General features: G+C 44.7%; 1 protein-coding gene across 1 annotated transcript; it reads left to right on the top strand.

The window, feature by feature from the left end:
• The first annotated feature begins 11,424 nt into the window (after window positions 1–11,424).
• pdgfab (platelet-derived growth factor alpha polypeptide b) lies at window positions 11,425–31,699 on the top strand. Its single transcript, XM_070923097.1, has 6 exons — window positions 11,425–11,715; window positions 13,047–13,143; window positions 17,721–17,855; window positions 19,105–19,295; window positions 27,794–27,920; window positions 29,337–31,699. Exons 1-6 carry the CDS (start codon window positions 11,653–11,655, stop codon window positions 29,348–29,350), a joined length of 627 nt encoding a protein of 208 aa, XP_070779198.1. The 5' UTR covers window positions 11,425–11,652; the 3' UTR covers window positions 29,351–31,699.
• Window positions 31,700–71,955: the final 40,256 nt, after the last annotated feature.

The raw sequence follows: 71,955 nt of genomic DNA, 5'->3' as shown, positions 1-71,955 counted from the left end.
AGTTTACACCACAGTGGACTAAAGCCTCTACAGCTTTGACACATTCCTCTTCATCTTAATGCCCACTAAATCAACTAAGGAATGCGCCCCCAACTCGCCGACATTGAGTTTAGTACCCCCCTCCCCACACATACAACTTCATCACTTTGACAATACACACTAACACACAAGTTTGGGGTTTGTAGCTCAGTAAAGCAAGGATTTCTGGTTTGGGGTTTGAATTCCAGCAAGAAAACGTGTCCACTAAACCATTTAACTGCAATGGCCCACCAGTTTACTATGAATAACATATCAGAACACACTTGCATGTCGTGCATGGCTCCTCTTTCTCTCTCCTCATGGACATGCTTTCTGGTATGTCCTCAGTTGTCACTTGGTTGCAGACCACACTGACAGTTACGTAGTTTGGCCTCATCATTTTAACACAGGAATTCAAATTCCTCCTCTGTCATTTTGTGGATCACAATTTCATCTTTCCTGTTTCCTGCTTCTGCATCTTTGAAGAGGATGCAGCTGATGTTTCAGTTGCACACAGTAATACCCGAAAAGGAGGATAGATTGATAAAAAAAAAATGATGTATACGATTTTATTTGGCTGGAAGATCCTGAAAAAGCTAGTAAGTGGACCTTGAGTTTGGGATTGTTTAGACAAACTAAGGTCAAAGGACAAAGAATTAGTCCAACAAAGACGTCCTAAAACTGCTTTGGATGCAATCATTTCAGGTACTGAGCTCCCATGCCCACAGATCCGTCTCCATGACAACTAAGCGACATCAGCGGATACAGTTTGTGTGGATGGATTGAAGCTAGTTAAGTGGACCTTGAGCTGGGATTGTTTTGTCAAACAACCACCATGATCGTCTCTCCCAAAGAAAGCATTTTTGATAACACTGGTGACACCAGAAAGAAAACTCAACCTGAGCTAACTTGGGTTTTTATGTGTTTGTCTGTGTGTGTGTGTGTGTGTGTGTGTGTGTGTGTGTGTGTCCAGAGCACCTGATTAGGCGGGGCCATTACTGGGCCATCCTGGGTGGGCCAGTTGAGGACAAAACTTGGCACTGTCGCATGAGCAGTAAGATGTAGCCTTGATACCTTGGCAGTGTGCCATTAGTAGAATAAGAGAGCACGAACACACACCTTCACACACTCCTTTACCAACTTTTAATTTAAGTCACTCAGTTCTGTGTTTGGGTCCTTCATGCTTTCATAGTCCCATAATCCGTCATAACACTGAGACCAAAAACATTTCACCAGCTGAGCTACCATCAGTTCAGGTAACAGCTCTTTCACATTGAAAGCAACATGATCATCAGGTGACAGTCAACAGTCAACAACAGCCAATTAAAAAGGACTTTTATTATTAAGTAATTCTACCGGACAAAATGGCCAAAAAGTTGATTACAGCCATTTAAAGCTTCTGCAAGAGTGTTGCTTGGAGAGCATCCAGTGTTGAGGTAAGATGAGATCTATCTATCCATCCATCCATCTATCTATCTATCTATCTATCTATCTATCTATCTATCTATCTATCTATCTATCTATCTATCTATCTATCTATCTATCTATCTATCTATCTATCTATCTATCTATCTATCTATCCATCTATCTATCTATCTAGTGCTGTGCCTCTCTTCACTTTCATTCAGCACGAAACATAAGTGGTCCGTGAGAGGCGGAAAGCAGCAGTAGCGGGAACTCTGGAGGATGAGTGACCCCAACTGCACCACCATCCCATCTACTCCCTCCATCTCTTTTTTGCTGCTGCAGCTTGGCTCTACTACAACTCACAGCTACTCCCACAGTGGAGTATGTGTGGTGCGGGACTCCTGTGCATTTTGTTGTCCAAACAAACAAGAGGCTAGACTCTGTGGGTTGGCGGGGAGGAGTAGAAGGAGGAGACAGAAAGGATGCAGAGGATAAAGACGGCAGTGGAGGAGGCGATGAACATGCAACACAACATGATAAATTTTAAAGAATTTATCTCAGCATGGGAACGTTTTGCCTCCTCCTTTACAGCATGGCTTCGTAAGTGCATCCCCCCAAATAACAAGTTTTATATAAAGATTGCCAAAAATTTACAAGATAAGATGGCTGGGAATTATTTAGTGTGTGTGTGTGTGTGTGTGTGTGTGTATGTGTGTATTTGTTGCATCCCATAACCAGACACATCCACCCATGGTCTCATGAGAGGATGTTTTATTTGGTGCTGCATATTTAGATCTGGCACAGTGAGTGTAGCCCGTGGGCATGCGACCCTCACCCCCTCTTTCTCTTTCTCCCTGATTCTCTCGCTTTTGTTTCCTGTCCTCTTCTCCTGCTCTCTGTGTTCCCATAGCCGCCATCTACTCCCCTCTATCCCCTTGTCTGGGGAGATCCAGGCTAATTAAAATGCCTGCCAACACTAGGCTACAACCTCCATTGATTCTCCCTGCCTTCTCCCTCCTCCATGATCCCTGGTGGAAAAAAATCAACCCCAACCGCCTGCGCTAATGACCGGAGCCTTTGATACCCAACTCTTCTCTTGTCTAGATATATTGGGTGTGGTGACCTGACCGTTCCAGAGTTCAGCCTGGCTGGGTCGAAGCCCTCGGTTCAGGGGCATCTCATCTCTGCCTGGTCCCCACTTCTGCTGCTCTGATTCTCAGCTCTAATCGTGACCTTCTCAGGTCGAAGGTCACCACCCTGGCCTGGTCACAGGTGATTGAGCAATAGTGAGGCTGATGGGATTGAAAGGTTAGGGATGAGAGGGGGCATCAAGCCGAGGTCAGGGGGAGAAGGAGAGTCGAAAATTGGGTCAGGAGATCATCACAAGGTCCGGCTCAGTTAAACAGCATCCCCTCTACATAGTGATGACTGAATAACTTGGTGGTCAGTTATGGTTTTACTAGAGCAAAAAAAAGGTTCCCTAACCCTAACCCAACAGTCATGAGCCATGAGTAATTAAGATGATTTACTTTGAAATTATGTCCTCTTCCTGTCACTGGTTTTAAAGGGACATGTCCATTGCCATTTGTCCGCAGGAGGACACGGCCGACTGCCTCAAAGAAAAGAAAAGAGAAAGAGGGAGAAAGCAAGAAATGAAATGAGGGGATGAGATACCATCTGTTTGTTTTTCTGCTTTTCTTTCCCAAGCTTGTTATCGTTCCTCATTTCCTGCTGGACGACAAGTAAATAATTCACATGTATACATTTACCAACACTGAGATCAGGCCTCCCTGACTCGCCTCAATTTTGGCCCCCGTTTCAAAGCTATTCCGAGCCAATGGAGCCTTGGTGACTCGCCTCCAAACAACGTGTAGAAAAAACAAACAAAAGACTGAAATGTTCTCCCAATATTCGACATGCTCCAGGGGGAAAAATGGGTCAGTAGCATTTTTGTGAGTGAGATATTCCATCCATGCACATGACTCTGCAATCTCCTGCCCACGATGATCCCGACCTAGCACAATCCATCTCTTCACTTCGGCTCTGACTTCACTCCCTGGGGAGGCAGCTCAGCAAATGTCTCAATTGTTCCTTTCTTTCAGTGCCTCCTACTCTCTGAGGAGTCGTTAGGGTTTTGAGTGCAGATCATAAAAGCAGTCGAACTCTGTTTTAATCACATTAGGAAGATGAAGGAATGCAATGAGCGAAAACAGTCCCTGTTGGACTGTTCAGGAAATGGTCTCAAAAGCTCACTCAGATAATGTTAATAGATCTTTGGCTTTGAGACATTTTAGATGGATGGATTTGCTCCAGACTCTTGCAGATCCCTGAACTTAAAGCATCACATGTTTCTAAGTCAGTTGTCAGCTTTGGAGAAGTGATGCTTCAAATTGGACTGGGTGTATTGACATTCTTCGATATCTGGATAAGATTCAGCATCTTCCCCCAGGAATTAACATGTTGTCGGGGTCTATAAGATGTGAGAGCTTCACTAAGTCTACCCTCGCATCCCAGACGATTCACCTCACCCCCACATAATACAGCCACTCACTGCAGGTGTGCAAAGTCACAAGGCAAGGGCTGTCAAGTGTTTCCTGATTATTAGGCCACCCTAGACATCCGCAACCCTCCAGCCCCTCTTCAAGGACCCCCCAAATCCCTTCAACATCCCAGCTGTACCCTGAGCAATGCCCCTGGGCTGAGGCAGTGGCTGGGGAGCAGAGTCCACAGGGGTGACCCGTCTCTCCCTAAACCCTGCAGGAATGTGTGGATTTGAGTGAATGCTGTAACCAGAGAGCACTCTCTCCTATCTCTAAGCCCATAATGGAGCCACTTCCTGTTGATAATCAGTTTGTTGTGATCTCCCTCTGCCTTGGGATTTTGACACTTCATCTTGAGTCCTAGGAGAGGAGGAGTTAGAGGTTTTATTATGGTTCTGGTCTGATGACAGTATGGGCTGGCATCAAAGGCTTCTTTTTTTGTTTTTCTAATTTGAGTCCTATGTCAAACCTCTGTGTGTGCACATATGTACACACACGTGCATGTATGCAAATGACCCAATGTGTCATTCTTTGATACAGGGCATAGATTGCTTGACATCAAACAAGTATGGGGCTCTCTGGGCTTCCTTGAGGGCCAGCAGACTGAGATGTGGGCCGAGTGTTGGTGACATCTCCAGTTCAATTCTGGCAGGGACTATTTCCCCCTTTTCTTATTACTTTCTACTCATGACAATCAAATAAAGGTAAGAATACCAGGAAAAAAGGAATAGAGGTCTTGCTTTCTCACTTGCTGACAAACATTCCTCAGTGCTGGATCTGGTGCTGCTTTTATGGCCTCCAATAATAACAACAACAATAAAAGAGCCAAAAACATGCTGTAATTATTTTTTAAAAGCAGCTATAGTGCTGCTTCCAGAGGAGCTAGCTGGGAGCTCGTTGGGGTAGGGGGTTCACATTTACCACCGTTAATCGTTACCACGATGCGTGCGAAACAGCATCACGGTACGGCCCATAAACTGGATAGGTTAAGTGCTTTCATGGCTGAGTTAGGTGTGTGGTTGCTATAGGAATGGCGCTGTGTTGAGGAAAATCTCAAACACATTTCAGGGCCCTGCTCTGTTTCATAGTATACCTCAAGCCGTATTGGGCCCTGGGGCTGATGGTACATGATAAAGTGATGAGTAACCAGGTGCACCAAAGTGGATTCTCTAACTGGTCTTAATCACCCTTTAATCCAGGGGTTTTCTTTTAGTGGTATCTTTTCCTTCAAACCCTTCCTGCAACCCTTCCTCGTCTCCTCACACCCTCTCTACTCCTCCTCCCATCCAAGTCTGTCACGGATAGCTAATGTCGCTCAAGTCAAGCAGAGAAATTTCTCCTTAATCCCCCTGATACAGGACCCTGCCCCCTCCCTCCCTCCCACATGCACATCACCACCACCATCATCACGGCCACCACTAGTTCCCCCATCTCATGGTCCCCACACCGTCACTGGGGCGGCCTATGGCTAGTGAAAGACAAGGGGAGAAGGAAGGGTAAATAACGAAGTAAAAGCCCCATCTGACATGCCAATTGGTGTAATTATGGGCTTATAGGCTCCTAATACATTTCTGAGGACAGCTTTGTGTGCCCCCTCTGAGAGCTGAGCTTGTCTGTCATGGAGCAACATAAAGACGGCTTGACATTGGGCCTGTGAAGGGTTCCATTTCGCTTATGATATATTTTTTGATTAGCTCTCTCTGGACCCCACATCTTCTTTTTCACTCTTGATATTAGTTTCTTGCTATTTGTTTTGATGACTTTCCTCTGTTAGTCAAAGCCATTTCTTCCCGCTTACCACTCATGTATAATCCTATAAACTCTCATATGTTTATTATGAGTGTGTCCCTGTATATGTTTCATTCTTTAATGTCCTTATTTCAGGGCCAGATTCATGTAAGGCAATACTAGTCAGCTATTTTCCCATTGGCACCAACAGAAAGCTTACATTTGTGCCACTATAATGTCTGGGCTCTACACGTAGACCTTGAATTTTCCTCCGTCCCCTTGGGACCACAGTGAGACAGGGCAGCTCTGTCTCCCCCTGTCCTTTCCACGTCGTCCTGTTCCGCCTTTGATGTCCCCCTGCCAAAAGTCTGATTTGTGGGTTAGTTGTGTCCTCCCCTCCTAGCCTCTGAACCTACAGAACATGGGGACGCATTGGGAGTTCCCAGAGTTTTGGGGGAGTTGGAGTGGAGAAAGGGGGGAGCTGGGTTGTTGGGTTAGACCACCACAGAGCTGGGGAGACCCCTGTCTTCCTCTTTCCTCCTGGTTCCCACTGCTCCCAACACGGCACACACATGTTGAAAAGGTCAGGTCTTGATAGACAACAGAGCACCGGCAATTACGCTGCTATTTCTCAGTGGCTGGAAGTCCCCTGTTTTCTGTGTGAGTGTGTGTGTGCAGAAAGAGAGAGTGTTTTTTTTTGTTCATAGAGAATAAAGAGGCAGTGTTTTAAGGGGAAAAGGAGCTGGGACGAGGGAACGGGGAACTGCATGTAAGGACTTGTACCCAAATTGCTTCAGGTCTGTCTGTCTGTCCATTTGTGGAAATTGGAGAATGCGCATGAGAGAGTGCAGGCGCTTGTTCATTGTAGATTCCCACATATACAATCTATGTGTGAGTGTATGAGAGAATGCAAGTGTGGGTCTGTTCCTACCTGAGCTACAAGTCTGAGTTTGTGTTTCTAAATGGGATTTCCTTTCAACAGCTGGAACTGAGGCTTGCTGTTTGCTGCTTTCTCCATACTGTTGTGGTCGGAGGCTGCAGTCAGGAGTCCCTGACCTAAACAACACCTGAACCCACAGGAACTGGATGCTGAGGCAGCAAGGAACGTGCAAAAAACCACACTGATTTCTTCCAGTGTGTTCCCAGTATTTTCTCTCATCTGTGTCATTTCTCAGAACACCCAACACCTATTTCTAGCTTTCTAAGGATGGCTTTCATGGAGGAGTACAGAGGGAAAAAAAGTCAAGGCAGAGTTATGACAAGAGCAGACCACAGTTTGACAGATCTGGAGATCACACAGAGAGGATGCCGCGGTCCCTTAACAACCGAAGTGTGCTGCAGTAATGTATAATGTGTTGCAGCTGGAAGTTTGCCTTGCATACCTTCTACCACCAGCTTTGTGCATTTATGTGTGCATGTCGCGTAATTTTTGATCCCAGTGGTGGACTTATGAAAGAGAAGTTTGGCATTGTGCCCCCTGAATGCCTGCACACCTATAGCGCCTTGAAGGAAAAGGGGTCTGTAGGGGTGCTGAGAGGCCCCACAGAGCACTTCATTCAGGTTGCTATGCATGTTAAGAGACATGAAGGCCTGTAAATGGCTGCCAGTAATCGTCCCTATAAAAGAGCAGCTGCGTCTAGGACCAGTTGTAAGATGTAAGTATGGCTGCTGTACTTGGCCTCCCTCCACTGCTTAATATTCAGGTGAACAAGCAGTAAGAGTGTGTGTTTGAGTCTTTCTCAGGGTGAAGGTGTGTATGTACGCCGTGCGGCTGCTTATTTATGTGTGTAGAGGTTGCCCTGGATATGCACTCTGCTCTGGATAATTTCCAAGTCCAATCTATATCGCTACCAGCCTGTGGAATGTACCTTTGCTCCTGGGAAATTTCACCTGAATTACTTACCGGTGTGTGTATGTGTGTGTGTGTGTGTGTGTGTACATGAGTAACCCAACCATAAATGTTACCACTGCTTCTAATGGGCCTATTACAAGACACAAGCTCGTGTCAAATAACACACAGCTCCACACTAAAAACATCAGCGCACAACCCACTAATGGAATCAACTTTGTCATCATAGACACTGATGAGCTAGTTAGGGCTTTAGTTAGCAGAGCCTAATTCTGCCCTGAGGAGGAGGGAGGAGATCACTCGGTAGTCTGCAAAGGACCTGCTCCTTGTGTCCGTGAGTCATGCGTGCTCATGATGTGGCTGGGCGGTGCTGAGGGAGACACCAGGTTGAGATCGGTGTTTGTTTCTCTGTTGCAAGGCAATCCACTCAGTCTTTGACATTATGAGGTGTCATAGAGTGGGGATGCCCAGTGGAAAATATGTAATAGCTTTCATTGGAAAGGAAATGTAACAGTTTCAGGTAATCATAACCGTGAATATGCGGCTATCAGTATATTGAGTTTCTATTGTCAGCTCTGCTATCTTTTTATGGTTCCCCACCACTCTGAAGTGTGAGATTCTTTGGTTTCTTTGCAGGGTCAGAGTTCAGCCGCACTGGGATGAAGTTGAGATTGGGTTATGGATGATAATATGTGTGTTTATGTGTGTTTTAACAGTTAACTGCATTGAGTTACCAGGTCTTTCGCTTTGAATGTATCCAATAGGTGTCAGGACTGTATCATACTAGGGATGATAAAAGAATATCACAGCAAAGAGATAACGCCTGCTGGATCTGACGTCACTGGGTCTTCATTATGTCAGGGACAATCATTAAATGTCTGTTTCTATCTTCTTAAAGGCTGGTGGAGTGTGAAAGAACAGGGACAATGATGGAAATAAGTCTAGGCTTTTATCGTTTTATCCCTAAGTCTGACATGTTGTAATTTTATAAGTATATTAGGATTTTGTCAATAAACAAACCAAATGATATAGCAGTGTATTCCAAAGTACTACAGATGGGAGGATGCCAAATGAAATGTCCAGTCAGGTGCTGTTAAAAATAGATTTCCATAATCATGCTTTGACTCGTTTCTGTCTCACATCTTAATTAAGAAGTCATCTGTGAACTTGCCTCAGAATCTTCCTCCTTAATCGCCATCTTGATTGGTTTATTGGGACTATAAAACAGACCTGAAACTACGCTCAACTACAATTTGCCCCAAAATAAGAACCTTCCCGTGCCAAGATATTTTAGGTCAAGGTCAAGACTCCTCAAATAATAGAAATAGATGATAAGAACAGACAGACTTCATCCAGACTAAGAGGCACTCTCCAATCCCCCAAAGGCAATGCAACTCAAATCCACAACATTCTTAGAGGATCTCCCCCGTTTTTCCTACGCATCTCGCACTGGGAACTATGTGCGGCCTTGGGGGGAAACGGGAGTCATCACCTCACTCAGAGAACGTCTTCTCCGCAGAGTCTTTATAGCTAGATTTACTGTGCACCAGCATCTATAAAACCATTTAATGGTCTTATTGTTGTTAGGTACACAGACCTTAGTTGCCAGTAAACATGTTACCTAATAGCTCATGCAGAAAAGAAGGAGGGAAAGAGAATTATTTCTGGTGCTGTTGTTTTAATCTTTTCTTCTCCCCCTAAAATGTGGGTCCAATGATTATTTTGCTCAGTTCAGTTTGTTTTCCCTCCTTTGTATAAATGTTTATCTTCCTCTCACCACCTCTACCATCCTCTCCATCTTACATGTGCATCACTCTTCTGTGTCTCAAGCTCAAGTTTAAGATTCTTTAACCAACATTAATCTGGCTTAAAGCAACATTTATAAGCACAATCATCAACAGACACATTAAAATGAAAGAGAAAGACGGGCATGCATCATCCTCACCTGCCACTGCTTTTCCTTTTACTCACTTCTTCACCTTACATAAAAAAACAATCACTCTCTCCTACAAGTGTGGCCAGCTCTCTCACCTCTTCCTCTGACTCCCAGTGTGCACCTACAAGAAACATGATTCATGCATTTCAGTGAGAGGGCACATCCAGGCAGGGAGGCTGACCTGTGATGTAACCGTGACGACATGGAGGGACTGCTGCATACCATGAACCTGATGATGATGAACCAGCCTGTCACCGGCCAGTGTGAGTCATTCTGCCATAGCATCACAGACTTTAATGCACACAGTTACTCATGCAATGTACAACTGAGGAATGAACGATTAGTGCAGTGCAGTAAAAAGAAAGAGGCTTCAATAGGACCAACGTGCCACATAGATGGCTTTAGCAGAGGGACATTTATCATAAAAATATTACATTCATTTTACAGCACTGGTACCATCCTACAATGAACTTCATAGGCCTATTAAAATAGTTACATTAATTACTCCACCAGCTGCTGCTGAGCTTTCTCCATGCAGTGTTTCCAGTCACAACGCCCTCAGGCTGGCCGTGTGCTGTGCGATCCAGTTGAATGGACAAGGTGGAGGGCAGACCACCTGGTTGGCTGACCTATGGCTCCCTGCTGATTGTCACCTCTGGCTGATAATGTGTGTGCAACGCTGTCTGTGTCTGTGTCTCTGCTCCTGTCGGTATGTCTCGTTTATCGGGGCCCTCAGGCTCTTCTCCCAGACCTCCCAGCGCAGCACAACGCGAGACAGCACCGCCTGGCCTCCAGCTTCCTCACGACAAGTTAAGACCAGTCTGTTGTTATTAACCTGCTGTAAACTAGTTGCTTCCTGTGTCCCAAAATCATGTCCACACACATGGGTGTTAAATGGTTAAGACAGTGTTGGGTCATGGCCTCCATCCATGTCATCATCCTTATCTTTTTGCCTGCTTTTTGATACATTCACAGTCATTTGTTTTACACATTTCTATGTGCTAATAAGTACTAGATGTCCAGACATAATACATAAATCTTCTTAAAATCAAGTGCACAAAGAGCTTGTGTTACCATTTCATCATGAGACATCATGAGTCACCACCATCATCATTATACCATGATAACCTTCATCATCGTTTTACCATTTCTTTGTCTACTTTACGTCCTGAAAATCATAAAACATCCTGAGTGATTTACTATACATTTATTTATTATTGACTTCCTCTGCCCCCGATTTGTTATTCAATCACTTCCCTATTGTTAACAGTGAGAGCAGTATCTCATCGTCTTCATCAGCATCCTCATCCTTTTTCTCAGTTTGGTCAATTTTGCATCCTTTCCAATCAGTGATAATCAATATCGATTACAGCCTGAATCTCTGAATGGGCTCTCTGCTGAAAGGCACACACACACACACACGCGGGCTGAGGGGGGATGGGGACATGCTCTTGAGTCTTAAGTCATCCAACAGCCAACCAGCTCCCCTCGCTGAATAGATGCACGATCACCGAAACGCGAGGGGAGGCGCAACGGGCACGGAGCTGCTGGCTCTCTATATCCAGCGGCTCAGAGGCGCTCTGACTCCATTCACTTCAGAGTCCCACACAGCCAAGGACCTGTGCAGACTGCTGCAAGACAGGCTCTGGAGAGCACAGCACGGACAACTTTCTTCCTTGTGATTTCCTGAGAGGATCTGCTCGTTTGGATTATATTCTTTTAGGACTATTAAATACTATCATAGAGAAATAGTCGTGCGTCTCAATTCTGTGTTATTCTAACAGCTGCGTTTCTTGTTTGATATTTCAGTAAACTGGGCTCAAGTTTGAAGCCTATTTGTTAGAGGGTGAAGGACAAGTGCAATGCGCGTCAGACTTGTCTCCTGGGATTGTTCCACTTGCGCCTGAGGAGCTATGTCGAGCTGCCGCTCAGAGCTTGTTCAAGAGGACGCAGTCCAATGTGAATAACAAGAGTCAACTTCCAGCCTCTTCAGCTTTTCACAGTTACAAGCAAGTGCAGCGACGGAGTCTGACTGAGCCCGCTGAGCAGCCCTGACACCCCGGTTTCTCTCCCCGAGGGGATGGTTGTGGATCCTGTGGGGCCAGGAGCGAGTCTGCGGCTCCTACAGATCAGCACCTTTTTCTTGTTTGGGGTTAAATCTAAATTAAAGGGAGATGAGAGCCGCACTTTGTTACTTCCTGCTGTGGACGACGTACCTGCTGCTGGCCACCTCTGAGGTAAAGTTACCAGGACAGAGAGGGACTGGGCTGGATAGACTGTGTCCCTCTGGTCCCATGTCATACACAGTGGTGCGGGGCTTTATTCCTGTGAGGGTGCAAAGTTCCCACAGAGCGCGCATTTCTCCAGCAGCTACACCACAACTTGATGCCCAGAGAAAGACAAGTACAGAGCAAAAGCTCGAAGTTTTGATTGAAAGCCTGTAATTAGGCTGGAGGATAAGATTATGAGCACTTAGCCTACATCATTTAAAGCAATTCCTAATTTGAATGAACCTGTAACCGATCCAAACTGTCTTTTCTCACGAAATATAAAGGGTAGTTTAGACTAAGAGGCTATTTTAAGAACACTGAATATGTGAATTCATTTTTCGAGAATGAACAAACAGCATACAGCTCCAGTTACCATGAGGGTCAGTGACTAGGCGCGTTGGAGAACCACCATCGCGTCTGCACTTGGACTCATATCGCAGTTATTTTTGGCTTTTGTGCCAAATCTGTTTGCAGCCCGAGCCAACTGGGCAAACGTTTTGGTTGGGCTAAGCGCTTTCATGGGAACCGCTCCGGGCGATATAAATAGCCTCTGTTCCTGTAAGGCTGCGCGGTTTGCTCAGCTTGAGGTGCTTGCGAGACCGCAACAAGTGCAAAGTGTGGCGAGCCGCCGTTGACAAGGGCAGACGTCGCCCCGATTCGTAGTCGAATACCAAATTCCTTAAGAAAACAGAGGGTTTGATGTTGTTTCACCTATCCGCAGAGGAACAAGATTAGTAAAACAACAATTCAAGTTGTTTTGGGGCTAATTGGGATCTATTTATTAATTCAGGTTCACCAATTGATACTTAAAGCAATAGTTGTACTAACACATTTTCATTTTTCTTAATGATGGGTTTCCCACAATCGTCCTGCATGCCAGGTACAGGCAATCCTTTTTAAAAACATATATTTTACAGGGAAATAGTGCTTACACTAGAATCATCTGGGTCCGGAACTAACCACAAGATCCTAACAAAAATGCCTGATATATTATCCTCCTGGCATGCTCTTTTGCAAAGTATAGCTTACTTAAATTGTATAATTTCTCAAGGGGGTTCGGCACCACCTTCTCTCCATGTGTGAGGGGAATGTATGGCAGTGGGGCGGCAGATCTGCTCGCTGCAGTTGGCACATAGTTGCAAATATTGTTCTAGCTCTGATCTTCCTGTTGGTTGTTTAAACCCAGCACGTTTATTTATACAGACAAACAATTAGGCTACACAAGCGCTTTGCCACCAACCCGACTCATCTCTAACCTTCATCTCTTGTTTGATTTCTTTGCCCCCCGCCCCGTAAAGGAAGTGGAGTTTCCCCAGGAGCTGATAGACAGACTGTCCCACAGTGAAATCCACAGCATCAGCGACCTCCAGCGGCTACTGGACATTGACTCCGTAGGTAAATTCTGCCTCTTGATACTTTTATTAACAGACCTCAGTTACTTTTTTTTTATCCTGATGCTCTAGATGTTGTTCACACATGGGAGACTGCTATTGTTGATGTAACGACACGTCGTAAAGGGTGGTGCTAGAAAAAGCTGCTCCATGATTACATCAGCAGTGTGCCTTTATTAGCTGTGAAATTATACTCTATTGTGGAATCACATTTAAAGATAGCCTTCTCGGTAGTCACCTGGATATTACCTGGTATGGGGACTCTCCATATATTTTAGTGAGACATCATGTGATGGCTTTAGGATCAAGCCAAATAACTATTGCATAAATTCATTCAGAAGGTCATATCTAAAATAATCATGACAAATGGGAAGCCTTCCTTGTGGCCCTTTAAAACTGCATCATGTTCAGTGCCTTTGCTGGATGGATAGGTGGATTTTGTGCAATGACTAATCACAGAAACCACTGATGATATGCCGCCATCATTCATGAATCCACAGCTGACAGAAAGAGAAGCTGATGTTTGAGTCAAATTTCATTAAAAAAGATGTAGAGACTTCCTGCAGCTTTAGTGGATTTAGTGAACAAACAGGAATACCAGTTGTTTTGGCACATTCTGCAAATTATATTCAGCAGGGAATCAGAAGTTATGACTCCTGAAATCAAGCTCCAAAGGCATGCCCATGACTACAGCACCGTGCAGGAAATTGCTGAGGTGTCTGTGCTGCCAAGTGCAGCCCTGGCATGCGTGATAACGCAGTAACTGTGATAGGTGTGTCTACTGTACACATGTGACAAAGATGGACTTTCACTGGCAGGCATTTATTTATGCATATTCTCTCAGCTGCTGCAATAAACTGGCTTTATAGCAACCAGACTGCCACATATGTTGCCCTGTAAACAGAGACAGCAGCTCGCAGGTCAGGCGGGTTTCTTCAGCTTCAGGTTGTTGGAGGTGCTGCTTCTTCTGTGGTGGGGGACCCGTCTGTCTCAGACTGTCTTAGATTAAGTTACAGGGGTGTGCTGGAAGAAGCTGTTTGCCTTCACACGAGCCTCTATTTACCCAGGCTCTGGCCATATATCAAATTCAGGGCTCTCCCCTAAAGATTTGCTGATGGAAATAGGTAATTACTAAATTTGCTTTAACAGTCCCAAATGATGTAAGCTACCTCACTGGTCACAGCTCATTAGTACCCTCAAAACCTATATTCAGCAAAGCAGCATTGGGATTGGTCTTTCACTCAAGCATTCGTCTATATAACCATGCGGTCACTTTTCTGACGGACGTATCAATTAAGACTAATAGCCCCACGTCATCAGTGCGTTTAATACATTAATTCACAATCAAACCGACCTGTACTCTGCAACAGTGATCCCCTTACTTTTTGCTGAGCCCAGAATAGAACCCCTGGAGTGCCTCTAGCATGAGAAGAGGTGTTTATAATTGAATTAACATGTCTTTCTTCAAACAGAGGAATGTTTTGCAGGGTAACAGTAGTAGGCTGATTATTATTACGAGGACATAAATCTGTCTGAGGGCCGGCTTGGCGGCCCAGGCCAGCCCATTAAAAGACCTTTGACGCCAGCCAGAGGGGTATTTTCAGAGCTTTTGTTGCGGATGGTCAGGACAGTAAAGCTACCAGTATAGGCTGACCTGTCCAAGGCATAGCATGTCAACCAGGGACGGAGAAAGGGAAAGGCTAATAAGGTGTTTGTTGAAACCTTTGCACATTGGCACCTGGAGGATCCAAGGCCTGATGTTGATGTCTTGAAGGGCTCATCCAGGAAATCCTCGATTTGTTTTGTTTTAGTATTTTAGTGATCTAGACATGTGTTATGTTTGTGGTGTTGTTTTTCCCCTGTGTAGCTGTCACTGGATGGATGACTTTATAATTCAGCCTGTGTGTGTCAGGATCACTGGGGAGGCCTGCAGGGCTTATCTATCTGCTGCGTGTTTCATTTAGCGCTGCTTTGCTCAGTGCGGGCGTGCATTTGTTCTTGTGTGTCTACGTGCACACGTCCTGCGAGGATAGTGTCTTCAGCCATGACTGACAGATGAGATGACCCCGCCGAAGTGTGCAGATGGCTGTCTGGCCCCTGAGGTGCTCCTCTCCTCGCTTTTCCTCTTCCCTATCCCTGTCTCCCTCCTTAGGCGGCCCCTCGGCCTGCCTGCTCTTATCTCTCTCAGTGAAGGACTTTGACAGAAAAGGGAACCTGACTCTTGGCGTGCAGCAGAGGCGGAGGAGGAGGGAGCAGGAGGATTCTGGAGGTTATATTCCTACTGCACTTCACTCAGAAAGGCCGCAAGTTGTTGTGCAATCTGCTTTGTGTCTGACGAGTGTTTAGCTCTGGTGCAGCTGGCAGCACTTCCTATGAACCTACAGTGCATCAAAATCAAAGTTATTGTGCTTCTTACCTGCTTTCACACCCACAAGGAGGACATTTTGCCCATATGACCTAAACTAACACTCAACTCCGCCATGTAACTGTTGACAATAAATCAACAAGGAGGGGAGGCAGAGAGAGAGAGAATTGTGGGGGCACTTATTACAACAAGTCAACAACATGTACAAGTAGGCCTAGAGGAAGAAAGAAAGAGAGGAGGCGGAGTAAAGGGAGGGAGCCGAGGCCCTCAGCTAATGGACGGAGTAATTTGCGAGTCATGAAAGCCTGATTCATGGCGAGAGACTGTCTCCTGTCCTCTTTTCTCTTGTCTCAGTTTGACGACTTTTACTTCTTAGTCACCTGGAACCAATAGAGGAGCAAACCCCTCACTCTATTTTTCTGAGGTCTTTCTCTTGAACACCCTTTCTTTTCCTGCTTCTCTTGATTTCTCTCTTCCTACCATTTTTTCCCCTGCATCTACCTGCCTGATCACTCTGATTGCCTTTTGTCCCTATCTTCCTTGCTCCTCCTTTCAGCAGAAAGGTCCTTTAATTGTGCTGAAAAGAGGACTCTGCAGTCTATAAAGGACTTCTTTATGTCCTCCCTCCCTTTCTCCTGTCAGCTCTGGCACAAACTGTCTCCGGGTGGCCACTGGTGTGACGCCCTCCCTCACTCCCGTCCTCCTCTGACAGGGGGAGATGAAGAGAGGGATAGGTACGGTGGAGTGAGAGGAGGCACAGTGGGAGTTCTGTCAGTGTTAAAAGGTTGTCAGGTAGGAAAATCAGCCAGCTGTCACAGTGAGTCCACCTGTAGGTGTGAGTGTGTGTTTCCACGTATATGTCATGCACCAGAAACTGTGTGCAACATATGCACAGACTGATAGCTCAGCCCTTTTCTTAACTCCAGGCCTCAGCTGCAGTCAACACTTCCTTTCTGTGGACCTTTGGTTCTGGGTCACTGGCTGTCTGACTGACTGCATGACAGGCTAGATGGTTATTCCCTCGACTCTCACTGAGGGGCGGACCTGGAAAATGAAGGCATTCAAAAGCAAATAAACAACCAATCCCAGAGGTGGACGATGTATAGGTAGAGGAAATCCCTTCAGATGACTCTGGTCAGAGCACAAAGGAGCTGGATGAGTGGAATGTGTTTGCCTGTGTCTAAGCTTTGTTGTGCTGGTGTACATTAGGTTTAGCATGTTATGGAGGATAATGAGAGGAGTTTGTGTAGTTGGGAGTTGTGTGTTTATGGTAAGTGTACAGGTGTAGGATTGTATTAGCCTAGGTGGGTGGGTATGCTGTACCTACAGACAGGTAGACACACCCACTTAGCAAACACTCTCAGACTCTGCTCTTTGGGAAAGGGCAGTATCCTGCAAACAAGCTTTATCATTTTATTGCTGCTCTGGCACTCTTCTGTAATTTACCTCATATTCTGGGTGGGGACCAAAACAAGCAATCTTTATCAGATGACCATGACTGTGAATAAGCTGAGCTGGCTATATTAGACTGGAGTTGGGGAGCTTTAAGAAGCTACCATTGCAGCATAACAAAACATGTACTTTTCCAAGCCACTGAATGATTGAAAAAGCAAACATTTTCAGGTAAATGAGAGACACGAAACCGCTAATTAGGCACAGGGATAATGGCGGCTGAGTACCACCTGTCAAATGACCACTTTAGTGCCCTGTGTGTCTGTGAAAGCTGGTTGTTTTTGAAGGAACATGCTGACTCACCTGCGTCTGGATACTTTATTCCTGCTGGGAAAGTTCAGCCAAATGAGTGAGCGAGGCTGACACACAAAGCTTGCAATTACACAGAGGTCTGTGTAAAACTGTGCGTCCTGCCTGTACCCTGTGTACTCTGGACTGTTTACCTCAACTTGTGACATCATCAGTAGTCGCCCTGCCTGCCAGCCAGGGAACCCTAAGCCCTTCAGGGAATCAAAGCATGTGTTACATACAGCACAAGAAGCCAGTTGGAAGTTACCATCTCATTATGGTCGTGTGACTTACCCGCACATTGTTTGTTGTGGAAGGGGTATATAAAACATCAATAGCGGAACACATGCAGCCCTCTGGTGAGGCCGCAGCCATGGTTAACAGACTCATAGTTGGTTTATTGGTTGAATAAGCCTTTTGTGTTTGCTTCTTCTGTGTGTGACATTATTAATATGGCTGCCTTCTGTTTTGACGAGGTACGGGAAACGATGTTATTGAGGCGCCCAAGCACCACAAGCACCACAACCACCATAAGAACTACTCCCGAGGTCATGGTTACTACAATGACCTGAAGAACTCCCAGCTCCACAGCCGACGCAAGAGGAGCATCGGTAAGACTGAATGAACACTATATATGCTTCACTGTGCAGCTCAGAGGTTGCATCATGATTACATTTGGCGCTATATACATCACAACTTGGCACAACTTATTACTGTGTCATAATGCCCTGAAAATAACCTCTATCTTAAATATCCCCCCTGACGTTTATGTTCCCAGGAGATGAAACAGATCACTTTACACTCATTTCAAAGAAAGCTAATAGTTAGTGGCTTTTATACTGCTTTTTTGTGGATAAAAGGAATCCTAATGGAGATATCTACCCAGTATTTATGGCAATCAAGGAATCATGAGAAGTGAGACTGGTGTGTGAGGTTGACGAGGATGTCTGACATGAAGCCTTTTAATTGGCCAGAGGCTTGCAGATCTGAGGCACACGCGTCAGGAGAGAAATATATCCTTGAGCGTGGAAATTCCAGGCATTCAGGGCTCAAGTTGCAGCTCGCCGGTCGCTCTCAGTCAGATTTCTTCATAAAACGCCACGCGGTACGATATCTGATCGAGGCGTGGAGAATACCATGTAGTGTGCGATGTGTGTGTTTGCGAGATGTGTGAGACTGGCTGCGTGTTCTTCACATCTCTCCCTGCAGCATTTAAAGCAAATGCAGGATGAAGCGGCTGCTCGTATTTCATGTATGTGCCCTGCATCGTAAGTGTCTGACACAGTATACCATTTTGGCAGCTGTCCACAAAAGCCGTCACGTTCTGTATATGATGCACATCTTTACGACATAATGGTATCTTACTGTACATATCTTTAGGTTTGAGTGCCTGTCAGAGCATTAAATCTGAAGTGAAAGCTTACTGCCTTCCTCTTTTCACTATGGCCAACAGGGTCAAAGGCCATTATTAAATTTCCCACTGACGGACATAAAGGTTTTCTGGCCTCGTAACGCTGCATTAACCCCAGTGAGGGCTCTGAACAAAGGAGCAGTCTCTTTCTGTCTCACCGACTTGATCCCAAAGCTCCTTAGCTGATATGAGATCAGCTTTTTGGATAGCTTGTCTTCTTAACAGCCTTAAAGGAGGGTTGGGTGTGATTTGAGGTAAGACAAACAGCTCCCACATCAAGTGAGTCATCAAATAATGAGCAGTGAAGGAATGTGTGAAGCAGCTGGGAGTGAAAAGGACAGATTACAACAATACATCAGCACGCGCTCGCTTTTCGGAAAATGTGTCACTGAACACTCATGCAGACTGAGCGCATTAACTCGACTCCTCCCCCCCTGTCTTTATTTCAGTAGAGGAGGCGGTCCCGGCGGTGTGTAAGACGCGGACGGTGATCTACGAGATCCCCAGGAGCCAGGTGGATCCCACATCAGCCAACTTCCTGATATGGCCACCCTGTGTGGAGGTGAAGCGCTGCACGGGCTGCTGCAACACAAGCAACATGCGCTGTCACCCTTCCCGCAAGCACCACCGCACCGTTAAGGTACACGCACACACACTCCTACTCCTACAGTCCTGCGAGCTAGTTGACTTGCTAAAAACCATGCCTGTATCCATAGACACACTCCAAATCATTACTGCATTGCAAGCTTAAACACAATTCATATATCATAGTCACCTCATTTATTCCACAAACACACCCACTTCCACACACAAATCTCCACCACTTTCCCCTCTCACCAGGTAAGTAAATCATATGGGAGGCAAGGTTGGGTTAACCTGCCTTCCTTCACACTCCTTTCCTACCTTACACCCCTCTCCTCTACAGCTCCTCTTCATTTCAATCTACCCCTCTCCTCTGAGCCTCCTTGGCCAGAAACCAAATAGTGGCCACCTTACCTCCGCAGCCCCCTCCCCCTCTCTCCCTCCATTACAGCCAATCACCACCATCTCTTCTCATCACTCTAACCCATGTTTGGCGAGAGGCCAGGGCGGCTGTGCCAGGACAGCAAGAGGGAGGAAGAGAAGGAGCGAGAGGACAGGGAGGGAGGGTTGTTGGCACCTTCAGCCAGGACATCTGTTGAAGGGTCTACCAGAGAGGGATGCTCCTGCCAGACATAAGACAGACAGACAGACAGATAGAGGGGGTAGAAATAGTCTCCCGTACCTTGAGAATGTCTGAGTGTTACCGGCTACTGCACAGCTATTCCTCCACTCTCTGTTTGTTTGGCCCTTTGTCTTTTCTGGAAGCAGGGAGCCTGGAGGAGACAAGGTGACAAAGAGAAAGAGAGAGGGATTGCAGGGGGTTGCACTGTTCTCAGAGGCTCGTTGGCATCGGTAGCTTGAAAACACATCCTTCTGCTCAGGATCAGAGGAGACACCGTGGCTGGAGCTGAGTCGTATTTCTGCTGTATTTACACTACAGACTGTTAGCCGGTGCATGGCTCTGTTCGGAGGTATGGGAGTTATGTGCTCTGCTCTGTAAGAGTAAGAGACAACCGGGGGATAAACAGGATAGCCTGGAACACTCTGACTGTCTTTGTGTTTCTCTTTGAGTCTATTACTGCACTCTGTTGTCTCTTCTCTTTAATCATTGTGATCTTGCCCTGCCAGGGGCACTAGGACATTGTTTTCTTTCCTGCTCCTCATGCAGGGTTTTAAAGATGCCGCCTTGATAGACCAGCATAGTAATAAAACAAATACCAACCCCGCCTGCTGCTGCCTCCTTCCCCTTGGCACACTGGCACAGGTCAGGAAGATTTCAGTATGGATAGGAGGACATTCTCTCTGACCTCCTCTTTTAGTCATAGAGTAGAGACATTAAGCCTGCACTGACAAGACGGCCCTTGTGGGGCACGGGGCACTGCATCCAGGGCACAGGGTTTATGGTCAGAAATGCTGACTCATAGAGCGTTAAGAGAGTCAAGCTCTGATATACAGCACAACCTTGTATGTCTGTCTGTCTGCATGCAAGCTTGTCTGTCTCTCCGTCTGCCAGACAGTCCGCGTCTATCATCCTCAATAGGAGCTCTGTGATCACAGTGACGAGGACGGATGGAGAGACACTGACGACGGCGGAAAAGACATTAGAAGGCCTGATTCAGCTATTCCTGGAATGTCGTGATCCATGCGACTTTGTCCGTGTCCCCCTCATGACACAGAAGACAAAATGAGCACACAGGATGGAGAGGGACCTTCAGGCGTGGTGGAAAGGGTTTCACCGGGGGCCGTTTTTCCATGTGGTTGCAGCCGTGGGCGAGAGGGGCTGAGAGGCGTTGTATCCCTGGAAAGGTCATCCGTCAGGGCTCGCTCCGGTCAGGAGACATTCACCACATTGTGTGTGAGAAACATTGTCTCGTGCCAAGTTTTTTTTCTTTCTGTCCTCTCGGCAGTTAGTCTGAATAGGGGTTCAGTTTGTGCTTCTCCCTCCGTTTATTAGAAAGCTAAAAATGTTGCCCGTCTACCCTGGGCCTGACTTGTTTTCCTTCTGCTGGCCAAGGATGGGAAAAGAACACATTCGCTGTGTTTCTTTCCATCTCATGCCACTATGCATTTGTCCAAATGCACCTTTATTTATTTATTCCCCCTCTTCTGTTTCTCTCCCTCTTTCCTTTTTCATGCTATGGACCCAAAAAAAGAGAACGGGTCTGTGCAGGCCCTGTACTGTACAAGCCTGTCCTGTTCAGTGGCGTGGTAATAAAAAAGGCAACTTTAAATAGGACTAGCCTGAGGGAGGAGAAGGGGCAGATCTTAAAGTCACTCTCTTTCTTCTTCCTTGGTCTCCCTTTTCCCCTCCATTCATTCTTTTGCATTTCTCTGGAACTTTTATTGCAATTCCATCCATCACTGTCATCTTTAAAACTTAATTTGTGTGTGTGCAGGTTGCATTTACATTGTTTTTGTGTTGTCAGCATGCCTTGGCATAGGTAGGACACAGTCAATGAGAACGGTGTAAAGATAAGAGTCTTGCAAGCTATTTAGAGATAGTTCAGTGTGAGAGAGGCAGAGATGGACAAAGAAAGAAAAACAGAGACATAAAGTTTGGGAAACAGGACAGAAACAGAATTCTTAATGAGTTTTTATGTATTCAGATCATCCCAGCATTCCTTTAACTCCTCCCTCACCCGCATCCAACCTCCTTTTGCACTTTCAATGACACCGTATTCACTCCCCCTATCCCAGCATCTTGGCTCTCCCATTTCTTTTCCATCGAAGTGATTCCTTCACATCTCTTCTCTTTTGTGTTTTTGGTGTTTTATCACAGAAGGCTGGCAGAACATTTTGGCCATTCTGTCAGTGTTTTTGTGTCATTGTGTTTTTAGGGTTGTCACAACCTAGATATGACGTGAAAATAAATGTCAGAATTACTTTATCGTTGGCATATTGATGGCACAAGACAAGTTCTCTCAAACTCCCTCTTTCTCCTTTGGTTCGTAATCTCTCCTGTCTTTTTTCACCTCCTTCTCCTCATCTCTCCTGTATTCCTTCTGTTTTTCCTCCTCACATCTTTCTCCCTGTCTGCTGACGGCTGCAGCTGTGTCCAGTATTTCCGATGGTTGTCTCAGTGCTTTTGGCTTCGAGGCTTGCTCGACGAACCCGCTCATAAAACAACTGGTGATTTTGGACAGGCAGGACTGAAGAGACTAGTATACAAGCTGTGTGTGGGATAGGAAGAGAGTTAGGTAGTGATCTCGGCGTGCATGTTTTCACTTTTGCATGCTGTTGCATATTAGTCTTTGTGCATCTGAATGTGTTTGAGTCTCTGTGTGTGAATCTAAATGCCTCTGTTTGTTCTTCCTGTGGGGCTGATTAAACAGCCCATGACACAGGCAAATAATAGAGCTGTCACTCATCCTCTCACTCATTAACTCTTAAGGCTTCTGCAGTATATTCAGACTGTGAGTTCATTATATTCCCCTTCCTCAGTCACAAACCCACATAAGCAGATACAGCAATTTCTACACATGGTATTTGTGATTCCATTTGTGGTACTCAGGTAAGGTAATCCAGGAAATCCAAGTTTTCTTGTATTTTCTGCTGCACGAATACACAGTTGACGGTAAACGAGTTCCTCTCCTTGTGTCAAGAACAGCTCGGAGAGTGCTTCACATTATAGAAAGTGAAAAGAAAAATAGGGAGAAAGCATGAATGAGCTGCTAATTATACCCTTGAGTCCCACAAAGTAAGTAAAAAAAATGGCTAAATTACAGTATTTATGCTGTAAATGGTATTTACATGTTCTGATTTTCAAAAATTAACACATTTAACAAAAATAGAACCAAAACATGAGAACTAACCCTTTTCATTGCCGTCATGAGGCGCCTCAATTGAATCAGCATGGAATAATTTGCCAACAATAAAGTTCAGTCTCTCTCATTTGGTTTGGTTTAGTAGCTGGAAACTTTTGATGGTCCTTGAAGCAAGTATTTTGCAGAGGTCGGAGAGGGTCGTCAGTGCACATCTGTGTAAACCCAAGAAGGAGATTGTTTGTGTGTGTGCATGTGAGAGAGAGCGTTCTATGCTATGCTACGTAAACTCCCCCACCGCAGCGCAGGGACAAGGCCATTTGTGTGAAGCGGCAGCAAGAGGAAGACGGGCCACAGAGTAATGAAGTGTTGATGGCTGCTGGATCAAAGTGGAGGCTGACAGAGGCCAGGCGGATATAGCCTCAGTGCTGAGTGTGGGGGTCCACACATCTCCCTGCACTGGCCCTGGCCCCCGACCCCATCACACAAACACACACACACACACACTGACAGTTACCTCAGCGACAGTGGGTCAGATCCGGGTGTTGGGGGAAGCAGTAGCTGTAGCCCTGCGGTTGTGTGGGACCCTGACTTACAGGGTGTTTCATAAATAAAAGACAGTGTGACGGTGATACAGTGAGCATGATTTATGATCGTCTGAGGGGTCCTGTGGATTACGTGAGGGGGGTGGGGGGGCAGATGGGAATGAGGGGCCTCCTTGTTTGAAGTCCCTTTGCAGCTGTGAATTATTTTCCCTTTGATTCACTCAGCTCTTCTACTAGATGAAGAAGGGTGAGGGAGTTTGTGTGTGTGTATAAATGTGTGTGTGTGGTGTGCACAGCAGGGGTTGCGGGGCGGGTCAGAGACCATGGGAGCGTCCCGACCAAGCCAGAAGCCGGAGAGTTTGGCTACTGCCATACCGGCTGGAATGCATCAGCTTGAGCAGGAAAAGTAGCAGCCGTACTTTAATCATATTTTACTTCATTTCTGTATTTTCCTTCACTCCTCCTCTCCTGTCCTCCCTTTTCGCTCTTACCCCTCTGACTTCATCCTCCCCCTCCACCTCTCTTCTCCGCTGAGCTTTGGAGTCTGATTGTCTGTTATGTGAAATAGTTGTTCACTCCCTCCTCACTCTTTCCGTCTCTCTCCTGCAACAGAGCCATCTCCCACTCTCTAATTTTACCCCTCTGTCAGTCTCTGCCATTTACTCTATCTTTTTTGCTCTCTCTCATTAAAATCTTATTTACTTTTCCCTCTTTTAAGTGCTCAGTCATGTCTTTCTCGTCTGCAATCCTGTGTTCTGTAAAGACACGGCAAGGAGAGAAGAAATAAATGGAAAGATCGTACATCTATAGATTCTTTGATATTTGATATTGCATGATAGTTCGGCAGGGGAGGAGAAGCACAGCAGACGGTGTGGTCAGGGGCAGATAGATATTCACATCTGGAGACGCATTAGTGTGTGTGAGAGAGAGAGACGTGGGGAGAGAGTGGTGTGCCATGAAGTGCCTGCATTGCAGGCCTGTGAGCGACATGATAAACGCTCTCCTTGCTTCCTCTCTTCTACACACACCGCCTGTAATAACCCCTTCCACCCGATGCCCTGAGTGTGTTGTGGGGGGTTGAAGCAGAGGGCAGCAGCAGGTTGTCTCGGCTGTCTTCGTCTGATGTTCATTCTGCGTCTTGGTGTCATTTTTTCTTTCTTTGATTTCAGAAGACAATCAGACAGACAGATGGAGATACAGAAAGCTTCTTTACGCTCCCACCTCTCCTCCTCTACCGCACAGTTGTAGCATCTCAACAAGAGCTCTTTTTGTTTTCCAGAGCACAAGCTCTTTGTGTCTCCTTCGCCTTATTTCCGTCCTGATAAATGAATCGTCACCCCACTCTGCCTCTTTCCACCCCTCCATTCTCCAAACACACACATGCATTCTTATTTATTTTTGCTCGATTCTGTCACTGTTCCAGCTCAAGATGGCCCGCGGTGCACATCCACATCCCCGTTGTGTTTTCCTTGGAAGGCTGGAGTAAAATTTTCCCCTCCATCATGCTCTCATCAGTGCTTCGTGCTCAGGGAATTCCCAATTAGCCCGACTGGGACAATCGGCTTCACACAGAGGGCCGCAGAGACACTGAGGACAAACTGAGGGGGAGCACTTCCCAGAGCCCCCTGCCTCACCCCAACCCTCTGGATCGGATATCATTCCACACAGCCGGTCCGGGGGACTCTTTCTCAGGGCCCCGGCTTTCCTGGGAGTTTAGAGCAGTTTGATTTATACAAAGAGATTGTGGGGCCCCTCCTCGTAGCATGGGGGTCTCTTTCTGATGTATGTTTTATGTGGGAAGTCATTGACTCGCCGGATCAGAAGCCGGTGTTCTTTGTACAGAGGTGAAGAAGTGGCTAAAAATTGAAAAAGTGGAATAATTGTAGGAGTGAAGACCGCCATTGTAGCTGTAGCGTCAACATATTCCCATAAGACAAGAAACAGGAAACAAGACAGAAAGAGAAAGAGAGTGTTGACAAAGTGGGCAGATCAGAGGCTGATCAAGAAGTATTATAGCACAGTTATACACATTCACAGACAAATATGAAAGTGTGAGAGTGTGTGTATGTGCTTTTGTGTGTGTAGTAACTCCTGCAGGGAGTGTTTTTAACCCTGCTGTGTGGGGGGCAAGGACACAAGCCCACTGCTGGGCCTCTCATCAAGGGGGCCCATCGCTTTATTCTTCTGTCAATAGCTGTTTGTTTGGCCAGAAGAGTTTGGGTTTGTGTGTGTGTGTGTGTGTGTGTGTGTGTGTGTGTGTCTTAGTCATTCGGATCAGCCTCAGTAGTAAGTTTCAGACATGGCTGACTCTTTTTGCTTCCCGCTGACTACTTCTGATTCCCGTTACCAACAGCAGCAGAGCCGTCCGCAGAGACAGATGCGTCATTCATCTATTCCCTTCTTTCTCTCCCTCCTACCCTGTTTTCCAGTCAGATCATTTGATGAAATATTAGCAGAGGTTTTCTGGGAAATTCATGCCATTCTGTGACACTGTCTGCACTTTTAGATAACAATAAACCTTTGATAACTTCTCTATCTATCCTGTCAGGGTCAGTGTAATAAATTTCCCTCAGTGGGTAACCCAGAAACCAAATGTTAATAGGTAACACATGAATGTCATCTTATGCTAGTCATGATCATGGTCAGTCCGTCCTCCCCCTTCCTTAAATAGCCCCCTCTGTTTGCACACACACACACACACACACCCTCGCCTTCCCTAATGAGAGTGATGGTCCACCTTCCTGATCCCAGTTCTTCCTTGCTTTGGCCCTTTCACCCACTCTCTCTCATAACAGCAAATACACCATCGCTAACCCAGACACCATTGTCCTCTGTTTGCTCACTGCATACCTCCTCTGCTTGCTTACCCTCTTTTCACTCCCTCTCTTCTTTCTCTTTCTATTCTCTCGAAAGAAACTGTTGCAATGGAGCGGCCGTGAAGCCGCTGTTCCCTGCTTTCAGTTTTAGCCTCACCAGATGACCCTCCAGCCATTGTTACAGCACTGACATGAGCCAGCTCTTGCTGTGTGAATGTCAACATCATACTTTGTTTTAGAAGACAGCGATTGGTATGTTCATTTGTCTGCATGACTAATTCACCACTGAGAGCCAGCCTTGGCAGTGTGCCATCACAGGATAGAGGAAGAAAGCCTCTCATCAGTTTTGGCCCTCCGTCCGTGCGTGTGTGAGCCTAATGCCGACTGCAAAACTGTGTTGTTCATAATACCAGAGAACGCTGGGAGATTGTCAGCCAATATCCTCTCTCGTGCAGTGACCAGGAAGATAGGTGAGGCAGGGGATATTGTTTCCATGTGGCCCCCAGGCCCTCAGTGGTGGATGAGGAGGTTACCTGCCCTTGGCACTCAGATCAGAGAGGGGGAAGCATGTAGCCACCTCCCCTGAGTTACACAACAAAATCATCATAACCTCCATGCAACCTTCTCTATTCAGCTTTCATCTAAGCTTTAATCAACATAGCCTATTCATAACCCTCCGAGGATTGGTCCTTTTCATTACTAGCTGTCGGGTGGGAAGTGGAGGTCAACCCTTGTTGTGTTAAACTGAGAGGGTGTTAGCTGGACTGAGGGATAGGAATTCCTGCATTGCTTTTGTGTTTGTTAGATTGGAGGGGCTGCTTTCTGGGGTTCTACTGCTTAGATTAGACCATGTAAACTGTATTTCCTGCATTGCACATGTTAAGCAACACTTTCCCTAACCCATGCAGAAGTATTAATGTGGTTTAAAACCAGCCTACATGTCGGAACAAGGCGAGGGAGTTTAGGTGTGTGTCTGTCTGGATGTGGATGCTCCAGGCCTGGAGCAGGGGGGATCTCCCAGTCTCTCTTCTCCTGCCAGGGTAAACCTTCCCTGGGCCTTAGGGCGTATACAGCTCCCCCCTACCCTCCATCTCTCCTCTCCCATTGTTTGAGCTTGCTTGGACAAGGTCATACACTCCATTCAGTATTTACACACCTGATCAACAGCCCATAGAGCACACAGCGAGCGGAACTCAATGCATCAGCCTCTGAGGAATGCTGCCGTCACACTTCAAACACAGCCAGGCAAAGCAACGGCTGGCGTTTTTTTATGAATTGGTTTATGAAAGAGTCATCAGTCACAGCGCTACGCCTCTTGATGTCAGTGGATGGCTAAAGAGTGTTTGCATTCATTGACGACACGCGCACGGCGAAGAGTAACGATGTCGTAGGGACCGGCTCTATAGCTCACCTTTTCTCTCTTCCTCTCCTCAGGTAGCAAAGGTGGAGTACGTGAGGAGGAGGCCCAAGCTCAAAGAGGTCTTTGTGCGGTTAGAAGACCACCTGGAGTGTGTATGCACGTCACAGCATCATGTGGTGGAGCACTCAGATGCAGAAACAGGTAAATCTGACCCTCAAAGTTACTATACATCCTTGTTACATTATCACAAATAGTGTCCCAGTATTGCCGTTTTGCAGAAAAGCACCCCACTGAGGCTGAGTTTGATGGCCGAATCCCGCCCTCTTCCCTACGTCATCATGCATCATCATGCTTTCCTGCCTTCCTCATGTCTGTCTAAAGGTCTTTCTCTCTCTGTCTGGCTCTTTGGCTTTGCACTGGATGACCTTTTTCTGTGATTGCTCCCAAACAGACAGACACACCTATGTGGTGGCCCCGCTATTGCAAAACTGTAAAGCTTGTGTGTTTGTGCTTTGTTAGACAAGGTGCGTGTGCGAAAGTGTATGCAAGTCTGTGTGTTAAGGGAGGCTGTCCAAAGGCTGCTTGGCATGACGGCAGGTAAATCCGCCAGTGCCTTGATCTGAAGCCTTTCTCTCCCTTGGAGCAGATAAGCACTGTGATGTGTGCTGATAAGGCATCTGAAGTATTTATAGTGTGTAATATCTTTGCACTCTCTGCTTCTGTCCCAGGGCTGTTGTGCCTTTCTGTGTCATAAACCCCCTTCTTGCTTTTAACCCTCCTTCCTATCCACCCTCCCCGACTTTGTGTTTTCAGGCCACCGTAGGGCTAAAGGTAAAAAAAGGAAACCTAAAAAGCTAAGGCCCAGCAAGGATTTATTGGCGACATAATAAAGTTGCACTCATTACCCAAAGTCCACTGGAGAGCTGTGAAGGGAACAGGTAGGACTTTAGCACCATGGCGTCCTCTCACCTTTTGGCACTGATCTGGCCCAATCAGGGCACAAAGAGGGCCGGCCAATCACCATCACCAATCACATCACAGCCAATCAGTGTGAGAAGAGGGAGGGCTAAGGAGTACCATGCTCGATGCCCCAGTGCTGCATGCTGATTTTGTGGCCTGCTGAGCATGCACACTGCATACATCTGTTTTGTGTCACAGTGCCGTGCTTGCGTGTGGTTGTGTGCACTGTTTTTGTTGTGTTATTCAGTAAGACAACACCCACTGTATGTCACTGTTTCACTGCTTAAAAGACACCCTTCTCTCTTTTTTTGTGCTCACGTTATCATCTTGTCATCACCCATATTTATTCCCTCTCATCTCCGTCTGTAACTAAAAGAGAGAGGTTTTTTTTTTACTTTAGGCACATATATTTTGATTGGACGTTATGATGTCTGGTCTGATCACTGTCTTTGAAATCTGGAGAAACATGATTCAGAACATTGTGGGTCTTATGTGTGTTGCGTCAGCTTGTTTGAAATGCATGAACAAATTGATCCAATTGGGCACACAATGCAAAAATCTAATTTAATATCTTTTTTTTTTCATAATGAAACCCCTGCTTTGTGTTTGTAGAATTGTGATACTAATCTTAGGTTTGTCTCTCTCTCTCTCCCACAGTGGACGTGAGGTGAGACCAATCAGAACAGGGGACTTCAGCGTGGGAGGGATCTAAATAGAGGATGCCACCAACAGGAGACCTGCTCTGTCCTCATTCCCACTGCCATGCAACCTTCGTTTAAAAAAAACAAGCTTTTCTGTAAAGATGAGAGACTGAAAATAGACAACAGACAAAACTAACTAAGATGCCAAAGGTGCTTTTTTTTAAAAAAGAAAAAACAGTAACCAGTGATGATGACTTCCTCTTTGGTATGCCACCTACCCAGACAACTGAACCCTGCCGCTGATTAAGAAGAAAAGAGAAAGATGCTGTAGAGCTCAGGCACAGCCGAAAGAGGCCGAAGGGAGATGATGAAAGGAATTTGTGTTGAACATTTTTACAGACTTTGTTTGAACAAGATGCACAACAGAAACGGCCATGAAACAGTTGGATCAAGCTTTTGTGGGAATCTGGTGCTCAGACTCCAAAACAGCGGTGGATGACCTCCAGCTGGGCAACATAAAAGTGCCCTGCCCTGTTTGAATGACTTGCATACACAGGAAGAAAGAAAGAGAGATATAGGAAAAACAATGGAAAGAGAGAAACAAATGGAGGTGTTTTTTTTTCAAGACTCTCTATGGAGTATCAGACATTTTGAGTTTTTGGATGTTTGCTCTGATTAAAGAGGAAATCTTCTCTGAGACCCCTGGTGGTCCGTGACTTTGCCCACTTGCTATGTACAGTTAAATTTGAGAAGGAAGATGCGCCGCTACTTACAAACTATTTATACATGTGGACGTTTGCTTTCTGTCTCTTCCAGTACAAAAGAAAGAACAAAAAAGATGTTTTAATGATTTTGGAGACATACAAGAGTTCTGTGTGGTCTGGTTCTTTGTAACCATCAGTATCACAATCTCAATGTCTTTTTTTTTTTAGTCGATGTTATTCTTGTCATCCATGTTTCTTATTATATTACAGTATATCTGAATGATGTCAAGTCTTGTATATGGTTTGGATATATGTGTGCAAGGAGGAGATGTGAGAGTCAGTACAGGAAGATGCTTTATTTTTGTTATGAAATATATTAAGCTTACTTATATCCAAGCAGAAATTATGTTTATTTCTTTTGTTGTGGTTGAATGCCTGTATTTAATCCATTGGAAAAGATGCAAACATGTGGGCAGGGGGTGGGATAGAAGAGGGAAAAAAGTCTGCCAGTGCTTGTTTGCCCGTGTACATCAGTGTGTCAGAGCTGTGAAGAAGGGGGATAAAGTGGCTCAAACATGGCAACTCCATAGTGAGTGGCCATACCATTGCTTAGTCTACAGCCATGATAAGCACTGCCCAATCCTTTATGTAACTGGTGACATTTCATACAAACATGCATACAGCACATTAAAGTGTGTTTATGCCAATCACACAATAAATGTTAGAGCACTCTAGTGTGCATATGTGCCTGTATGAGGCGGGATAGACAGTGTGTGTGTGTGTGTGCGCTCACTCACACACGACTGTTCTTCTACATGAGGCTATTTTTCACCCATATCACTCTAACATTGATAAGGAAGATGCCCGCCCGCCCGCTCTGCCTTACAAGCGTTGTGCCTGCAAAGAGCAAAGTCCACCCTAAAGAGTGAATGAGCGAGCAAAGCAAATCGACAAGTGCATGAATGGGCTCCTTGTTTGGCCAGGCTTTACTCTTCTGTTGACAAGAGAACAAATCACTGATCACTCCACCCTGTGAAGGTGCTCACACCTTATGCAGCCACATACCATCAGGATAGATGATGATGGCCTGAAAACAGTACAGTGCTGGCCTGAACTCGCGCCCTCCGATGTAACAAACACTCACTTCCCCACCAGTTCCTGTAACAGTGATGAATGTGTAACCAGGCCAACACAGTACAAAAACAACGGTCGTCTTCCACCCTGTGTTCAAATGAGGAAGTTTGATGGATATTTTCTTAACAGTCAAAGGCAAAAGAGTGAGTCACTGCACTGTGAAGTGAGTCAAGTGAAAGTCAAACGAGAAAAGTTTGATCGTATCGGCTACTGCTGAGTTGTGGATGTCAGATCACACACACACACACACACACACACACACACACACAGTCCACCTGTGAATGAACCAATGATCAGTTGACTGGTGCTATATTTATGAAGCTGATGTTTCTTCACTGTTCACATTCACATTTACATCAATGTAAGATAGTGTTCTTAGTAAACCAGGGACCACACTTAGAGCTATTTGATTAAAGAAAATGCCATTACGCTATCACTAAGCCTCTTCTTTTGGGCTTCCATTGGATAAAGACAGCAATAATCATAATTTATATATTTATGTTTTCAACAATAAATATATTTCTGCTTATGAAAATGTTTACTGAATGTCGAGTCCCGTGATTTGTTTGCATTGTGTCTCAAGGATGGTATTTCAGGATAAATTTAGGTATAGAACGAGATGTCATGCAGCATTAAAGACGGAGACAGTGTAATGGGCACAAAGTGAGGTTAAGGACGTAAAAAAGTAAATGAGCAATATTAAGCTGGACAGTATAGCAGAGGAAAGAGGAAACGAAAGCTAGAGGTCAGAGGGACCACCCTGCACCCACAAAAATCTTACCTGCTCCCTCATTAGTAACAGACTTTATAGTAAGTTTTATCTAAATAACACACAAAAATGTAAAAGATATATAGATTATGGGATCTCAAAAGAGTTGAGTCCACATGTGTTGGTGCTGCCGCAGGAGGCAGGACAGAAGCTGGATGTGAGGGTGGTGTATACAGGAAATGTGAGCTTTTCCAGGCTTGCAGGGTGAGCAGGAGCTGGGCTTTATTCCAGGATCCACCAGCAGCAGACGGTAGGTGCTGGGGGCTTTATTACTTTTCCCAGAGCAGCTCACCCTAATCCCAGAGCTAAGGGACATGAAAGTCTCTCTCTGCACTTCCTGGCCATACACCCGGCTTATTACCTCAGGAGGGAGCCAGATAAAGAAAGGCAGGACATGAAAGAGAGAAAGGATCAGAGAGACAGCAGCTCTGCAAGCCAGTGGAACAGAGGATAAAGTGAATCAAGTAAAGATAAAAGGAAGAGCAGAGGCTTGATTGATTTTATTGTTTTTTTATCTAACATGCGCAGCTTCATTCATGAGGACGGAGGGAGGGCTGAAGCAAGGGTTGAGGAGTCAGTATGGCTTGTGCAGAGTATTCACCACGCAGGAAAAGGAGAGCAATATGTCATGGTGGGGAAAAATGGGGGAGGAGGAGGAGGAGGAGGATGGAGCACAGGAGAGAGGAGTGAGAGTGTGAGGGGATGTATAGAGAGGGAAAAAAATGAAGAAGTGAAGTGGACTCAGGATGTGGGTAATCGGCACCACAGCAAGAGGGGGCAGACAGGGCAGCACTAAGTGGACATGCTTTCATAAACAATGCCAGACGGGGATGGGGGGCAGACAAGGTGTGAAGAGGGCTGCTCAATTGGCTCTGTGTGTGTGTGTGCAAGTGTGCAAATGTGTGTGTGCAATTGAACAATACAAAGGAGGTCTCCCAGTGTGAAACATGGACCTCTGGAATTTTGGGCTCTTGCGGAGGGCAAACTGTGATTTGACTACCCACAATGCACAGGGTCAGAGTTCAGGGTTCAGGGGTCGTATGGGGGATGTTGCTGGTGGTGCTAAGTGGCTGATGCATTGTAAAGCTTGAGTCATCTCCCTCCATTTCCATGTTTACTGTAAATAAATTCTACTTTTCTAATCAAACAGTTTTGGTAAATTTTATGTTTTTACAGTATTGGATATAAAACCCCCCTCAGAATCTGCCTTGTCTATTTCCTTCCCAGATTACAGATCTTGTAACCTTTGCTTCATTACTTAACACCCCTCTCCTTCCTCCCCCGTCCTCCTCTTTCCTCTTTCCCTCCAAGTTACCCTGTTATGTTTCTCCTCTCTGCCTCAACCTGTGGCCTCTGGGTTTTGAGGAAAGGCAGAGGTGGCCTTTGAAGATGGCGACAGCCAAGTTTGTCCGGGGCCACAGCCATGAATGCACGTCTTTGTCCGCCTCTCTCTCACGTCTTCATATCCTGCCCCAGCTACGCTCCTCATCCTCCCTCTGCCCCCCACAAACTCACACGGACACGCTCAAGCCCTTGCCGGGGCCCCAGTTGCACAAATGACCCCACTAATTATGTATTTAAGGTATTTGGCTCCTGTGAAAACAGCTTTGGGTTAGTGGTGGTAGGTGGTGGGGGCGGTTGGGGAGAGGAGGGTGTGTAGGGACGAGGGGTGGTCCATGGTCTCATGGCTATCATTACTGCCCAGCGTTTTATGTAAACACTGGATTAGGGCAGCGAGGGTTGATTGAGGAGAGGGGTGGTGGAGGTGGTGGTGGGGTTTGGCACCGGGGTAGGTAAGCGGGTCTCCTGTGCTTCTGAGTTCTGGTTTCTGGTTTCACCCCTGGGTGGCAGTCCCTCAGAAACTTTTCTTCATGCGCACGCACACATCTTAACTCACACAGGTAATGGTTTATTAGCGACACAGAGATGATACAGCACAGGAGTACTATTTTTCTCTTCTTATGATATTCTTTTCTCCTTAAAAAAGGCATGTTTCCAACCTTTCTGGGGTCAATTTAAAACCTTTACTTCCTCTCTGGCAACAAACATACTTACAGTCCCAATTTAATGGTAAGAACACACTGAACACGACATGAGGAGCGTTTGCTCCTTTTCATTTTTTATGAGATGCAAGCAAATCGTTTCGCAAGACAGACTCACTCACCTCATTCATCCCCAATTGCCATCCCTCTTTTCTCCTACCACTTTTTTTGCCCTTCTTCTCTTGCTTTGTGAAAATGCTATGCCCCAGTCCCATCCCTGTCACATGTCTGGGCCACAATGCAGGATGGGGCCGTCCTGTCTTGAGAAGCCCAAAAAAAAACAAAAAAACAGCTCTGAAACTGGATCGTTACGCTTTGGATCCCCCGGGGGAAGGGGCTGACTGATGCTGCTGATAAACCTGAGATGGACAGGAGCCTTCTTGGCTCCTCAGTGGGAACCTGCTGACACAGGACCCCTTTCTCCACTTCAGCACCAGCACTCCTCATGAGTATGGATGCAAAAACTGCTTCATTTATGATATTCTTTTACTTAATCTCATCAAGGGTTTTCAGCTTAGAGTTCTGCAAAAGATCAGGAATCACATTCTCCCATGTAGCAAACTTCATTCACCAAAGCTGGCAGAAACACTCAGCAAACAGCGCTAATCCATTCAACCCAGTGCATACAGGGTTTACTGGTAGGGTGATGGAATTAGTTTTCACTTCCTCTTAGTCAAATCCGTCTGTATCTCTTTTAATCGACTGTGCCAGTGTCTGCGGAGGTTGAAAGAAAGCAACCTGGAAATCCTCACTGACTGATCCATAAGTCCTCCACTTGCTTTTTCTCAGAGCACTATGTGACTGAAGTGAACCTGGCAGGGCCTCTGTCAGGTCTTGTTAAATGGAGGGAGGGAAGAAGCTAGAGAAGCAGGGAGTGACGGAGGGCGTGGCAGAGGAACTACTGAGAGTGTAGAGGTCTCTGGAGGAAGATAAGTCAGGTTCTAATGGGAGCTGAAGTTTGTATGTGTTGTAATTACAAAGGGAGATGCATGGAGTCATTGCCTCTACTGCATGTGTGTGTGTGTGTGTGTGTGTGTGTGTGTGTGTGTGTGTGTGTGTGTGTGTGTGTGTGTGTGTGAGAGACCTACAGTGTGTGAGCATACATGTTTTCCGATGGGAGCGCAGCTAAGGAAGCCAGTTTCCCTTTGCACATCAAATAAATCATAAGTCTACAATTAGAAAGAAGGAGTGAGCAGTGTTTGGTTTGTGGGAAGAGAGGAAGAAAGCTTGGAATGTGTCACTGCTATTGAGGAATGAGGAGTGCGTGCATGTGTGTGTGTGTGTGTGTGTGTGTGTGTGCACGTTTGTGTATGTGCAATTATACGTGTGAGGTCGGGAGTAGCCGGCCCAGCCAACATTCTTGGGCAGCAGTATTATTAACTGTGGTGGAACCATTATCAGTGTTTACTTTGATCCAACCACCATCAGAGGAGTAATGGACTCAACTGAACCCTGCCTCTTTCTCTTTTTCCTCTCAGCGTCTTTATCGAGGGGCGATGATGATGATCAGGACGTCCTTTACCTCATTATTTTCAACACAAGAAGGACTGGCGAGCTAAGAGGAGGCTTCTTTAAGATGCTGACTAAGTGATGTGTGTGTGTGTGTGTGTGTGCATCCAACACAGTCCATCATGGTTCCTGATTCTTTGGATCAAAGCTGTTGAACTTTCTCTGAAGTGAGCCAAACACAGAGGGCTTAGTGGTCTCTCCTACGTCCCATTATTCAACAGTGCGATAAGACCACCTAGTTTTATAAGCTTACTATAACACTTGTGAGGGAGCAAACACACACATACACACACACACACACACACACACACACACACACACACACACTGGTCTCTTATCTTTAAAGCTTCACTTTTGTCAATAGACAGGGTAGACACACACACACAAAGACTTTCTTGTGCTGACAGAAAAATGACATGAGCTACATTAATGTAGGACCCTGAACCTGTGTGTGTGTGTGTGTGTGTGTGTGTGTGTGTGTTCATGCAGTTTACATTCAGAGTGTGGGAAAGAGTGAGGAAGAAGCCACACACCTATCTGTCTGATGGGGGTATGATGAGAGCATCACAGAACAGACCCCACACTGTTCACGCCGGCTGGCAGGTGGCGGACGCACCTGGTACTGAAGTGTAGTTGCACACACACACACACACACACACACACACACACCAAAAAAAGAAGGATTAATAATGCGTGCATGTGGTAGCTATTGTTAAGCTAGTGCTATAGGCTTTTTGACCTGTTATTGCACAGGTGTGGCAAACAACATTAATTATAATATTATAATAATAGTGCCATGGTAAGACACTTAATACAATTATTTCAGCAAGTCAATTTACAACAATCTGTAAATCTGCGTATTTTTCTGGCACTTGCATAAGAAGATGCCATTCTTAATCTTACCTACAAACCTCTGATTGGCTTGGCTGTTTTTTTCACTGAGCAACAGATATTTGAATCCCTGAAAAAAATTAAAGATGTGGACAGTGATTCATAGGTCTGGAGCCACACTAATTGAATACAGCTGTTATTGATGTTATTAGTTACACGAAGACTGTAAGAACTAAGCCATAGTCAACATTTTTTAAAATAACTTTTTGGGCTTTTTTCTTTCTTTTCTTCATTCATTTTCTTCATGTTGGGTGGGTGAAAGAACAGAGTCTACTGCCAGACAACTTAATGTACCTTTTACTGTTTTCTGGGACTGCAAGGTTTTTGTTAGTATCATAAATTATTAAAATAAGTATGATCAGTTGAGAAACCCAAAAATGCTTATTGGTAAAATCTTCAAAAAATATATGTAATCTATATGCAAAATTAAGTTTTAAATGATGGAAAGTAAGTAGTTTCTGCAAAACTTTCCCTAACTTCCAACTCATTAAAAATGAAAGCCATGTGAATATGCTGTGTTGTTTGTTGATCTGTGGCAGGACGATGAGTTGTGTGAATGAGCGACAGTCCACTCTCCAGGAAAGACACATTTGATTTATTTTTCAAAACAATCCTGAAGGCTCAGAAAGGCTACAGAGGTACTGTACCAGTGAGGTAACCCTCTGATAACCTCAGCCTCTGTACTTCAGTGTGAAAGACCTTCCTGAGCTACTGGCTGTAGACTTTCTGTTTCATCTGCTTAAAGGCTGTGTGTGTGTATGTGTTGCTGTGGAGAACCCCCCCCGCCCCCACATGACCATCTTTGATGCAAGTTGAGGCTGAGAGTCAGAGTGGAAGCCGGTTTGACGGAGTGGCTTCTGAGGGAAGGTCACGACAGTCGTGGAGGAGGGAGTGAGAGATGGAGGGATGGCGGGGGGGAGAGGAAAGACTGTGAAGGGATCTCTGACAGCCCGTTAACATCGCCGGCTCTCAGACTTCACAGCACCCCATTTGTTCTCTTTGTCACTTCTTGCAAAAGAGCAAATCTTTTTGTTTCTCTACAGACCCTCTCATCTACACTCTTTCGTTTACGTTGCTCTTTTGTTGAATTGCATCTCTGTTCCAAACATCTTGTTCTCACCCTACTGCTCTTTTTTCCTGAGTAGAAAATAAAAGCCATTAAAACTGCTTTTGTAGTATTTTGACATCTTCTCATTTTGTCTGTTTTCATCTGCACACAGTTTTACATGTTGCTCAGTAAGATGATGTCATTGCAGAGTGTGCAGAGACTGAAGCACACACACATGCATGCATGCACAGTTCCCCACTAACCCCAATGCTTTATATTCGGTGGTTTTAGACTGACCTGAATATCTCTGACATGACTTTCACCAAAGCTAATAACAGCAACAGGATAACTGCTACCAGTGCTGCTGGAAGCTGCCTGGCAAAGTTATTGTCGCAGGATGAGAAACAGGCCCAGCAGTGGTCGGGAAACTCAGTGACCTGCATGCCAGTTTGACTGCACCATTTATGAGTTTAATTCAGGTTCAGTCATACCCCCTTCTCCTTCCCCTCACACACACACCCCTCTCTCTTTAACTTGCTTTCCATGAGCTAAGCAGCATGTGAACACCTGCTATTTTAAATGACATACTCATTGTCGTGCAGAGCTGGAGGTGTAAATCATTGTGGGCCACTGTGCGAGGCAGCCGGGCACGTACACTCAAACATAAATGACTGACACCTCTGACCGGCTAACAGAGAAAGGAGGGCCAAACAGAACATGTGCTCAGCGTCCAGGAATTCATCTTTCACTCCCCCTTCCTTATTTGAGCTCTACCCAACAGCAGACACACACAACTATCACACTCTTTGTAGATTGTTCAATAGCTGCTCAGGGTCGTCTTTGCTAAGGTGCTGCATTGTGCGTCCTGCTGTAAGATGTCTACATGCCAGCAGCTCTGTGAGGCTGTACTACTACTGGTAGTTACCAGGTAATGTTCACCATGGTCAACATTTCTAACAACTGATATAATAGTACAGCTGAGGCTGATGGGAACGTCAGTTTTGCAGATATTTGGTTGATGATGATGTCACAGAAATTATTGAAATTCATCCTGAGGGGTACGGGAATGTGTGTGGCAGTGCAGTAGTTGTCAAGACAAGTCACAAATTTCAACCTGCTGGTGGCACAAGAGGAAAGGTCAGAGGATCTCGAAAGTCATTATGATTCATCCTCTGGCAACCATGAATGTCTCTATGTAATAGTTGTTGAGTCATTTCAGTCTGGGCCACAATGGTGGACCGACCCATCCTAGAGCCACGCCACTAGCATGGCTAAAAACGTCAAGGCAGCAGCACCAAGCTCATCAGGCTTCGGGAACAACTGAATGAACTGAAAAGGTTTATGAATTTCTTTTTCAAAATGAACATTTCAAAGTGAACTGTACATGTTTTAAAGGGATAACAGAATGACATACATAGATTTAATGGGGGAAAACTGAAGCGCACAAATAAAACAAACCCAAATAACATGACACTTCTTCACTGACTACAAACGGCTCCACAGTCGGTCAGTTTCTGATTCTTACAACATTTTGCTCAGCAGATATTCATTTCTCTATAAAGAAACTTCAGAGAAAACATACAAACATCCTGCAAAAAAAGTGCACATCTTCATTTTGATGACAGACAAAAGGAAGTGGATGAGTGAGTCTGTTTGAGCACAGTTGTGCATGTGAGTATGTGTGTATTAGCAGAGCATGTACATTGTGTGATGCTGTGAACAAGTGCTGAGCGGCGGGGGGGTCTGCAGGGGGGACGTGGTCTCTATAAAGAGTTCAGTAATCTCTGGTTGTGCAGCAGGGGGCTGAGGCGATAACTCCTGGTTGAGAGCCCTGAGACTTGAGCCTCCTTTTCTCTGCCATTCTCTCATTGTAGCCGCGAACACTCGCACACAGGGGGCCACAGTGAAACACAGTGAAACACACAATGCTTTGTCATCATTCTCTATTGTTACGCTGCTAATCACCTCTCTACTTTTTCTCATCTGAGCTTCCTTTCTAAGGCCTGCAACGTACTTAATATGTTGAATCCATTGCTGTCAGATGGAACTTCATCCATTTAAACTGGGATAGTGTATCCAGTGTTGGGCAGTACAGTAATCAGTATTATAAGGGATTGCAATGAAATTCAGTAACTTTGAGATAGCCATTGATTGTCAAAATACCTCCAAAACATAATCTAGCTGCTATGTTTTAAACCACAAAGTCTTGTTTTCTACGACAACACTCGTTAAATAATACAGAAAGTTATGTGACGCGTGGGTGTAGTGGCTTCGGATGTGTATAAAGGCATCTTTGACGGAGTTGTGCTGAGTAACTGAAGTAAAGTGATGAGTAATGTAAACAATTAGTTTTGCTGTTGGGTAATTAGTAAAGTAACGTAATTTTTTTCCAATGAGTGATGTGTAATGAGATTAAATCTTTCAAGTAAAATGGGCAAAATGTAAATTTTAATTCAAAAAATCAATACAGCCAAGGTGCTCTGGATGTCCAAGTGTCAAAAAGGACAGAAATCCAAGGCATACATTTATCAAGAACATTTAAAAAAGCTTTAGTATAATAGCTAAAGGTTTTTGATGACACAACAGTGTTGGGAATGATGAATCAACAATAACAAGAGTGAAGTATTGTGGTCTGATTGTGGAAAAAAAAAGAAAGAATTCAGTCTTCAGGAGGATCTGAAGGACTTTCCATTGTGTATCCATGACTTATGGCATTCATATCAAAGACAACCTCACCTGGACCCCTAACATCACCCTAGTGGCACATGTAGCGAGAAACACAATTTCTAGGCTTCTATATATGTGATGTATTGTATGTGTAAACTCAGGAAATATTTTCTTTTTCCCCATTTTGTAAGACTGAATCAGAGCTGTAAGGAAAGTTTGTGTTGTATTAGTACAACAACAGGGATTAAGTGTGATTGTGGTGAATGAAATGCCTCGGGGTGTGTACTGAGTATGGAGAGTCGTGTGAAACCGTTGATTATGTCGCACTGTTTTTTTTTCATATGTTCCTCCTGATCTAATCACTCTTTTTATTACCAAGCCTCTAATGAGATTTCTCTGCACCATGTGTAAATGCAGTGGCTTTGTCTCTAACTGTTCAAAGTCCCATTAAAAACAGATTGTGCTGTTGCTCAGCCTGACTCCTGAATCCCATTAAAAACACCCCACAGAAGTGAAACAGTCATTAGCGAGTGAATCGGCTTTAGTAATTAACTCTCTCTCCCACTGCCAGCCATTGTGTTTATCGTTCTCTGCAAAAAAAAAAGCCCTCCAGGGCCCAAAGTGGTGAGACGCGAGTTCCTCACTGACGTAATGTTTTGGTTTACCTGCAGTCCCGCGGGCAGGAAGTGAGAAAGAGCATTTAGATGATGTGTGATAGGAAAACAGGAAGCTGGAGTAAAATAAACAGAATTCTGGGGTAGATAGCTAAATTCCCTCAAGCCCAAACAGGTCCAACAAGGGACTTCATTATAGCGGAGGCCTTTTGATTAAACAAAGAATAACACCACAAGTTCCCAATTTAGGATTACTTTAGTGATTACTGTGCTTGTGTGGTATACAGTAATTGTGTTTATTTAAAAGATTTAACCTCCATTAGCTCAAAATGTACATGTAGTAAACTTAACTTAAAAAGAACTCAACAACTTTAAATGATGCCCCAACAAACATCATACCAAGGTGGGTCAAAAAGCGCCTTTTGTCCACTATTCTGGTCAACTCCAGCATGTTTCATTCCTCCTATCATCCCCAAAGTTCGACATTTTTAATGGAGCTGTAACAAAATAATGCTCCCTTTTAACGCTCAAGTTTTCCTTTCCCCACCACCCGTATCAAAGAGCTGGCCTGATTCTGTCGGCGCTGTCAGTGCTTCAAAGGCTGTGTTTCAGAGTGGGGCTCTATGACGTCCAGTGGCAATGTTTCAAATCACCTCTGGTGCAGTAGATATAAAGATAGCATTCATCTATTGACTGCTTTATGTTCCCACTGTGGCACAGATAACTACCTTACTGTCCCAGGACAACAGGGCCTGTGTAGACCTTTGTTGCTCTTATGCCAGTGGCGCAAGTGTGCATTTCAGCTCTAAGTTCATCCGAGACATTGAATGCTGAAGGGCTCGTGTGTATATGAGAGTCAGAGAATGACAACGATAGTGTGTTTGCACTGGGGAAACGAATACCGCAGCAGGAAAATGTTAATGTGTTTGATAAATTGATGATATTACAGGCTTCGTCTTAGAGCAAATTAGGACAATGGTTATTTTGAGCTTGTCACTGGGCCTCCTATGTAAATGTGTAATGATACGTAAGAAGAGAGGAGAGCGGGATGAGATAGAGGTTGAATGAGAGAGCGTGAGAGAGAGAAAGTGGAGGAGAAGAGGAACAGTACAGGAGGTTTAGCTGAGTCTTCTGAAAAAAAAAACAAAGAGAGGGTGAAGAAGTCGACAAAGAAAAGAGGGCAGCAGGAGGGAGAATAAGGAGATTCAGTGTAGAGATACAGGAAGCTGGCATGCACTCTATTTCAGGTATGCAATTTAATAAGACTGCCGTATTCAAGCACAGAGCAATCAGGAATCAGGCAGTTTGTAAAGGCTGAGTAAGGATGCTTTTGCTGGATTTTAACCCTGAGTTTGTAGTAAAAATCAGGTGAGTTAAAGAAAACAGCTGGGAGGAAAGAGATCCTTCGGCATGTGTGTGTTGTAAGACGTGTATTTGAAGATTTTGCAATAGCCTTGGTTCAGTGGAAAGCTGTCCTCCTGTTGTTGGGTGAGTTGCTGCAGAGTTGATGGAGAAGAGAGATAGACAAGCAAACAGCAGGCATGTCCACACTGCTCTCTCTCTTTTCCCTCTTTTTTTTTTTTTTCCTCTGGCCCTCTCTCCATGTCGATCTCCGCCCTGCGATAACGCACAAAGATGCGAAATCAAATCCCTGAATTACTGGCAGCAGCAGCAACATTCTGTTCTTTCTTTCTGTCTCTCCTCATCTCTTGTTCCCAGACTGAGAACAAATGGTCTCATCAGGCCCTGGTGAGGCACAAGCGTCTGGTTGTGGGTGCCAGGCTTAAGTATGGGTGGCATGCTCTTTTCTGAACAGCTGTGTTACGCTGCGGTTGGTGCTACAAGGTGGCATCGCGTGGTCTAATGTGTAGAGAAGTCACGTAAGTCTTCTGGTTAACCTCAGAGCTTCTACACAATGGGGTCGCTGCACTGATTACTTCATGCTGGCATGTGGGGATTTATGAGACTCTGCAGATTCTACGTAAAAGAAAGATCCTCTTAAAAATACACTCAAAAAACATAGTGTCAGGATACAGTTGTGACCCAAAAAATACATTTTATCACAATGTTGGCGTGTTTGGGAGGGTCCATCATCATAAAGGTTATTTCATGTTTGCTTCATGTATGGCAGTGAGGCTTTGTTAGACATAAATTATCTGGGCTGTTGTCTCATGAAGATTCATGTGCATCTAAAGAGGGGTGGAAAGAGCCGGGAGGATTAAGGAGGTAACAGATGGGGGGCGCGAAGGAGAGAAGGTCAACAATTTTGGGGGCAGAGACAGAGAGTCAGATAATGTTGTTCAACACCTGTTTGTGTTGCAGGTCACAGCACTGTTGAATGTTACTTTGTAAAATATGGCCTCTCTGACCTGTTAATAGCATGGGAGGGCAACAGAGGGTTTTTTTTCTCTCTGTCTCTGTCTATTCTTACACCAGTATTCCTGCTTTACTCATTTTCTTCGAAGTCGTCAGATCAAGAGATGCATTCAGTGGGTGGAGATCAAAATTGAAGCTTCCCCCACTGAAAATAGCTCTCGACAACGAGACCAAAAACAACACAGAGCAGACGCCAGATAGTCCAAGGAAGATGTAAGGTTTTTCTTATTTCTATTCTGGAGTGTGACTTCGCGTGATGAGAGATCAAAAGCAAACTTCTACAGGCTCATTGGAGTTACAGAGGTGCCATTGTGTGAGTGCGTGGCCCTTCCAGCAAGAGTGGCCGTTTGGTGCCGGGGGCCCGCATGCAGCCAGTGCTGCCTTTGTGTTACCATATGAAACAAATCTCACTGTGACAAGCCCGGAGCACAGGAATTCACTGCTGCTGTGAAATCTCAAGCACCAGAGACGACACCACCACCACCGTCAACCATCACCCCCCCTTCTGCATCCAGCCAGTGACCTCTCTGGTGTCTGTCATAATCACAAAATCTCAAATTTCCAAAATTACAGACACTAACATCCTTGTTCTTCATTGTAATATCATTGCCAGGAGTTACAGGGTGTCTCCACAGTGTCAGCATTGTGATTCATATCCCGTCACACTGGAATGCACCGATGACTCTGCTTTGTGGTCATTTCTCACTCTGCTTTTCACCGAGGTGGCAAAATGACAGCATGTCTTCAGTGTCTCTCTCAGCACCCCAGGAGCTTAATGAGTTATAGCTCAAATGTTTTCTTACTATTGATTTAAAATCCAGATCAGCAACTTTACTTGCATCTGAAAACTTCCCAGGGGACGAGGTCACAGCCTTTTGTTTTCATGTCGAGGCTGTGATGGGACCGGGCCTGTTCACTCCATATCTCCCAACAATCCCAGTGTCACCTCATTGACCTCTCACCTCTGACCCCTGCAAACTAGTGGGGGTCACTGTGCGACTGACAGCAGCTCCTGTTGCTACAAACAAGGCAACAAGGCTACTGTGGCTGCATTCAGCTCACTAATATTCATATAGACACACAGCTGTGCAGACACAAAAGACCTCCTCACTGACACACATACACTGAATCACTCCACAATACCTGACATACCTGCTTAATCGCTTTATGCTCTTCTGTGGCATAGCAGAGTTTCTCTTTGAGAAGTGAGAAGGAGCTGTTGAAAGCTCGTCTGGCATGTTATTTTATAAGGTCATTTTCTCAGATTCCATTCCTGAGCGGTGCGTTTTTATGTCTCTGATATCCAGGTGATGGCCGCTCAGAATAGCTGCCAGTTGCCGCTGTGTTTCATTGTGTAAAAGGAAAACTTTCTGTTTACAGTCTAAAAAGGAGGGAAGAGAAAGAGGCTGAGCAGAGAAATTAACAGGAACATTCAGGGTGAGGTCATGTCGTAGAAAAGGGAATTGAGCGCAGCTTTGTGCGTACTGTTACGTATAGTCATCGTCAGCGTATCTCACAGAGGACTGATGGTGAAGTAAGAGTATCGTGCTAACGAGAAGTGTGAAATAACTTCTCCATCTTCTGTTTCTCTCACCTCCTCTGTCCCCTTCTGCCTCTTTGCCTCCAGCCAATCAGATATCCTTTCTGCTTGTTTCCTCCCTCATATCCTCTGACGGCCTCAATCTTTTCCCCCTTTTTCCCTTTGTTCAATTTACCCTTCATTCCCTCTCTTTTGAGTTACATTATTGCTGTATCAACCTGTTGCCTCATTGATCTGTCAGTCTTTTCTGCCTCTCTTTGTCTTGTTTTCTTTTGCTCTTAAATAGAGCAGGGAGGAGAAACGAACAATCTCCTTGGAGGAATGTCTCTTACTCTTTTCTCTCTTTCAGTCCCCCTTTTTTCCGCCTGATTTTGGCTGCCATCCAGCTAATTTTAACACCCATCATGGCATGCTGGGCATCGTCCAACAGATGCCCTTGAGGAGGACATTCCTGTCTGGCACAACTCCTCTTTTCACGCTATTTATACTCAAATATCTGAGCCCTGCACTGATACCAGTACAGCATGCAACCACACCATTGTTCTCTGTGAAAATAAAAGGAAACACACTTTTCTCACATAGTAGCATTACGGGAACTCAGTGAATGATGAAAACTCTCTGCACATTGATGCATTTTAGGTACAAACAAACACAGATCCTTGCAGAATTTTCTTGTTGTCTTTTTGTTAACTTTTTAGCCATTTTATCACCATTAGTTACGGCTTGATTTTTTAGGGCAATTTGGCATTTTCACAACTTACCTCTTCATTCATCCTACAGAAGAGGAATTAACCACTTCTGGGTAATAAGGACAGAATGTACCATTATCACAAAGTGGAGAGGAAAGTCAAGGGAGGGTATTCTGAGAAGTGCTCATTGAAAAAAAACATCCATTAAGGGAACACTGGAGCTATTTCTTTCATATAAAGAGCCCCATCAGACTGCCGCTTTTGAAATCCACTCACTGTGCAGCTCTCCTGCTTCGAGAAGCTCCAGTGAAAAGAAAAGAGGGGGGAGAAGGAGGGAGGGAGGGAAGGACTCTGTGTCAAAACGAACTGAAAGACAATTTGTTTGCCGGCTAATTCAGGCACATCTCACATGAAGTGTGCACTTTAGCCTCATCAACGCCATATAGGAGGACCAGGAGAATGTTTTTCTCCTCAGCCTAAAAGTAGCCTTCTCATACACACAAAATGTATATTAGTTCATCAGATGGCCCTTGGAAAAAAACCTAGACCCATTGCACTTGTATATTTGTCCTTGGTTTGTACATGCTTACTTTCCAATCCGTACCTCACGACCATGATCAGGTTTAAAAGCGACTACTTCACATGTATAAAATTAACACCTGCGGGGTGCAGAAGGCCACCACTATTGCTACATATCAACAGGATCGAGGCAAACAGGGAGCTACGCTTATGAGAGCTACACTTAGAAACACTTAATACTGTCATCAGAGCTGGTGCTGGGGCTGGATGGTCTCACTGTAACGCTGTGTAAGTGGGATGAGAGGTGGTAATGGACAGAGGGAGTGGTGTAGAGAGGTGGGTTGAGGACTGTGTATGGACCAGAAAGCTCAGCACATGTTGGGAAACAATCCTAAAAAACCCTAAAAAGCTCCTGTAAACAAACATGTGTGTTGATAGTCGGCCTCCTGTGCATGCCTGTCCATACTCTATTTACACCTTTACACTTACATTGCAACACAGTGATCCTAAAGGCACTGCCTAGAAGTATATATATATATAATAATCAGGGGGGAATCAAAGTCATCAGGATTCATCCTCTGGGCACCATGAATCAGTCTCTCTGTACAAAATGTCATCTTAACAGTTGTTAAGATGCCCAAAAAAAGATATTCTTAGAGACCAATATCTCAAATCAAAACTACCTGCATGGCTTCATACCGCTGGGGGTAAGCGAGAAAATATGTTTCTATGTAATTTGGGTGAATTGACCCTTTAACCTTATAAACAGCATGAGACATTTGTCTGTGAACCCCAAACCAACAATGTTTCCTCTACTGTGATTTAGACCCGAGAGGTGGACGGAGGAAAGACAAGCTGTGTGCTTTTTAACAGGGGTCAGGAGGGAGGTTCATAGGTTGACAAAGTCAACCAGCGTGACCATCTGAAGTCTGCACTCTGAGGGTGTTGTTTGGATTTTAGACAGAGCACCTGTTGAGAGGTGGAGACTTGGAGACATTTATTGACATTATTCAAACAAAAGCGTGTGTTATGTCTTCCCATTGTCATCTACAGTATTCATCCTTTCTACTAAAGTGTTCATAAGTGAGCTTTAAGCTTCAGGCCAGGCCAGATTTTTTCTCACTTTATGCAGCGAGCGGTGAGAGTCGATGGCTTTTGGGTTTATCCAAGGCAGCAGTTAAAGTACAGGACCACAGGCGTAAAGCTGTCAACATGTGGATACGGTCGTGGAACACAGCCTTGCCTGTCCCCACAGCAACTTTATAGGAATGTTTAACACCCCCCCACCACCTAAACATATCTGTCCTCTGTATCGTATTTTCCCCTTGCCAGGCTGCTTAATATGCAGGCTGCGATTTCCCCCCACATTCTACCAGATAAATCTCCACTCAAGATCTTTCTAGAACAAAGCCGTTAAGACTTGTTGGGAAATCTCCCGCTTTCATCTAGACGCTTGCCCACCTATGTGTGGCGTTTTAAGTTGTTCCTGCTGATATCAGTTTACCCACTGAAGGATATTTGCACCGTTGATATGAGCCACTTAAATTGTCTGTGTGTGTCAGTTTATGTGTAGAGGCAAAGTGAGAGGTACTTGTGTGACAGTGTGTCTGTGTGTGAGATATTTCCACCTCTTTGAAGTGTACAAGATGGGACGGGCCGGCCTGTCGCCATGACAATGATGAGTCTTTGATGTGTGATTAAAGGAGTGATGTACGCCTTTATGTAATCAGCTCCAACATTTGACAACCTGTATCCCACAATGCACCACTTGTGAGAGAAGAGTTTTGAAACATTATCATTATCCTGCCCTGTGCTTTTTGATCATCTGTTGGTGCCCTCCTTATAAGCTGGCTATGAAGACACACAGTTACAGAGCTCAGTGGATAAGTGCGTCTCTGTCAGACAAACGATTCTGTCAGCTTTGCAGGATTAGACAGGTGAGAGATCAGCGTCCGGCGTACACAGAGGGATGCCTGGGTTTGTTTGGACCCAAATCAAAGAGCACGGAAAATGGACAAGAGCAGGAGAGTGAGTCAAACACACAATCGTCGCCTTAGTGGGCACACACTAATCTATTTGGGCTTTCCAAACGATTACTCAGTAAGGGATAGGAAACACAAGAGTGCTGCCTTACACCCTGTGCAGCATAATCAAAGCAACAATCATAACCCTGGCAGTCTAATAGCACTGCGATAGCATGTGATAGCATCAGAGGCGGCTTTTTTGAAATAGCATCCTCCCAGCCTGGGCCTAAGCCTCTCTATCAATATGGACATCAGCCAGAACCCGGCTATGCAGCCACGCCAATTTTGTTTTACTTTGTTCTGCTGCTACTTTCTCTACCCCATATTTATTTTCCTGCTTGATACTCTCACTTTAAAGTGGAGTGACACACAAGCTGGGTTTTCCAGCACATGTTTCCTGTGTTTGGAAGAGGGGGGCAGGGATATAAAAACAGAAAGAGGGGTGAGAAGGTCAGACGGAAAGAGGGAAAAAGAAGTTGGAAAGTGTGGAGGTTAATTGAGAAGTAAATCTGTGGACAGACCTTTCTATTCTGGCGTTTAAAGATCAGCCAGTAGAAGCTACTATATGGTGATAGGATTGAGACCTGAATAAAATATACAAGCTGTTAAATTAAACTTCATGAAGCGAAACCTTTCTTGACATTATCCTCACATAGAAGCGGCTGAGTTCAGAAGGTAGCAATGTAATGGCTGGGTGAGCTGTAACGTGAACCCGAAATAACAAGGCAGCTCAGCCATGAAGTCACACTCTATAACCTATCACAAAGACTATACAAACAAGATACTACCTGGTTTATCTCCTAAATATGACCACAACAGAGACGTCGTCAGGCAACGACCACAGCAACCATATCTAAAAGATGGCACTGGACTCCAAGACATTTTCAGCTCTAGATGAATGATATCACACTTGACAGAGAGATTGTAGCCGCCTGGCCTGTGAATAGTGTTAAGGTGTTACAGCTTGTTTAAGGAGGAGCACAAAAGGCATCTTTGTGTGCCAGCGTGGAAGAGATTGGGAAGATGATGCTGTTCAGTACCAACAGCTGTTAGGATGAGAGACAATTTATTCACCTCTATTAACCCTTCAACACAAAAGATGAACACCAAAAATGGAATAGGAAATGATACAGATTCTTAGGAAAGCAGTATTTCTGTATGGTTCAAGCTTGGATCAACAAAATACCAGTTTGGAGGATTTGTTTTTTCTGGTGCACCAATCAGTATTATAATAATACTGTAGGATGTTTTGTGTGTGTTTTTCGAAACTTTAACTTTGATCATTGCTTGTATAGTTAGGAATATTTTATGTTGTGGACAAATATTTAAGATACTTTTAAAGGCTTTAAAAAAAAAAGAATATAAATCGGACACACCCTTCCCAGACCAGCAGACAGCTGTCTGTTATGCAATCTGATGTATTGGTGTCACTCACTCTCTTTTACTACTGACACGGTGATGTGGTCAATCCAGATGGATCAACATTGGACCTGGTTTCTCAACCCTCGTCATTTCTTAGGTTGAATGGTGAACAAGTGTCTTTACAAGTAATGGGAACTTTATTTAATGCTCTTAATGTTTCCATTTAGAAGTATTTGCTCACTTCTGGACTAGTCTACAAAAGAATTACATAAAGAGAGAAAGTGCGAGAGAGACAAGAGCATGCACGAGAGCTCAAACAAAAGAGTCTGGGCCTGTGAAAGAGAAAAGCTGAACTTCACTTCACTTGGTACTCATGTAATCTAATTCTTTGTAATTCTGTGGTTTAGCAGTGATGTGCGAAACTACAGTTGCAGACTTGAGTGCCCAAAGATCAACCTGTGACACAAGTCCATCATGAGTGGGATCAAACAGGAGTCGAGCATGCATTCACAAATACACGGGTCTCTCTCAGGGTCACTCAGGGTCACACAGCAGAACATATTGTTGATGATGTGGATGGTTGGATATGTTTTTCTCATTCCCATCCCACAAACTTCCAGCCCTCTCTCTCCATCCACAAGCAGTTTTCTCATCCAAATTATGCAGACAGCGTTTCCTCTGAGGAACTTTATGTCTATCTGCCTGTCTCTTATTTGGACCAAACACTGAAGATATCCTTCTTGTGCTGCACCATGGAGTTGCTTTTCTTACCTATATATACAAAGTATAAATGGGCCAATAATAAAGGTATTTGTGGTAATACTCTGGGATATCAGGTACAAAGGCACCAGTGCCGTCATGGGAAAGTGATGCCCCTGTGCCTTTTATTTACGTCTAGAAAAGAGGCCTAATAATCGTCTGGCTTTTTGTTGGTATGAAACTATTCCAATAGTCTTCAAATGTCAAAACACAGTGGAGGTATAACATTACCATCTATAACATCCGCAAGCAGAACAGCCATACACACACCCTCCTCTACACCCCTTCCTCCCACACTCCCTCCTTTTATCACTTTACCAGCCACATTACATGATCTTCTCTCCCTCCCTCACTGGCTCTTTGCTGCCTTTTGCTACTTTTATATGATCTTACTCCATTTATTTCCATGTGTTGTGATTATTGAAAATGGTCCCAGTCAGGAACTACTGTTCTGTAACTTGCACTCTCATAAATATTATATATCCACCACACTGCAGTCATTGTTTTCCAAGTGCCCAAATAAGAGTATTTTCTTCCCCTTTTTCTGAATAACAAATGTTCAGGTGTCTGTCTTTCTCTTTCTGTCTCCTATCCACCTACATTTTTGTAGCTCATTACTCTAGTTTGAAAGGAAAGGAAGTGAAAATAGCAGAGGCCCACAGTGAAGCAAACAGGCTGACCTGCTCTGAACAAAACGATAAGACACAGGAGGAAAACAGACACACTGAGGAATGTCATTACTGTGCAGAAACTTGCAAACGTATCCTAATCAGCCCCAAGATTTTAGTCAACACCTATCAATTGCAAGTACACAGATACTGTACATATGGGCCTGCACACACAGACAAACACACACAGGGTTGAAGAGGACACTTCCATAAATTAGAAAGTCTGGGGAGGAAATATTAATTGTGTCTGAATTATGATTGAATTCAGATGGCAGACATGTGCAGACGTGTTGTTGGTTAAGCCGTCTGCTAACAGACATAAACATTGCACATTGCATGCCGAGGCTTAACTAATAGAAGAAAGGTGTTGTCTCATGTGTTTGTTTGGAAGATCATCCAATAAAACTTATTATATCATAGTCAACACATAATTAGTGGAAAAGTGTATTTAGTGACTCATTTGAAATATATGGCTTATGGAAAAAGGAAGTCCTCCAAGAAACACATGGCTCATACGACCAAATTTTGGGGTCTAATTTGATGGATAGGCTTGGCAGAGCTTCCTCAATGCATTCCCGTTCTGGATGCAGCCAGCCATGACACTGCTGTGGATGTGCTACAGTGGATGACAAGGCTTTGACAGTTTCCAATGCACCTACTAGCTCGGCAAGCAAAATAAACAGATGCATAAAACAAACACATACCTGCATAGGCAAGAGACTGCAGAATCATGGGAGTTCATGCAAAATCAAAATGCTATTCACAGCGGATTGTACTGTATGTTGTGTATTAGGGTGTGGTTATGTTTCAATACTGACATTTCTCGCTGACGTTTGGGAATGGATGAGATGGGGCAAAAGCCATCTTTTTTTTCGCCAAAAAAGAAGGCAGGTACAGAGGTATGATGGGAGTGCGTGTGATGGAGTGGCAGTGAGCTGTGACGAACACAGAAAGACAAGCTGAAAAAGGAGAAAGACGAGAAGAAGAGGGAACGTGATAGGTGCGATAAAATCCACAGCAGAGACAAGATCCATAAGTGTGTAACAAATTGAGAAAAAGGGATGAAGATGACAGAGAGAGTGTGAGGATAGAGGGCAGAGAAAACAATTATGATAAAACAAATATAATAAAAACGTATGCAAGTATGTTAGGCAGATAGAGAGCATGTGCTTCTGCCAGGTTTTTTTTTAGGGTTGTAGTATGTTTTAGTTCACAATCAGCATGTCCCAGTGTCTCAGCCAGTCTGTTCTGAGTAAGAATTGTTTACAGCTGTCCGGATAACATCAGCAAAACACATCTCTTGACTCACGCTACAGCCTTGAGCCACCTCTCCACTCATGGTTACCGTCTCTCTCCCCTCGCTCTCTGTCATCACACAAGTACAAAAGTGCTGCTGCAGACATTACATAAACCTGTTGTAGATGACTGCAGGAAGTGTATCATGCTTCAAAAATGAGACTGATGTTGTTTTGTGATGACAGAACAGGGGAGGCTAAAAGGTGTCTTTGTCAAAAATAGTTTAAAAATTAGCACGAATTTTCAGTGGTGCAATGTAACAAAGTATATAGTAAAGTACTATACTTAAGTACGTATACTTGAGTATTTCCATTTTATGCTATTTATACTCCAGAGCAGCTGTACTTTTTACTGCACTGCATTTATATGAGTTTGTAGTTTACAGATAACAATTTTACATAATATAAGCTTATAAAATATGATGCACTGTTACAGATGAAACTACAACAGTATATAAATTAGCTAAAATTAGCTCCACTTCTAACAACTACAGCAATAAAATGATACATATACATTAATGCAACAGTAATAATAATCCAACAATATAATGTTTAATAGTATAACACTTACAGGGGACATTTTTCTGCATTATGAGTCATTTTACTGCAGATACTTTGAGTAACAATGGAGTATCTTTCATATTGCAGTATTACTTTTACTTAAGGAAAGGATCTGAATACTTCTTCCAGGCTATTCTGCTTCATAGGACACCATTATTTAGATATGAAAACTTAAAAAATTGTGAAAGGAATTGGTTTGGCTACGCATAAAGATGCAGAGTCACAGCATGGCATGTCAGCATTGGATGGAACATAGTTAAAGGTTTATATTTTGCATTAATAAGAGTTACATATTTTAGGTTAGATCCCCCAGTGTGCTCAAGGAGGGGTTGTTTATGTCTTTATGAGTACAGGGAGCAAATAAAGAAACTTTAGGCATGCCCTCATTTACAGTACCATGTCATTTCTTCTTTTCTTCTTCAAATCTAAACCATTTGTTTTCCTTTGTATCAGGACAGATTGATGTGCTCATTAATCTTGAATAAACCCTGGGCTTTCCTAACCCAATATGTTTTGCTGTCATGGGTGCTTCACTTTTTTTTTTTCATTTTCTTCTCATCCTGTCTCCACTCGCTTTCCATCCAGGTATGACATCTTCGCTCCGCACATGCAGGCTCTATATCTGTCTGCACGCTGTCTGCGGGCTGAGGATGACTCGGGGAACTACCCCTCCACACTTTTATTACCTGAACAATTTTCATGTGTGCTGGCTGTTTCTTCAGAGCTGCAGATGAAAGAGACGTAGAGAGACGCACTAGGTGTGTGGGATCAGCATACAGCTTAAGTGTGTGTTTTTCATTTGACTTGGATATGATCCAGGTCTGTCTTCTGTCATCATTTTCTGTGTTTGATATGTTAGTCAGTCTGTATTTCTATTCCATATCTCCTCTGCTGTCTCTCATATGTTACTTTTATTGGCCCCTCTCTCCATCCTTCTTCTCTTACTCTTCTCTTTTTTTCTGGTCGTAATCAGTTGTGGGTGTTCTTCCTTTCTGTTCTCTAAGCTACACTTCCACAACTATCATAGCTTTTTAATGCTCCAATTTTTCTTTATTTTCCCCTCAAACTTTCAACCTGTTTTCATTTTCTTCTGCCCTGCATCATTTTTTCTGCCTACAGTTTCTTGTTGCTGTCCTCCCACCTTCAACTCAGTGCTATCACTTCTCTCTCTCCCTCCTGTCTTTGTCTTCCTCCCTCTACATTTTCCTCCTTTGCTCCATGTCTTTACGAGCTGTAATTATTATCTGTTGGTGGGGCTGAGCCATAGGCCTGGGCAGAGAGAAAGGCAGGCCAGAGGCGGTAAAGTCTATTATTCTTTCCTCCCCTCTGTCTGGCATGTGTGGAGAATGGAGGGAGATTTGGAGCCTGCACTGCTGTAATTTCAGCCCTTCCATCTGAGTCGGCCGATGGAGGTGGGAATGTGAGCCTGGTTCTATGATAAGGGGAGGGAAGGGTGAGAAGTGGCATTCACTACCCTTTGTTCTGCTTACAGACTGATGACACATGTAAACACTTCCTCCAATCACACAAAGTTTGTGCTAAAAGGGATCAAGCATTTTGTCACATGAGTGATAAAGTTTTAAACCAGTGGTCTTCTTATTGTTCTGCATGCACTGCAATTTGCAGAGATTTTGATTTGTAATACCGTTGCATCAAAGAATTGTGAAAAGGTTGGCGCTAGATGGTGTCAGGTGCGTGTAGCCAAAATCAACAAACCTATTAATACTTTAGCATGCATGGTCAAAATTACGTCTACTTCAAAATTAAAGTCTGTGATTCATCCCTGCCCCATCCCAGAGTCCAAAGCAAGTTCTTGACTCCAGTGTTTAGGCTACTTTGGTGCAGCTCACAGAAGTCCCATCTGTGGTGTGAGTGAGTTCACAACATGAATGTGCAGTATATTCACATATGTGTAAGTGTGCATTTGTGTTTAACCATTAGTGCAGGTGTGCGTTTTGTATGCGGCACCTGAATGTCAGAGAAAACCTCAGATTTTGTTGGATCAAACAGCAGAACAACTCTGGGGTTCCTGGGGTTCAGACTGGCAGCCGAGAGAGGCCCAGACCCAGGCACAGGTGTGTGTACACTGAGGAAAGGGGCTGTGTGTGTGTGTGACTGGTGGTGGTGGTGGGGGGGGGTAGGCCTTTGGATGGTTGCCAGGTTCACCCGTCAACCCCTCACCTGGGCCGGGATTCCTCCAGCGAGCAGCAGGGTTTGCATGCAAGGAGGGAATCTGCCAGCTGCAGACAGCAGAGCGAGGGTACATGTCGCAGAACAGACCGGATTTACTGTAGAGATGACCACAAGCGATTGATTGAATAACCATCAAAGATAGTTGTAATGTTAAGTTGAAGGTTTGGGAATGACAAACCTTTGTGCTGTTGAAGATATACATAATTCTTAAATCATGGACTCATTTGGATTGTATGAAAATGCAGTTAAACACCTTATATTGTTGGTACTGTATACTCATTAAACCAGGTTTTATAGGAACTGATTTACATTTGTCAGTGCTGTGAAAAGACCTGGTAGTTAAAGAGGGCCACTGCATCTGCAGAACCTGGAATGTGTGTTTGGCACGGTGCCTGAATTCAGGAAAACATCAAATAGCTGCTTCAAGGTGATCAGCCTCTCCATCTTCTCATCACACTAGCTGAGCTGTCGAGGATCTTCATCATTCATAGAAAATGAAACAAAGGACAAGAAACGCCTAGCAGCCATTTTAAGCCCTGCCCCGACAAGTACATTTCTGCTCCCCGCAACACCTAACTGATCCCTCTTTACTTTTCCAGTTTTATAAAAAGTAGTACAAAGTTACATATGCATACACCGAGGGGTATTGTAAGGCAATACCAAGCTGGGTTTTCCCCTTTTCACAAGTGCTGCAGTGGAACATTCAAAAAAATCCAGACAACACACCCTTGGCAAAAAAAAAAAAAATCAGTTTAAAAAGAGCAGCTGAAAGGTGCATTGTGTAGAGTATTCTTCAGGGAGTTCAGTCCAATAATCATGGGGCTGGGTGGGTTTATTTTCTAAATAAGACATCAAGGAGCCGTGTATTAATCACAGGCCCATGTAACCCTGTCGTACTTCCCCCCGAGTGGAAAAACATCACTGTGGTCAGAGAGAGTTTTACCCCACCACGTCCGGCTCTCATGTCTCAGGACCCCCGGTTCGCCCCTCTGATGCATATGTACCCATGTACACGTACATGCATGAACACATAAACACATGCTTATACATTTAATGCATTCTCAAAGAGCAGCAGAGTACAGTAGACACAGGTAGCGCTGTTCTGAGAGGGCTGAGGACTCAAGTGTTACCTAATGGCTAGATATTTGCTGCTGTGAAAGGAGCTTTGTGAGGATCCTCTTTAGCCCTTATAGCGCTTTGGTACTTAACTCGTTATACATGCCGTCATCTCTTCGTCAGGGGGGATTTCTAGGAGGTGCACCCAGTGTGGAACTGCACTGGTTTCCTATCAGTGCAATGATTCTGCAATGGAGGGTTATAAACAGACTCGTTTCAAGAAATGAATGGAGCAATAACTGATTTTCTTTTGTGTGGTTCCACTCTGCTGCCACCAAAGCATGACGCTGTATCACGCTGAATTGAGGCCTCTTGACTTTGTTTATTGTTAAGCCATGACGTTTCCTCAGTGCTGCAGCCAGACATCTCAGCTCGGCCAGGGCCTGGCTTGCCACAGGCTCCACTGCTGGACAAGAGGCCTGCAATTATAGCTCACTTCAAAGATGCCAGTCAGTCAAAGACGGCATTCATGCATTTATTTTGGCAAACCCCCGTCCACTCCCCCTTTCTTGCCTCCTCACCTTTCCACCTCCCGCCCCCTTGCCCTTCTTCCTCCTTTCCCACCAACCCTCAAGCTTGTTTAGATGAGCGATTAAGGAGAGAAACAAGTGCAAATGGAGTTTGGTTTGGCACAGATCACTATTGACACACAGTTTACTGAAATATCTCCCTGCATAGTTTTCCCCTCACCTAAATTTGGACGAGGTGGATGTCGGCAAAGATGAGGGGAGGAGTGGGTCTCATGTGCCCAAACAGGGAGGCTTTAGTCCTGGGCACAGAGACCGTCCCCGGCCCCCTTCTCACCCCACCTCCTCCAGCTGATCCAGAAATAAAACCCAAAGAGAGGGGGCAGGAGGAGATGTTTCACCTTAGGCCATCTGCTCTACGCAAGCTATTAGATGTTCAATTAACACGGTAAACTGATAGTTTGCCATGTCAACAGAGCACTGTATCACCAAGCATCAAGTTCTACCTCCCTATATCCGAAAGCCCCCTTTAAACCACATTGTAGGCGAACTTAAACTGTCAATGACAAATTTAGAGAAGTGTTTATTCACTGGCCATTTCATTTTCTGCCAAGGTTTATTTGATCATGAGAATGCTGTGTATGTAAGGGACTAATAATACTACTTCCTAAAACTTGTTATTGCATGGGGTCTTTAAAGTGGCCTGGCCAGAGATTTGAATGGAGAGGAACAGCTGGTATATTCTCTCCATATATTTCACTTTATTAGAAGGGCATATAAGTGATCGTATTTCACAAAATTCCAGTTGTCTACCATCTGCTGGGCGAGACCTAGTCTTGTAAACTGTGATCCCGATCCAGTCTGAGAGCCAGGTTGGCCGTGAATGGCCCTGTAACTTCATCACAGTTACAGTTACAAGGCCCAGGAGCCTCGGTGTGAGGTGCATGTGTTGTGTGTATACTTGTATGTGCAAAAGAGTGTAGATTTGCTCATCTGTCTGTTTTTGGGTTTGTGTATGAGTATTGTAGGGTACTGAGTGGTATGTGTGGGAGTGTCTGTAAATGTTTGTTAAAGCAAACCAGACACCTCAGGCACACTGGGCCAGAGCTCCACCATCACACCCCCCTGGAATTTGAAACCCGATGCTGGAAGTTGGGCAGCCAGAGTGATTAGGGGGACGCACCACGCTGGCGGTGTTACAGTTTGGCTCAGGTGTCCCATTTGTCACACCACAGACCGGCCCCAGCTCACACCAGCCCAGGCCGACACCCTGGTCGCAGCACTGTCTCTGGGGCGGAGTCAGGCGGCCTGGGGACCTCTCTATAGGAGCCTGTATGGCTCCCATGGGTCCAACTTATCCATCCGTCTGCGCAGGCTCCTCTAACTCGTTAAAAAGCACAGACCTGCGGTGCTAAATCATCAGGCTGTCACACACATCACACACACCTGGTGGGACTTGTATCCCTGTAGAACAATAACTGTCACATACTGGATATTGTGTGGACACCGAGAAGTGGAGTGAACATTTTAGGCTGAAGAACAGAGAGAGATCAAATCAGATATACCACACCATGTGCCAAACAGACACACACACACACTCCATCTTGGTCTGACAGCAGAGGTAGTTACGGGTCAAAACCACAGTTAGTGGGTCCACATAAAGGCAGCTTTGTTAAGACGCACTGTGCTCCGAATACCATCCAGCTTTGCCACAAAATCTTACAAGAGAGAGAAGACATGGCGAGGAGGGAGAGGACTGAGGTATAATCACAGCTGTTAATTGTATAGGTGGGACCTTGCTGCTGAGGGAAGTTTATAACTGGTATATACGTATTCAAAGAGCTGTGCACTCACATTCATACAGTCTGTGTACACACTCACACAAACACACACAGTCAAACAGTCCCTCTGGGCCTTCGGTGCTTGGCACAAGCCCCCTCATTCTCATCAAAGTGTGATCATGAAGTTCCCTTTCATTTCTGTCCCTTCGCCAATGCCATACCTCACAACTTGCAGAGAGGTGCAGATCATAACTCACACACACAAATACAATCACTCACAGTCTTGTCATTGTCTTCTCCACACAGTTTGGCTGGCATCCATGCAGGGCTCAAGATGAAAAAGCTCTACAATTTACAGTTTGCTGTCCTTGACTCCACACTGTTTATATAACGCATGATGATGTTTTGTCACAGCAGGACTTGTTTTTACACTCCTATTGTCTTCAGAAACTTTAGAAATGGTCTGGGTCACAGTTTTAAAAGAAACAGTGCTTCTTGGCAATCATAAACAATTTCCGTTATTAATAGTTACACTGTTTATTCAGTATAATAAAATAATGCCAAATAAACAACTTTGAATATAACATAATATCAATTATTTATGAGACAACAGGTTCCTGGACACAGACATGTAACAGGTCTCCCACGTGGGAGCAAAACACCCAGACTGACAGAGACGCAAAACAACTGCAAATGACACAGAGGCATTGCTTGTAGTCTCTTTGTGGTCATCTTGCATTTCTTTGTGGTTGTTTTTCATCTTCTTGTGGTTGTTTAGTGTCTTTCTGTGGTGGTTTTGTGTCCCTGTGTTGGTTTTGCTTTTCTTTGTGGATGTTTTGTTGACATGTTCCATCTCTTTGCTGTTGATTTGTGTGGTCATTTTTTGTCTCTTTGTAGTTGTTTTGTGTCTCTTTGTGGTTGTTTGATTGACTTTCCCACAAGAAATGTTGACAGTCACTTCATACAGAGGTTCTGATCCAGGAAACCCTGGGCCTATACCCGGTAGGCCTGTTCAGTAATTCATCTATGATACTAACCAGCAAACTTCCTATCACCTTCCGACTCTTGTAGGGGGGGTGGCCAATCAGATTCCAGGGGGTGGGCTTGTGCAGCCTCTCACCACCTCTCTGGCCCTACCACTGATTGCCTTAAGAAGTGTGAGGGAAAAATATTGATATCTTTTTTTGTGTTTGGAATAGCATTGCTCGGTGACCAGTGGTTATCACCAGTGACTGACACTGCTCTTTTACTGGAAATGGAAATGCCATAACATTTCCTAAATGTAGACTAGGTGTTTGTATGTCATGTTTAATTTAGGAAAATGGCCAAGAAAGCATGTCTTGAAGAGAACAAGTCAAGACCAGAGAGTTATGGTAACACACAGTTCTCTTTGCGAAATGTGTCCTACAGCTTCTCCATACCAAACACCAGCATGAAGAGAAAACCAGATAGAAAATTACCAAAGAAATGCTACTGACAAGAGAGATCCCTTTTACCAAAAATAACAAAAACAACAACAATAATAATAATAATAATAAACTTTTCTATGAAACCCTTCTGGGTCAAGAAGTAAACAAACGACTTTGCCTCTACTGCAGGTGACCTTTACCCCCCTCACACCCTCCCGTCACGGTCGTGCCTTGTGGCGGCATTGTTAATAGCTCTTTCTGCTGGTATGCAGAGAGCGTGAGCAGAACAGAGAGGATCCTGCCAGCACAGCATGAAAAAAATACCCCTGGCCCCTGTGTGCATTAGGCCTTGCAAACACCTAGGTGGTCCTGAAAAAGATGGGAAGAGAGGGAGTGAGAGAGGCACAGGAGTACATGGGAGGACAGAAGTTATGTGGGAGGGAGACTGTCAGGTTGTCTGTGTCAACAATAAGGAAATAATTGGCCTCTGAAGCCCGTGAGCCTCGCTGCGGCAGCCCGGGGGCCTGCTGGGGTTGGGTGGGGCATGGCCCTGGCATTACACACAATTAGACCAACAAGGGGGTCAAATTGGGAGGCAGGGGAGGTCCCAGCCCTGTCATTCATGAGAGGGATGTCTTTGTGCCCCAGGCTAAGCCAAGGCAAGGCCCGGGTCACAGGGAAAGGCCCTGAACTAGGCCTCTGTCTGGAGATGAAAGCTTCATGTGAGTGTTCTACTGATCTGAGACCAGGCTGAAGATGCAAATTACAGGGGAGGAGTTGAACATGGGTAGGTTAATGGTGGACTGAGGATGTTAACAGGTAGGTGTAAAAAGGTAGATGTTTGGTGGGGCCAGTGGACAGAAAAACTGGAATCACTTGGTATTGGTAGTTCAAGAAGTTTCTTGTTTCTTTTCCTCAACTGCTTGTTCTTCTAAACCTTCCATCTTTCTTCAGCCTCAATTAATCATAGACATGTTCTTCCTCTATACTTGTGGAATCCACTAAATCCTACTCAACAGGTTTTCGTGTCTGTGGTCAGGCTCTGGAAAGTATCATAAGCCAGACTGCTGGGTGGCAGCCCACTAGCCCCTCTCTGACTTGACTCCCTCCTTGACCTCTCCCTAATATGATAAACATTCTCAATCAATGGAGGAAACAGGGTGGAAGTGGCCAGGGCCGTGAACATGACCTCCTGGTTGGCTTCAAACAGCCAGTGATTCTCTGTTTACACCTAATCCTCACCTTGCTTGTTCTTCTGATCGGGTAAGCTCAGCCAGAGATGGAGGGAGGTCAACTAGTTCAAACCTGACAACGCTGCAAAATAAGATGAATACATCTTATTAAATCTTTCTCTCAAAACTGCCAAAAACATCTGCCAGTTGGCTGAGATACATGTGCTTCTTATCAATGCAAATCAACTTATTTCTTAATCCTTTGGTAAATCAGTTATCAGTTTTGTATATATGAACATGTAAAGCCATAAATACCTCTACATCTAAGCACACTGACATCTAAGCATATTTATTCAACTGTAATTCTCAGAGCTGCTTTATATTACATTAAGTTTTATATATGTATTCACTTTGATATTGAATAAAGCAACAAATCTTCACAATTGAGGTAATTGAACAATTGAAAAATGAGGTAAATGATTGGTTCATTATAGTTGCCGCTTTCTGTCAACTAATCAATTAAATGACTATGTGTTTGAGCTCTATTATTCTTTACAATGTCCGTTTTCACATTCTGTGTTCAGCATTCATATTGCTCCATATTTCATAGCCCATGTTCCATATTCACTTTTTAATCATTTACAGCATTGTACATGCTGTGCTTTTGCTTTTCCTCTGTTTTCTTTATTTGTTTGTATATCTATGGAGACAGCAACTATGCATTTCACTGAACACTGCACTGTGTACGATTGTATTTGTGATGTATATGTCTTTGAATATTGAATCTTAACAGACATTCTTTTGAAAATCCAGAATTAACATTAGTCCACCCATACAAAAATAAGCAAAAATGTCTAATTATATGCTTAGTATATGAATACAAGTTACAATGTTTATGTATTTTGTCTTATATTACTATAGTCACTTTCATACCGATTGAATGCAACAGTACAGACCTTCTGTCAAATACAAAATACACAGAGCCTAAACTAACTAAATAAATGAAGCCTGAACTGCACTTTTTTACCACAGATCTGATTCATGAAGCAAACAGGAGTGGACTGATCTGTTTATGGAATACAGTGAGAAAAAATGTTTCATTTTGTGGCTACAGTGATTAATGTACATGAGGAAATCAAGCAACTGAGGTCAACTCTTTCTTGCGTAGACTGATTGTCAGTTTGTGTTACATAATACCGGTTTTACTGCATAGTCAGACATGAAGACTCTTCAGTGGCTTCCATTCAGATCATCACCTACACACAGACCACTATTTATTTGGTTGCTGCTGCAGATGAAATTTTACAACTTTGTACAAATCTGCAAACAGTACATCTCACATTCTGTCCGCAGAGAGCAGAGGGTTCGAGAGCGCTCTCACGTTCCACATGAATGACTTCATGTAACGGGATACGAGAGAGAAGGAGAGAGTAAATGATTCAGGTTACATGTTCTGCTCATCTTGTTGACTCTTTTCTACAAGAGGAAGTGCTTCAACAATCTAACATCACAACAAACAATAAATAACCTGTCTACTTCCTTTATTCCATACTCTCGTCCCTCACTTAGCCAGTTGGCCATGCGCAACAATATCTTTAAGGCCATTTATGAGTTTAACAGCCTGTTATGGTCTAAGGAATTGGTCTCCCATGAAACTTTATCTCTGACAGTTCATGTTGCATTATTTTACCTCTACAGTACCTCCACCCACTACACTCCGTCTTACCCTCTCCCACTAACACCATGCGCTCGTCTAGCTGGACACACATACAGTAATGCCCCATGTACCCCCACAGGAATTCACGGCTGGATGTAACAAAATATATGTCAGAGCTCTCCTTTTACTGAGGCCTTTCTCTGCTTCCTCTTACAGTTTAGGACATGATCAAACAAGACGGGACAGGAACGCCGGATAGCATTTAAGTGTATGTGAGTTGGGGGCAGTGTGTGTCTCTGGGGATGAGAAGGGGATGGGGGATTGTATCTGTATCTCTGATACCCCCCCCCCCCCCCCCCCCCAACTTGCCCCTGGGGAGCAGGCAGGGCTGCTGCTGAGACGGAGTAGGGCTCAAGTTTTGTCAACGGGCATCAATCTCTCTTGTCTGTCAGCCCTATAACTCCCAACCCCTGACCCTGCCCCACCCTCTCGTGGCCTGGGTTACAAAGCTTCCTGGATGGGGATTGGTTGTCAGAGAGGTCCAGCTGAGAAACACTGGAGACAGTAATCTGGCCTGTGATGCCGCTGTGTCTCAGGAGGATGCAGCTCCTGTTGCTCTGGCCTGAACTTAACAAATGCAAATTTATGTTGGGATTGTCCCTTATCTCCGCTCTTTTACCCCTTTACTGATAATAACATATCCTCTTCTACTATCTGCTATCTCTTGGTCATATCAGTCCATTTCCCCTCCCTCTCTCTTTAAGGTACAAAGTGTCTCCATCCATCTCTCTTCTAGCGACTGAACAGTCTGTCAGTGAGTTACCTTTGGAGTGAAGGATGGTGGTGTCACTGAACAAAGAGGCTCGCTTGTTCTCTACACATGCACTGAGTCTGGTCTAAGAGCTCGGAGTCTGGGATCCTGGAGTCGGGACTGTGATGTGTGTGTGTGTGTGTGTGTGTGTGTGTGTGTGTGTGTGTGTGGGATAAAGATATGGTGGGAGGACTGAGAGAAACTGTAGAGAGAACATGACAAACCACTTGTGGCATGGTTGTCTCATTGCATCTCTCTGAACTATTAATTCTTGCACAGCTCTGCTTGGCTGCTGTCCTCTCTCAAAGCCTCTCTGTCAGTGAACAGCAGGGGTCAACAATTCACGTAGCCCCCCCCACACACACACACACACACATTGCTGCATTCATCTTTTTCTTTCTGCCAGTACATTTTGGGGTATTAGCCAGGAGACAGTGACATTTTTTTTCTGGGGGTGGGTTACAAGGGCAAACAGAAGGCAGGCAGGGGTTATTGGGGTGAGGGCTGGGGGAGTTGAGGTACTCCAGCTGTAGTGCTCCTCAAGCTACTCCCCTTTATCTTTGTCACTCCCTCTCACCATCTCCCTCCATCACTCACTGTCCATCAGCATCCTGCAGGTTCCTGATTAAAGAGAATATCTCTTTAATGCCCCCTCCATCTAGCAACCCCCCTCTCATACTCTCTTCCCCTCTTACTCCATCTTCTTCTGTCCTCTCTTTCATATCTCCTCCCCTCCCGTGTGAGGCGGCCTGGCTCACTTCCATCAGCTTGTCTTTGGAATCTGCGAGCTGAGCCCCGGTATGCGCCCGGCATGCTCTAACTAAATGCTTTTCCATTCTTCTTTATTTCTTTTCTCTCTTTATCCCCCCTCGGATTTGAGAACTCTTGCCTTGAACATTGCTTTCCCACGAAACAGGTGGCAAGCTACGGTAGTCATGTGGGTCATGCCTGGATTGAGTGTTTAGTTCACTGACTGAAAGAAAAAAGGAAAAGAAACCAGCTTTATTTTCTCTTTGCTTTCATCTACAGCTCTTCTGTTCTTCAGTAAAATTTCAACCAAAATCCGCAGTCAGCTCTTGCCTGTGTTTGCCATTAAGATCAGGACAATACACCTGGTTAACCCAACCCTTTGTCCCTGCTGTCCAATGATCAGTGAGATGCAGCTGACATCGGCGCCACTATGGCACTTAACGAAAGACTCGAATCAAAGGCAGGGTGGACCTGTATGATGGTGCTTTTTGCTCACAAACAGCTCTCTGAAGCAGGAGGCCCTACCCATATGCAGGGACTCTCAATCATCATCAAATCATCACTGGCGGCTTTGATGCTCCATTCAGTTGATGGCCCATTGTCGCTGCTCCCTTTTCACCAGCACCTGGGCAGACAGGCACAGTTAAACCTTTCTGCTGTGTTATCAAAACAAATGCGTGACCCTATTCAGAGGACTGGATTGGATTGGAGATTGGGGGTTGAGAGACTGTGTTTAAGAGAGCAGTAAAGTGAACAGAGATGCCCTCTCTCTCAAAAAGATGGGGGCGAGTGCAAGCCAAATCCTAAAACCTTTATCAGGTTGCAACGGGGGAGGCCAATTTCGCAATACTGTGTGAATGTGCAATCATACAGATCACAAGGACAAACTGATTTTAACCCTTTACTAAATCACATACTGACCTCTGTCGTTACGTTTTCAATCCCTTTTCCAAAAGTAATACAACAAGGTCGGACCAATTTGCAGAGACCTGCATGCAGTCAGTTCTAACATGAACAGATAAAGATGGGAAATGCTGACCTGACAATACTGTAGTGGTTGTGGAGCACTTCACAGCTGAGCAGGGTAGCTGTGGGCAGCAGCGGGCAAGACACCCTGGCACCATCACTTTGAGAGCAGCCAAGCCCGGTCTTGTCAGCTGTGTGAATGTGGCCTCAGACGCCAGCCAGCGTGTCCCCTGGGTGCCTCCTCACCTCTGTGGCCATGGGTGGGGGTGCGGGGGACAGAGTCCTCCTTCATCACCTCAATGTGGGGATGGGACCGGCGCCCAGAGTGGCCATGCCCAGCCAAGTCCATCCCTAGCTGAGCCACAGAACTGGGCAGAGCAGCCAGGGGGCTCTGGACCCACTGGCTGCAGTAAAACTGACAGAATATGGCTCTCCTTGAGCTAAACCAGCATGGGTAAACACATGGAGACTATGAAAAGGTGTGTGCTTCTTGACAAAACACACGCAAGTGCCTGTGCATGTCCATGCATACACATCAACCAGCATCCTTAAATTTGTTTTGGCCTGGAAAATTGCTGTTTGGAAATGATAACAACAATAATGGAGGCTTTGCTGTTTGGCCTCATGTTGGTCTTTCTGAAAATAGCGAATACAAGGCTGGTGGTTCAACTTGGTGTCTTTGATGCACCGTTGTTCCACTGGCCTCCCTCTCCTCGCTGTGTAGCCCCGTGGTTTGGCCTTGGCTCCACGACCCTCTTCGCAGCCCTCTGGTCCAACTCTACCACCGCAGGCGCACTTCTTTAGCATGTGTCAATATTAGTTTAGGATTATTTCTAGAAGTCCAGAGGGGTAAAATCCTTTTAGAGATTACAGAACTGACACAAAATAATGAGGAAGAATCTGAGGAACTGTGGAAGAACCATTAATGAATATTTATTATTTGCATAACACACACAGATGATTTAACTCAGGCATACTGTGGGAAGCTAAATTTGGGTGAAGCCACATGGTGTCCTGGGTAACCTCAGCCCAGAATAGCCTGGGATGAAGACAGGAGTCACAGTGGTGTGTTAGGCTCCTATGCTTACATATGAGGATGGGAGGGATGAAAACAGAGTGAATAGAAGTAAGTCCTTGCACCCGGGGATCATCCTCGATCCCTCGACCCTCGAAAAGGCTTCATGCCTGGGTCAGCAGTAACAGCCAACTGGCATTTGGCATGTCTTTCTGGAGAGAATGGGTGGTCAGGTCACTCACACGTGCGTCAAAAGCCAGTGGATTTTACTCATTTTCTTTTGCTATTTAATAGCAGAGGACAGATGTAAAGGGGGGGGGGTGAGCTGTATTTTCATGATCTCTGAATGATTCCCAGGTGGGGTGTCCTCCTGGCAGGCCACAGGCTTGAGCAAGAGTTTCTGATTGCTTTTAAGCAGTCAGCCATTAGTCACGCAGTTCTTAACTATGGATGATGCATTACAGCTGTGTCATCTTCGGGGATCTGAACTATATCTTCTTTTTTTGCTTAACTAGATGAGGCGATTCACCCCTTCCTCAGCGAGACGGGATTGGATTAGATTAGACTGGGGCCTACCAAAGTAATTAAGGTTGAAATAAGTCCCTTTAGCCAAATAACTACTTCAGCTCAAAGATATGTGATGCCTTTAGAGTGTTATAGTCCCTGTAAATGTTGTTTTACCTGCAATTTTACTTTAGCACAAATTATTTTTAACTATTTGAATCATTTATCCGTCCCTATTTAGGCTTTTTCACCATTTATTATTTTCTTTTAGAAAACTATATTCACTGTTTATCCAATACTTTAAGGTATCTATTTTAACCAATTATCCACTGCTTTTAACCAATTATTTCAACCGTTTGTCCATATATATATATCTAATAGATATATAATATTAGCAATTATCAATTTTAGCAAATTTTCAATTACTTTTAGCAAACTTTAAACGTTATCCATTAATCATTTTAGTTACCTCTTTCAACTGTTCTTTTTAACCATTAGTTTCAGCTAATCCTTTCAACTGTTTATCTGTTACTTTTAGCTAATTCTTTCATTCTTTAAACAATTTAGACTTCTCTGCTTGCTTGCTTGCTAACTAGTTACACACTCTTAATCACAATAACACATAGTCTTAAGCTGCACCAGATCACTCAGTATGTGGACATCAAATGGTGATTTCTATTTTTTCAAATTAGTTGAGCTTCTCAGTGTTTCCACGTACCCCATTGGTTACAAGTAGCCCTTGTTTGAAATCACTTGTGTAGAGGACACACACACAATCACAAATACAAATAGCTGAAACTGGCCAGAATTTGTTGGCAGAGAAGAGGCAGCTGTCATTTTTCACAGACAAATCCTGCTTGTCAAGCGTTAACTTTGGCGGGATGGGATTCATTGGTATCACATTATCACTGTGTTAAGTTCACCCATTTCCTGTATACCACAAGTAATATCACAGTTCACACTTTATCTTCATGTTTGTCTTGGAAATATATAACCCAAATTATTGGTAAATGTCTGATCCTTTGAAGACTTGGCTGGCGATATCAAAGAGTTGAAATAGCTTGTGAGGCGTTCTGTTTGTCAAGCTAATAAATGAATGAAGCAATCCAAGTAAGCTTTTCCAGGTAGCCTAAGGCGTTGCAGGTAAAGAATCTATCACTCCAGGTCTCTGCAAGTTCAAAAGTTCAAGTCTTGAACTGGGTGACCTGCAGAGCCACAGCTTTGTCTGGTGATTCAACAGCAAATGTGTTGTTATCGCCATACATTGGTCTGTTCAGCTCAACAATAAAGTTATGTAACCTTTACAAAAGAATGGCATGCACTTTTGTCTGTACCACAGGGTGTGTAACACGATGACATGCTGCTCAGAGCACATTTATCTTTGATTAGATTAATAATTTAAGTGATCATCATGTCTGAGTCTGACAACAGGAGGAGATGGGAGTGAGTCACCTGGAGAACCTGACTGAGCCATTTTTATGTGTGTGTGTGTTCAGTTTTTGTGTATGCTTGTGTGTGTATACAGTGTTATTAAAGAACTCTGGTTACCCCACTCTCCCTTCACTCTCCTCCTCTGCTGTTCAAGAGAAGAGTGGAAAGTCCATAAGCACAAGTTGGAAACTACAACCACAACCAGCCAATGCACAGGACACTTATTCATAGACTCACACACACACATTCACACACATACACTTGGGGTGGGGAACAAGAGCAGCAGCAGTGGCAGTAGCAGTAAATTGGTACAGACATCCGTCAGAAGCCCCATGAGTCACTCTGTGGAAAACGTACAGCTCTCCAAAGCCAGAGTAGATATCCATCAAAAGTGATTGCGGCTGGTGCGAGCTCCTGCAAAAACACAGTTAGATATATACACACAATTATGTCCATATACACGCAAACACGTGCCTCCTCGCACACATAGCAACACATACTAAGTACATACCCATGCATGCACCCGTGCACGCAGAGAGCAGAGATTTTTGTGGTGTTAATGGTAAGGCAGTGGAGGGATAACGAGCAGTATGTTGTCCGGAGGAGAGACAGCGAGGCTGGGGGAGCCATGCGTAACCACTGCAGAGCCTTCATGAGGCTTTCAATTGCAGCCAACTTTACTTGTGAGGTCACCTGACAATATAAACACAGACTCAACAGTCAAACTCAAATCAGTCTCCTATTCTTTGCTATTTTTTGTCAGCGCCGGCTACTAATTGAGGTGCCAAGCACCGCCACCTGTAGAAAGTGTGGGTGTGGAGCGTGGGGCAGAGTAACACAAATAGATACAGTTGATCCAGTAGGTTACTGCTGATGTAATCTACCGCACAAAAGAGCCTGAGATCTTTGGAGTCAAACTTGCTAGTGAGATGTTAGTGAGTCGTCTCTCCCCTTTCTCCGTCTTTGCCCGTTTTTTTTTTACTCTTGTCCCCTGCTCGCCTTACGGGGCCCAACTGCTGTGTTGTGCTGCGTGGTCAGGCAGAGCGGCGCTGCACAGATTCCTGAGACGTCAGACATTCTGGTGTTGGTGTGGCTGCAGCCTGCGCCTCACACATGACCTCCTCAAGGTCAGCAGGTCAGATCCTGTGATAATCCTGTCCGCATAGCAGCATGGTGTGCATGCGTTTGTCCTCTCCTTAAACCAGAGAGGCTGAAGTTGTGTGCATGTTTGTGCTCCTGTGTGTGTTTTCATGTTGAGCTTTTTTCTGTTAGGGATGGTCGCTTTGTTTGCCACCTGATGGTTAACAATGCCGTTTTCAGGTTTTGACCAATGCTTTGTTTTGAAGATGGCTTCCTATTTCATTTCCCTGCTTGTGCAGTACATGCACGTGCTAGAGCCTTTATGTGATTGTGTGAGCATGTACATGTCTGTGCACGCATTTACACATCTTCACATCCTCACATCTTAGGGTGTATGTATGTGTGTGTGTGTGTGTGTGTGTGTGTGTGTGTGTGCGTGCGCGCAGGGATGAGTGTGCAATTTGTCCCAGAGGGGGGTCAAAAGGCCCACACCTGCAGGAGATCTGCAGAGAACATCACTGTCATCTGGAGAAGCGAGAACAGAGAGAGAGACGAGATGAAACAGAGAACAGAGGGGTCTCACTCCGCCCCCAGACATTGTTATTTCAAGCTTTTCTCATCATATTGAGGAAGAACAATAGGGAACAACACACAGCACACACACTCACTTGGAGCACTCACGGAGAGCAGCACAGTCAGCTCTTTCAGCAAACAGAAGAAAGAGAAAAATCAAAGAGCAGAGAGGCGAGGAGAAGGAGGGACGGGGTGAAAGATATAGACAGCAGGGGAGATAAAGTACCTTATCCACAGAGGCTTTACGCTTCACTCCTCCTCTACTACTTTTATACTAGTGTGATGCAGAACATGCATCAACACGGCCCGAGCTAGAGGCAGCTTTTCTGTAGTCTTTTCAACTGTTTTTTTCCCCCGCTTACATTTGCCAGCTATGTTTCACAGAGACTGAGGGAAGTGAGATGGGAAAAGAAATGAGACCACTGACAGGCGATTACAGAAAAAGGAAATCTTGACCACTGTTGTAGAAAAATAAACAGAATAAATTGTTTTCATTCTGTTGGTTATTCTCAGCCATACTATCTTTGCTCATTTGTTTAGAGTAAAAATATATCCCTTTTTAAAATGTATTAGACTTCAGACATGACATTTTTCCCCTCATGTCTCAATCCCTCCCCTCCTTCCCACACACACACATACACACACACACACACACACACACACACACACACACACACACACACACACACACACACACACACACACACACACACACACACTACCCCCTTCTCCAGTTGTTAGGAAGGAATGCCTCTCCTGTAGATCTAATGGCAGTTGGGATGATTGATAAGGTGGCAAAGAGGCTAGAGCCATGATAGAGTCTACAGTCTGTGTGAGCATGCATACATTTGTGCATGCATGTGCAGTATGCATGTCACATACATGTGTGTGTACCAACGGCATTTGTGTATGTGCCTGCCTGTTTTGCGTGTGTAAATTCCTTGTACATACATGTGTGTGTTAGTGTGGCTTTACAGCAATGGAGACACCAGGACACTTGGCACCACACTGACGTGACCCAACACTCGACCCTGCAGGACGCCAGTGACAGTCTGACATGAAAGATGAGGCACAGAAGAGAACTTCAACAGGGAGCGAGAAAACTAACTTCAGCTTATTGCTGCACTAGCTTTCTTCAAAACTGTAGCTGCAAAGTTGTTTTTACTTTGAAAAAAAAAACTGCCAAACTGAAACAGAGACACAGTACAGACAGGTAGCATGCTCTTGCACACAAATTCATTTTTACAATCAATGAGGCTTACACTGTAGATGTGTTTGTTCTTCACAAAACTGACCTCTTTGAACCTTGATAAATTTCATACAGAGGAGGGAGAAACAGCTAAAGACAACTTCAGGCACTTGCGTAACAAACTACAAGAAGAAACATATCTGTGTGCATTTCCCTCTTGGGAACTGTCCAATGTTGAGGCATTTTGATCCTTCTGCTCTTACTGGCTGTATTACGCTTCTGTGTACATAGTGCTTCTCCACTGGCAAGCCCTCGTCTTCTCTGTCTTTCTCCCTTTTTCTTCTCAGTTTTTTTCTCAAAGAAATATTTGTTGGCAGGGATGAATTAGAGCTTGAATAAACTTCAATAGGCTTTTTGATTTTGGCATGAAGCCAGTGGGCTCATCTAGTGTTGGTATTTAACCCCCTCTACAGGACAGCAAGATAGCCAGCTTTTCAAGATTTTCATTCAGATGTTATCTGTCCAACAGGCACATGATCATGTTTGAGTTACAAGAGCTGCAGCACACCCATGACATCCTAGGAAGCTAATGACCCACATAGTCCTTTTTTAATTTTAAGTACATGGAAAATTCCCCTCTTTTGCTGACATCATGTTGCTGAGATGTGCAGCCCCCGAGGCTGTGTGGTGGTGGGACTGGGGGGCAGGGTAGGGTATACTACTACTAATACTTTGATGCATGCCCTGCTGTGTCTACCCGCCCTCCCTCTTTCTCTCGTCTACAACTGCTCCATTCAGCCCTGTTATTTCTGATCCCTTGGGCAGTGCAGTTGGGTCAGCTAGTCGATCTAATAGGCCATCAGCTGAAGGGCTGGTAGTTACAGAGCAAAGCTTTATGACTCAGGTGCATCCCACCAACAAACACACCTGACGAGCGCTCATGGCTTTGGCCGGCCTGGGTGGGTGGCCTGTTAAAAGTTTTGCCTTCAGGACAGGCCAGCAGTCAAAGACGCATTAAATCAGGATGTCCCCAATTCGACTCCGACTGGTGACCTTTATTGCATGTCATCCTCTCTTGCTCGTCCATGTTTCCTACCAGACTGTCAGCTATCTTGTATAGGCAAAGATGCTAGAAAAATCTTGCCTTAAGATTGGCTCTAGGACCATAGAGAAATAAGGGGAGTGACCTTTACCATATGCTTGAGAATACAGTTTCCCATCACAATGCACATGGAAAAAAAATTATGTTTTCTTTCCAAAAAGTTTGACATTGTGCAGGTCAGTGTTCCTGTGTGGCATGCTCACCTGTCTCCTTATGCCTCACATGTTAGCCAATATCCATCAAGTTTT

The sequence above is a fragment of the Enoplosus armatus genome, chromosome 17, assembly GCF_043641665.1.
Source record: "Enoplosus armatus isolate fEnoArm2 chromosome 17, fEnoArm2.hap1, whole genome shotgun sequence".
Lineage (NCBI taxonomy): Eukaryota > Metazoa > Chordata > Actinopteri > Centrarchiformes > Enoplosidae > Enoplosus > Enoplosus armatus.
Note: the sequence above shows the minus strand (reverse complement) of the source record. Positions and strands in the feature narration are given on the sequence as shown.

Coding starts and splice junctions, on each gene's coding strand:
- pdgfab (XM_070923097.1), top strand. CDS start 11,653: ATGAGAGCCGCACTTTGTTACTTCCTGCTGTGGACGACGTACCTGCTG. Junction 11,716..13,046: donor TGCTGCTGGCCACCTCTGAG/GTAAAGTTACCA, acceptor CGCCCCGTAAAG/GAAGTGGAGTTTCCCCAGGA. Junction 19,296..27,793: donor AGCACCACCGCACCGTTAAG/GTACACGCACAC, acceptor TCCTCTCCTCAG/GTAGCAAAGGTGGAGTACGT.